The 72,089-nt window shown below is 44.6% G+C and overlaps 1 protein-coding gene across 1 annotated transcript; it reads left to right on the top strand.

Moving 5' to 3' along the window:
- The first annotated feature begins 42,550 nt into the window (after nt 1-42,550).
- On the top strand, nt 42,551-67,076 carry LOC121875613 (centrosomal and chromosomal factor-like). Its single transcript, XM_042380201.1, has 2 exons — nt 42,551-44,072; nt 63,382-67,076. The coding sequence occupies exons 1-2, from the start codon at nt 42,656-42,658 to the stop codon at nt 63,573-63,575; spliced, it is 1,611 nt and encodes a 536-aa protein (XP_042236135.1). The 5' UTR covers nt 42,551-42,655; the 3' UTR covers nt 63,576-67,076.
- Nucleotides 67,077-72,089: the final 5,013 nt, after the last annotated feature.

The following is a 72,089-nucleotide window of genomic DNA, read 5'->3' as shown; positions in this document are numbered from 1 at the left end:
AGGTTAGCATAGGATATGGTTAAGTTAAGTTAAGTTATGGTTGGGTTGGGTTGGTTTGGTTTAGGTTGGGTTGTGGTTAAGTTAGGTTATGTTAGATATCCAACAAGCCGCTAACGTTCCGAAATCATAACATTATGCCGATAAGAGTCTATCACAAACAACTAACGATGTGATTTTCTTTGTAGTTTCAAGTCATTAACATCAGTCTATCGTAACAATATTCTTTACCTTTTAATAAAGTTCATTCTACTTAATTAATGTCGACACTCAGGTTCTCAACTGGCTCAGCCATGTTAATATTGTTATTATTATCCACTCTGTATCTGTGTTTTTCTGGCTAATTAAACTGTTTCAATCCAATTTAATTTAATTCAATTCTTTAACATCTCTTGACATTTATTCAATTTCCTCCACCCCTCTTCCTCTTTCCTCCACTTAACCCTGTCACAAAATCACTTCCTAACCAATGCATCACCTTTCAATTTGTCTCATTCCTCCTTTATCACCTCTCCTCCTTCTACTCCTATTTCGCGTTCGTTTTCCCTTATCCAGTCTTTCTCTCCTCATCCCTTCGTGCTTTCTCTCTCTTGCTCTCTCTCTCTCCTGCCCTTAGCTCTTCCCTAGTTGACTCGCCCTTAATGAAGTCAATTTCCACTCTTCCTTGACCTATCTGTCTCTCGGGGCGTTTTTGCTTCAGTTTTCCCTCAGAGACTCACCTAATTTCCCCCTAGTCCATACCCATTATTTCCCCTCACTGTCTTCCTTTATTTCCGTCCTACCCGTTATTTCCCCTCAGAGCCTTACTATATCCCCCCTTCAAATTGTGTTCCCTCCTTTTCTCATCTTATCCCTAAACCCATTACTTTCCCCATATTTACCTAATTATATTCTTACCTATTATTTCCCCTCACTATTTTACCTTATTTCCCGTTTACCTATTATTTCCCCTCAGAGCCTTGCCTTAATTTCCCTACCCATTATCTCTCCTTACTTTTTCTCCTTTTTTTCCTTACTATCCATTTTTTTCCCCTCGCTGCCTGATTTCTTTCTTCATTCTTTCCCAGATTAGTTTACCTCTTATTCATTCCTTCTTCCCTCTTTCCTTCCCCCTCACTACCTCGTCTTATTCCTCCCCTTACTCTTTCCGTTTCTTTCTTCTCTCACATTTGCTACATCTCCTTTTATCTGTTTCTTACACCACTGACGCCTTCCTCCGATCTATCCCTATTCCTCTATTAACCGTACTTCCATAAACAGCACCTCCATTAACCGCACCTCCATTAACCGCACCTCCATTAACCGCACCTCCATTAACCGCACCTCCATTAACCGCACCTCCATTAAGCGCACCTCCATTAACCGCACCTCCAATAACAGCACCTCCATCAACCGCACCTCCAATAACCGCACCTCCAATAACCGCACGTCCATTATCCGCAACCCCATTATGCAAGTAGGCGCTTATCCGCACCCCATCAATCGTGAGGTCCCGCGGGGTCGTCAACATGAGGATTTCGTTAATCCCAACCATCTCGTTAGTCAGCGTTAGGCAAGACAGGGCTGAATAACGACCTACCGCTCGTTAAGGTCACCCGTCAACCTGCAAGATCACCCGTCAACCTGCAAGATCACCCGTCAACCTGTAAAATCACCCGTCAACCTGTAAAATCACCCGTCAACCTGTAAGATAGAACAACTAAAATAAACCTGTAAGACTACTAAAAAAAACACACTCGTATGATTACTAAAAATTCAAAAGAATGTGAAAAAAAACATTGTATAACTCCCTCCAAAACTGTATGATTATTTATAAAATTCGTAAGATTATTATAAACCGTAAGATTGCTCATAAAACCTAAGGGATGACCCAGACAGCTGAAAGATTAATAAAAAAACCCGTAGGATTACTTATAAGATTCAAGGATTACCCAGAGACCCGTAAGATTACCCAGAGACTTATAAGATTACCCAGAGACCCGTAAGATTACCCAGAGACCCGTAAGATTACCCAGAGACCCGTAAGATTACCCAGAGACCCGTAAGATTACCCGGAGACCCGTAAGATTACCCAGAGACCCGTAAGATTACCCAGAGACCCGTAAGATTACCCGGAGACCCGTAAGATTACCCAGAGACCCGTAAGATTACCCAGAGACCCGTAAGATTACCCGGAACCGTAAGATCAGCAATAAGGTCATCAGCACCGATAATTACGCCTCACCTGTCTGAGACGTTGACGACCTGTGCCATCAAGGAAACGAAGGCATTGTTATTCTAAGCCTTCGCCAGGAGTAACCATTAGGTAGGTGGAGAGGAAGGTCGGAGTGGTGGTGAGGGAGGTGAGGGTGGTGGTGAGGGAGGTGAGGGTAGTGGTGAAGAGGTGAGGTGGTGGTGAGGGAGGGAGGGGTGTGGTGAGAGGTGAGGTAGTGGTGAAGAGGTGAGGGTGGTGGGTGGAGGTAGGTGGGTGAAGAGGTGAGGGGGGTGAGGTGGTGGTGGTGAAGAAGGTGAGGGTGGTGGTGAGGTGGTGGTGAAGAGGTTGGGGGGTGAGGTGGTGGTGAGGAGGTGGGGTAGGTGAGGGGAGGTGTGGGTGGTGAGGGTAGTGGTGAGGGTGGGAGGTGAGTGAGGTGAGGGTGGGAAGAGTGAAGTGAGGGTGGTGGTGAAGTGAGGGTGGTGGTGAGGAGTGAGGGTGGTGGTGGTGAGGAAGGTGGGGGGTGGTGGTGAGGAAGTGGGGGGTGGTGGTGAGGGAGGTGAGGGTGGTGGTTAGGGAGGTGAGGGAGGTGAGGGCGGTGTGAGGGTGGTAAGGAGGTGAGGGGTGGTGGTGAGGAGGTAAGAAAGGTGGTGAGGGTGCCTGGTATGAGGTGGAGGTGCCAGCAATGAGGTGGACTGCTAAGAATGTCACGGAGGGGGTGGAAGGAATTGTTGTGGTAACATAATTAAGGGGCGAAAGGTCTTATCCAGAGGAGGAGAGAGAGAGAGAGAGGAGAGAGAGAGAGAGAGAGAGAGAGAGAGAGAGAGAGATGATTGCAGGTAAGTGTGTTAGGGAGAAGACACGGAGATACTCTCTCTTGTATTGGGTGTTACATCGGGCTCTCTACACCTCTCTCAAGCTGTCATATGAGACACGGTTGTCACCCCTATGCCCCTGTGAGTGTTACAACAAGTATTTACCACACCAAATATTATCCCATTATCATACATGTGTTGTGGAGTGGGGAACACACACACACACACACACACACACACACACACACACACACACACACACACACACACACACACACACACACACACACACACACACACACACACACACACACACACACACACACACACACACACACACATGGGAGAGAATAAATTAAAGCTAATAATAGAGGAGTTTCAGCTTCACTATGAGTCTGACCACCCAGGGACATAGTGGCAAATGGATTGTTTGAGTAAAGAGTTAAGTATACCCTTCAGCATAACTCTTCTCTAAATATCTCTCTCTCTCTATGTCTCTTTCTCCCACCAAAACGTCACACCTTCCAAGAACCTCAGCTGCCACAACGAGAGCTTCTGTATAATATAACTCACAACAGAACACAACCAAAAACAACACATTTCTTCACAACTTATCAACGTAAAATATCTTGTGGTCTTCTCTCACTGAATTTCCTATTTTTCTCTCTTTCCTAAATATAATGTCTCTCGGAAAAAGGTTTTTATAATGTAAAGTTGTCGGCGGAAAAGGTCAGAAGAGTTTCACTAATAGCAAAGTGACTCCCAGTTCAAGTTCTTTTGGCTATATTCCAGGGAGCCTTGTCATTTCCTCTGTGTGTGTGTGTGTGTGTGTGTGTGTGTGTGACCCTCTCCCAGTGTGTGTACGTGTTTTACAGAACAATAGAAGTACAAAACAAAGTAGTTAAGGGACAGAGAACATACGTGAATGTTCCTATGATTAAATAGCTTCAACAGTTCAACTAACGGACTGAGGTACACCACCATCAACAACAGCCACCATCAACAACCGTCACCATCAACACCACCACCATCAACACCACCACCATTACCACCGGCACCAACACTACCACCACCATTACCACTGGCACCAACACCACCACCACTGCCACCACTACTACTATTAATCACACTCACTCACCACACCACCAACAACACAATCACCACCACCACCACCATAACAATCATCACAATCACCACCACCACAATCCCCACCACCACCACCAACACAATCACCACCACCGTCACTGGAAGCCGGAAGAAGGGAGGAGATGTTGATTGCGTGAGAGGTACACCTGACACCTTGATGACACAATTACCTGCGTGTGTTTGTGTTTGGGGGATTGGCTGTGGTGTAAACAGGTGGTGGAGAACACTATGTGGCAGGGAGACCAGGAGTGTGTACGGTTGTGGTGGCAGACTGGAGGTTGAATGGTGGTAGAAGGTAGGTAGAATGGTGGTAGAGTAGGTAGAATGGTTGTAGAAAGTAGGTAGAATGGTGGTAGAAGGTAGGTAGTATGGTGGTAGAAGGTAGGTAGTATGGTGGTAGAAGGTAGGTAGTATGGTGGTGGAAGGTAGGTAGTATGGTGGTAGAAGGTAGATAGAATGGTGGTAGAGTAGGTAGAATGGTGGTAGAAGGTTGGTAGTATGGTGGTAGAAGGGTGGTGGTAGAGTGGTAGCAGTTTGGTAGCAGAGTGGTAGCAGGGTGGTGGTAGAGTGGTAGCAGTTTGGTAGCAGAGTGGTAGCAGGGTGGTGGTAGAGTGGTAGCAGTTTGGTAGCAGAGTAGTGATAATGGTGGTAGCCAACATAGAGGTAACACTGGTAATATACACAGGTGATAATGAACACCACATGGAACGCCTTTATATATAACAAATTAATGAAACAGCTAAGAGTAAGAGAGAGAGAGTCACAACCACATGGCCGGGAAGGGACAGGAAATGACATATCTAAGATTATCACTCAATGGACCACGTCACAACGGGGTCGACCGCAGCACCAGACCAGAGGGGGAGGCGGGAGAAGGGATGTGTGGTGCAACGACAGGACAATACATGATTCGTATTTGCAACAGGGAAGGAGTGACGGTGGGAGACGGTACATAAAAGGAGAGACAGTATACAGCAAGAGAGACGGTGAGACAGTACACAGCAACAGAGACGGTGAGACAGTACACAGCAACAGAGACAGTGAGATACAGTTCACAGCAAGAGACAATATTGGCACTGCTTCTTTCTGTTTCTCTTTTTGTCGGTCGGTCGGTCTTTCTGTCTGTCTGTGTAGCTGTCATTTTTTCTGTCCGTCTTTCTTCTTAGGTCTTTGTCTGTCAGTGTCTTTATGTTTCCTCTGTCTTCTTTATGTTTCAGTTTTGTTTTTAGTTGTGTTTCCCTGTCTTTAAGCCTGTCTTTTTGTCTTACTACCTTCCTGTCTATGTCTATCAGTGTCTGTCTGTTTTCTCTAGTTCACGTTTTCTATCTCACATTCCTCTCTTCTCTCAACATAGGGGAGGACGGGGACGGGTCCACCTCATAAGAGCCCCATACATGCAAAGGTCAAACAGTGAAAAAGTAGCAACTAGGTTAATGAACTAAACCTGCTGCCGGGATACTGCCCTGCACAGGTGAGTGAGTCTCTCTCTCTCTCTCTCTCTCTCTCTCTCTCTCTCTCTCTCTCTCTCTTTCTCTCTCTCTCTCTCTCTCTCTCTCTCTCTCTCTCTCTCGACTTTATCTTAAGCCTGTGTGTGATGCCAAGGTAAATATAAGAGCATTGGTTCATTATCCTCAACTGAACGACCTGTGTTTTAAAGGATGAATGAACATTATTTATTCACCTGCTCTAGTTAATGATCACTAACTGTACGCTTGTGTTGTAAAGAGTAAATAAACGCTACTTATTTACCTTCATGAACATAATCACTGTGCTGCAAGGACATTTGGATTTAATCTACTGCGGGCTGCTGCTGAAAGGTGGAGGATTATTTATACCGGATCTACGTGAAGTAACGGTGTACGGCTCCTCTGCCCCCATGGGTTTTTTACCTGCACTAATGCCCGGCGCACCTCAGGTATAGTTAAAAGTTCTCTCTCTCAACTAACGGCATATACGAGGTAAGAACTAAGGGTTAATATCCATATTTCAAAAGCCTACAACCATGGCCATCTTGACAGTATGTTATAGCACTTTCATCCCTTGGTTCTTCTCTATGATCGGGTGTCCGGAACAACATATCTGAGGACCAGATTCATCATAGGGTCGAGTCTTTGGACCAACCTGGGAGAAAAAACAGGTTTTTGGCTCGTCCACTCGGTATGGGTTCCTCTCTGTCTCTCTCTCTAGTTATCGACCTTTCATTCAGTCTCTCAATCTCTCTACCTCCTCCGCCCACTCCCCCCACTCCCTGGAGGCGTGGAGGTGAGATACGTAGAGTCTACCTGGGAACGTGGTAATGATGTGTGTCACTTCCACCCCCACCCCGACACACCTGCCTGACCTCTATTTGTGTGGTGGGTAGATATAGAATAAACTTTAACAATGGCAGCCATGTATGTATGTATGTATGTATGTATGTATGTATGTATGTATGTATGTTTGTATGTATGTATGTGCGTGCGCGCGTACGTACGCATATATGTATGTACAGTATATAAAGAAAACACAACACTATTTTGTTTACCAAATTTAACAGGTGTGCTGAACGTTGTCCCCCCCCCCCCCAACCAAAAAAAATTGATTAAATTAGAGCAAGAAGAAGGTCAAGGTTCAGTGTCATAGATCAACAATAACAGGATCTCATATGCAGACAATACCTGTACCTTCTTTTATCTCACTAATATACCGAGACACAATAGACAGGTTTGTGCCATTCTGTTCCCCTGTATAGAGTTGACAACACTTTACTACTACTACTACCAATAATAATAATAATAATAATAATAATAATAATAATAATAATAATAATAATAATAATAATAATAATAATAATAATAATAATAATAATAATAATAATAATAATAATAATAATAATAATAATAATAAATCATTCTTACTGTGCGAAACCATTATTATATTTTTCACCGTCTTAATTATTACACAACACTAGATTTCAGTCTGGGTTTTGATTTTTCTAGTAGTGATGCAGCCATTAGGTTATAGGAGACATACCCTTCTTCCCCAACTCCCCTAACCTCCCCAACTCCCATAAACTCCTCTAACCTCCCCATCCTCAACTCCCATAACCTCCCAACTCCTCTAACCTCCCCATCCTCAACTCCCATAACCTCCCCATCTCCTCTAACCTCCCCATCCTCAACTCCCATAGCCTCCCCATCTCCTCTAACCTCCCCATCCTCAACTCCCATAACCTCCCCATCTCCCCAACTCCCATAACCCAAACCTCCTCATCTCCCAGCACCCCTTATCTCCCCATCTCTCCTATCTTCGCTCGACATCGCCTCCCCGTTAATCCACCACCTCCTCTCCCCTCCCCTCCCTTCCCATAAATCACCCTTTGTACATACGTGTATATTGCACTACACTGTCTTCTCCTTACATACGTGACCCCAATACACCTGTCGTCACACACACCTACTCTCTACACACCTAAATTTACACACCTGCCTCTACACACTTCCCTTCGGACCTGCTCTCTACACACCTGAATCTGTACACCTGCCTCTACACACCTGCCTCTACACATTCGCCCTCTACACACCTGCCTCTACACACTCGCTCTCCTGCCTCCACTCGCTCCTCCCCACCTTGCCTCCTAAACACTCGCTCTACACCTACCCCTCCAACACACCCACTCTCTCTACACACCCCGCCCCTACACCCCACCCCGCTCTCTACACACCTGCCTCTACACACCATTCTCTACACACCTCTACACACGCACACACACCTGCCTCTACACACCCGCTTTTACACACCTGCCTCTACACACCCGCTCTCTACACACGTGCCTCTACACACCTCTCAGCAGGGTTGGTGACCGGCGGAGGTGGCTGGGAGGCAGCCAGAACAAGTCACGATCATAACGCCAAGTTTTTATCCTGGTGGGGGAGCCAGCCAGCCAGCCAGCCAGCCAGCCAGCCAGCCAGCAGGCCAGCCAGCCAGCCAGCCAGCAGGCCAGCCAGCCAGCCAGCCAGCAGGCCAGCCAGCCAGGCATCTAGCTAATTTATCAGTCATTCAGCCAGCCAGCCAGCCAGCAGGCCAGCCAGCCAGCCAGCCAGCAGGCCAGCCAGCCAGGCATCTAGCTAATTTATCAGTCATTCAACCAGCCAGCCAGCCAGTCAGCCCGCCATTCAGTTTATCAGTCATTCAGCCAGTCAGCCAGTTTTATCAGTCATTCAACTCAGTCAGCCATCTACCATTCCCATCATCTCATCTACCATTCCCGTCACCTCATCTACCATTCCCATCATCTCATCTACCATTCCCGTCACCTCATCTACCATTCCTGTCACCTCACTTGCAATTCCCGTCACCTCTACCATTCGTCTACCTCATCTACCATTTTCTGTCGCCTCTCCTACTATTTCCCGTCACCTCATCTACCATTCCGTCACCTCATCTACCATTCCCGTCACCTCATCTACCATTCCCGTCACCTCACCTACCATTCCCGTCACCTCATCTACCATTCCCGTCACCTCACCTACCATTCCCGTCACCTCATCTACCATTCCCGTCACCTCACCTACCATTCCCGTCACCTCATCTACCATTCCTGTCACCTCATCCTCGCCGTCTCTTGGAATTCATTATTTTTTCCTCCATCAACATCTCTCACTCTCTCGTTATATCTCAGCCACCCTTCTCACCTCTCCCAAAAACCACCTTTCTGGCTCTCATCTCTCCCATGCTCCTTGAAATCCTCTTTTTTCCTCCTTCCTTCCTTCTTTCCTTCCTTCCTTCCCCCAGGTGAAGCCATATTGATCCAGATACCTGGTGAAGGTGGCCACGATAACAGGCAATTAAGATGTGTGTGTGTGTGTGTGTAAAGGTCTACTGCATAACTGAAGCGACACCTACCTGCTGAGGTGAGAGAGAGAGAGAGAGAGAGAGAGAGAGAGAGAGAGAGGTAAGTCTGGTATTTACAATATATATTATACATGTGTCCTTACATCCGTGTGTCATTGCTAGAGTATCAATGAATGTATTTTTGTGTCTGAATGAGTCTTTTGTACGTGATTACCTTTATAAGAGCTCCCCTGAAAATAAATCAAGACACATCACCTGTACAGATCTTGTCAACAAACACCATAGTGGCGTGTCCAGATAGCAGCGAACGTCTTTATTAACGAAGCTGAGACACATAACGTTAAAAACGACGCCACACTTTACTACTGGTATGCTAAGGCAGATCTTCAGATTAACGCAGAATATGTTGTTATTTTTTTTTAATTCTAAGTAGGTCAGGTAATACAGGTAAGGGGATCAAATGGTGCCAGTCCTAATAGGTGCCAGTCCTAATAGACGAAGCTCCTAATAGGTGCCAGTCCTAATAGGTGTCAGTTCTAATAGACGAAGCTCCTAATAGGTGCCAGTCCTAATAGGTGCCAATTCTAATAGGTGCCAGTCCTAACAGGTGTCAGTCCTAATAGACGAAGCTCCTAATAGGTGCCAGTCCTAATAGGTGTCAGTTCTAATAGACGAAGCTCCTAATAGGTGCCAGTCCTAATAGGTGCCAATTCTAATAGGTGCCAGTCCTAATAGGTGCCAGTCCTAATAGACGAAGCTCCTAATAGGTGCCAGTCCTAATAGGTGTCAGTTCTAATAGACGAAGCTCCTAATAGGTGCCAGTCCTAATAGGTGCCAATTCTAATAGGTGCCAGTCCTAACAGGTGTCAGTCCTAATAGACGAAGCTCCTAATAGGTGCCAGTCCTAATAGGTGTCAGTTCTAATAGACGAAGCTCCTAATAGGTGCCAGTCCTAATAGGTGCCAATTCTAATAGGTGCCAGTCCTAATAGGTGCCAGTCCTAACAGATTCCAATCCTAATGGATGCCAGTTCTATTAGGTGCCAGTCCTTATAGGTGCCAGTCCTAATAGACGCCGCTCCTAATAGGTGCCAGTCCTAATAGGTGTAAGTCCTAATAGGTGCCAGTCCTAATAGATTCCAATCCTAATGGATGCCAGTTCTATTAGGTGCCAGTTCTAATAGGTGCCAGTCCTAATAGACGCCGCTTCTAATAGGTGCCAGTCCTAATAGACGCCGCTCCTAATAAGTGCCAGTCCTAATAGGTGTCATTCCTAATAGACGAAGTTCCTAAGAGGTGCCAGTCCAAATAGGTGCCAGTCCAAAGAGATACCAGTCCTAATAGGTGCCAGTCCTAATAGGTGTCAGTCCTAATAGACGAAGTTCCTAAGAGGTGCCAGTCCAAAGAGATGCCAGTCCAAAGAGATGCCAGTCCTAATAGGTGCCAGTCCTACTAGACCTCATTCATAGTAATCATTGGTTTAGGGCGTAATAATAATGGACATTAGTTCTAGTAGAACACAAAGTGACATGTTAGGTTAGATTAAGTTAGTTTAGGTTAGGTTTATGTGCATTACTGATAAATCAGGTTTAGACCGGTGTGGTTAAGAAAGGTTAGGTTAAGCTAGGTTAGGTTAAGCTAGGTTAGGTTAAGTTCCGGAATTAAGTATTCTTCCCCATTTTATACAAACCATTAAGTCGCACGCACGCACGCACGCAAAACACAGAATACAGCTAATAACACACCTTCAGCCCCCGACAGGTGTGGGAGTTAATTGTTTTTCTACCTGTTTAACTCTTGTTGAGCCCTTGCTATTTTCCTACTTTCTCTCTTTTCGACTCTCATCATCTCCACTTTCTTCTCTCGTTATTTTCATTATTTTTCTTATATTTTTGTTTGTTTCTTCTTGCTATTTGCATTCCTCGTCCTCTTTCCTTCCATTCATTCTCTAACTGTTCAGGCCTCTCTTTCGCTCTTACTATTTAATCACCTTTTCTCTTTTCCTTTCCCCTTGGTCTCATTTTCTCTCCCTATTTTCCTCTCTCTCACCCTCTCATTCCCTAGGTCTCTCCCTTTGCTGCTTCTCTTCTCTCTCCCTCCCTCTCCCTCATTTCCTTGCCCTGTCTGTTTCTCTCATTCTTTCTATACATATACTGTATATATTCCTCTCTCTCTCTCTCTCTCTCTCTCTCTCTCTCTCTCTCACAGGCTAATAAGTACAGGTCGTCAGTGTCACACCTGGACTGGACCTTAAGAGGAACTCATAAATCTGGGTTGATTTCTTCGACACCTCACTAAAATTTTTGAGCTGAGGACGTGTGTGTGTGTGTGTGTGTGTGTGTGTGTGTGTGTGTGTGTGTCTTCCCTCCCTGTATATGCGTGTGCAATAATAATAATAATAATAATAATAATAATAATAATAATAATAATAATAATAATAATAATAATAATAAACATTAATTAACAACAACCAATTTATCCACACATGGTACTTGTATCTAAATAACTAGGTAAAGTAACTAGGTAACATCTCTCTTTATCTAGGCACAGACAGCCATTGTGATGCGTCACCAGGTGGGTGTTACTGTACCAATACTTTTTATACCTCAAACTACCTGTAATTTATATACCTAACATATTACCTTTACTTTATACCTCAAACTAATAGTAATTTATATACCTAACATATTACCTTTACTTTATACCTCAAACTAACAGTCATTTATATACCTAACATATAACCTATATTTATAACTTAAACTACCTGTGCATTACACCTGAACTATATCCAAGTATAAGTATATGTTAGCGTAGATAGTCGACTGAGGTCACAAAGGATTGTTATCTACACAGTGCTGGGATTTGCCAATGTCTACCGGCTGGGGCCTAAGTACGATTCGTCTAGTCAGGGGTGTAAGGGGATTAGCCACTCATGTTTACAACGTGGCGGGACAAGTAGTGTCATCAGAGGTAAACACGATGGTCATGGGAAAGCTGCCAGATGATTGGTTGTTTAGAGAGCGCGCGCGCGTGTGTGTGTATGTGTGTGTGTGTGTGCATATAAAATATTAAATTCTTCTGTAGGTATATATTAGCGTAACAACTAGTATAAGTAGTTATATGTATACTTGATCTTGACGTTTAATGTACACACAACACCAATCAATCATCATGAAGCTATAAGAGAAAGGACGACCTCGAGCGGCAACTACAAACTCAAGTAATACACAAGGGCTCAACAACCCATGATGAAGAACCACCTCAAGCGGTAGTTAGAAGTACAGCCAACACTCAAGGGCTATTACCAGGGATGAGATATTGGGGAGCATAATGTTTACAACTCTCGGTCTTTGTGCTGACCAGATGTGGACGTCTCGACCTGGTCAAGTGAACCCCAATACTAACCCAGCCCAGCCCAACCCATTAACCTAACCTAACCCAACCTAATTTTTTTTTTAATTTGTCACTTACAGCGGCTAGTTTATTGTGCACATACTCATCCTGTGAGTGGTAGCGCAAAATGATTACAGAGCAGAGTTCACAAAGGGTCAGTATAACTAACCCCCGTGATCAGGATATTATGGTAATGAATGTTAAACAGAATTTCACATAAATTCTTTGTTTAATTCTGTACATAAAGGGTAACTTATTCACAACTGCGTGAGTACAGGAGTGTGAGGCAGTATGTCTGGCAGCACACTTTGTTATTCACATTTGCGTGAGAGTTATTCAAGCACATTGTGTGTTTGGTTTCATACATGGGAACTGATATAGCTACTAAGTGCAAAAAAGTGGATACAATCTTAATATGTTGGCTATCTTGCCATTAGAGATGAAGTGTTGTGCCATTTCACATGCAGTATGATCTCTCTCTCTCTCTCTCTCTATTCTCGTCTTAATTAATAAAACACAACACACACAAGAAGCAGCACATTCTCTCCTGTGGTCGTCGCATGTGTTGGTGAACGTTCTAAGCCGTTCTTTTGTGAATGAAACGTTTGCTGGTGTACGTTTTCCGCGGATGTTTAATGGATGGTATGTTAGCTGGCTGGCGTTCGTTTGCTCTCTGAACTGTTTCCTGACTTATACGTTATGGTTTCCCAGTCGTGGTATCGTGGTGAGTCAGAATATTTACACTTTTTGGCCTTTGGTATATTTCCATTGTTTTGAAATTCCCTATATTTCTTATTTTGTTTATGTTTTTTTTTTACATCCCGTATTTTTAATGTGTGTGTGTGTGTGTGTGTGTGTGTGTGTGTGTGTGTGTGTGTGTGTGTGTGTGTGTGTGTGTGTGTGTGTGTGTGTGTGTGTGTGTGTGCTGAGTGAGGGTGAGGTCCTGACGTGCTGTGTCTGGAGGAGAGGAGACATGAGGGAGATAATGGTGGAAAGGGAAGTAGAGGCTATTGGTTTGGGGAGATGATAGTGGCATTCGTGGCGTGAAGGAGCATTTTGTTACGGGGGAGGATAAGGAGAAGGATGCCGAGGTGAGGGTAAAAGAGGCTTTGGTGGGATGAGAGGAGAAGGGGAAGGAGGAGGATGTGTGAGGTGAGAGACTGTGACGAGGTCGGAGAAGCGTGGGAGGTTGTAGAGAAGTAAGGGAGGTGATGGAGAGGTGAGGGAGGTGATGGAGAGATAAGGGAGGCAGAGGGTAGGTTGAGAGAGACGATGGAGGGTGAGGGAGGTGATGGAAAGGTGAGGGAGGTTATGGAGAGGCGAGGGAGATGATGGAGAGGCGAGGGAGGTGATGGGAAGATCAGGGAGACGATGGATAAGTGAAGGAGGTAATAGTGTAGGAGGTAGACGAGGAGGGAGAGGGAGGTGTCGAGGTGGGCGATGTCACCTTGAGGTTTCTCAGGTAACATGTGGGTGGGACAAGTCTCAACCTAGTGGTGACGCTGGAGGGCAGGGGCGAGGCAGTAGGGGGAGGGGAGGCAGGAGGAGGGGAGATAGGAAATTGAGAAATGGGGGATAGGAGAAGAGGGTGGAGAAAGAGTGAGGTAGGAAATTAGGAAAGGTAGGGAGGGAAGGAGGGCAGGGAGTGGGATAGAAAAGGAGGCAGAGGATAATTTGGAAGGGGGGGGAGAGGGATGGTAGGTATGGGGAAGATTAGATTGGCAGGGGAGGAGGTAGAACATTAGGGTGGAGGGGGGAGGGGGTAGATGAATGGGGAAAGAAGTAGAAAAGGAGGATAAGGACCAATAGTAAGGCTGAACAGGGTAAGAGTAAGAGGCAGAAAGAAGAAAGGTAAGTAGACCCTACCTGTAATTTCGGGGGAGCGGGTCACTTTGGGTAAGAGGAAGAGGAGGTAGTAAGTAACTCATGAGGGAGGAGGAGGAGTGGAGGTTTTGCAAGAGGAGGGTAAGAGACGGGTTACCCAAGAGGAGGAGGAGGAGGGTAGATTGATATCAGAGGAGGAGGGGGAGGGAGTTGGTCACTTCCTGTGGTGAGAACAGGTAAGTTACATCAAAGGGGAAGGGATAAGACTGGTCACTTCAGGGGGAAGGGAGACAACAGGAAGGTCATGTCAAAGGGAGCAGTGTGAAGGGTCAGATCCAAGGGAGAGGCATGAAGGGTCAGATCCAAGGAAGAGGAATGAAGGGTCAGGTCCAAGGGAGAGGAATGAAGGTTCAGATCCAAGGGAGAGGAATGGAGGGTCAGATCCAAGGGAGAGGAATGAAGGGTCAGGTCCAAAGGGAGAGGGATTAACAGTCAAATCCTCAAGGTGGTCAGGTCACTTCATGAACCAACAGGTGGCTTCAAAAGAGAGGTCGGAAGGTCACTTTAAGATGGGAACACAAACAAGTCGCTTCAAGATGCATAAACAGGTCTCGTGTTAATGGAGGTTGAGGGAGGCTGGTGTCAGGCTACACTTCAAACATGTACTATCATGTGTGGTGAAGAACTAAAGATCAAGTCAGCTTTGTGTCTTATTTCTCTCAAGAACAATAATATAAAAGTACTATTGTATTCTTATGACTTTCTTGTTATAGATTTCTCCTCTTCATCACGAAGGGTTTAACCTCTTGAAATGTGTGTGTGTGTTTTGCTTATTCACACCCACAATGTTCCTAGAGATAACGTTAGTTTTCCTACGTCGTAGTTGAGATGAAAGTAGAATTAAGTCATTTACAGAAACGTGCTTTAAGTCGCTGCTTACACCCCCCTTCCACCAACCCCTCCTTTCCTCCAACACCACCTCTCCACCAATCCTCCCACCCTCCAACACATCGCCTCCAAATTTTCCTCACCACCAACCACTCCCTACCATCGCGATATGATTAATTAGATACCCGGGTGCGTTAATCTGAATAATGCCGGAACAGTCTTACCCCAACAATTATATGACCATAAAAACAAGGCGTAACAATAAACTGATCAGAGCTGCGTTAGGGCGGGAGGGATGATCATACGCCCGGCTGCGTATTGAGAGAGATATGAAAAATAATTCCCTCAAGCGGTATAAAACTAAACTATAAAAGTCAATTATACATAGGAGCATTTATATGATATTTAAAGGGCTATAAAGTAGTGAATGGTAAACAGATTAATTAAGAAACAGGTACACCATCTTCAGGTATACTCACAGTTCACTATATACAGTATATGCGTAGATAAACTATAAGTAGGCATCATTGTGTGTGTGCGTGTAGCGCTGGATCACGTGAAGAATAGTCACCCTAGCTTATTAAATATTCCGAACGCTACTTGGGGGTTAGATTAGGTTAAGATAGAGTTAGATTGTATTAGGTTAGTTAGGTTTAATTAGGTTAGGTAAGGTTAAGTTAGCGTTCGAATGATTACTTTTCAGGTGAAATAGACTGGGATGTTTAATGATCACGTGATCCAGAGTTTGGGTTAATCAAAATATATTCCCACAATTCATCCCTCGTCATTAAGTACTCTCCCAGGTATTATTTGAGGTTCTATTGACCTTTTCGTCCGTGCTGCAGCCCAGGTAAGATTGATGTGACTTTTATTGATAATTCATACCTGACCAACACACCTCACGATAACTGACGAGAGATTCGTCTTAATATAAAAATGTTTGGTGAACGTGGCAGACGAGAAGACGGCAGGCTGAGCTGATACATAAGCTTAAGTCAAGTTATACTTTGTGTGTGTGTGTGTGTGTGTGTGTGTTTAAAACTACTAAACTAAACACATACTTTATTGGCTGACGGTGAAGACGACAACGATGCTAAACATCAGAGTAATATTTAACTCTGTAAACTAGATAAAAAAGACGAGGAGACAACAGACGCAAGGGATAAAGACAGTCAAATCCCCTTTAGATGGAGAATCATAAGTACAACTTCTCCAACAGGAAGGATCAGCTCTCGTACCCTCGGGAGGGAGGGACAACAGACGGCGGTAAACCCTACTTTACACCCTCACTTGTAGGGTAACTTTCTACCTACTTATATGGTCTTATTGTTGCCTCACTTATTGTAGTCACCAGGCAAAGAAAAATATCTTAAAACTAGATGGATTTAAATAGGTTTGGTAATTAAGAACCGCGTGTGTGTTTGTCGTGAAAGATATATACACAGGTAAACATATATCACCTGTAAAGGGCTAAAATAAGGTAAACTTCAATGCATTGGTCCATTATTGCAGCTAGATGTTAATAGTATATCGTTAACGTGAGATAATAATGATCTAGAATATACCGGTAAAAATCACAATACAGTAATATTATTTATGGACGAAATAATCCTCTGAGTATTAAGTGGGATACCTGAGTTAAGTCCACCGACCCATTGATTCACTTAAGAGTATTTGGTTGTTTTTTACATATAAATAAATAAAGTGGTATGATTTACAGTGTTGAGGGGGCAATTGTATGTTCGATGGATGAGGGATTATTACTGCTCCTCTCCTGACTCACCCACCACCATTACCTCCCGCCTTCCCTCTCATCCTTACCCACCACCTGCCTTCCGCCACTTACCACCCACCCGCCACTACCTGACTGACCGTCACCCACCACTAACCACCTATTCATTTCCCGTCAACTGTTAGCTATTTACCAACCGTACACACAACCATATTCCTTCGCCCACCTATAGTTCAACCACCATCATCCACCTATTCATCCAACACCATATTCTATTTAACCCTTCACCCACCTCCATCACCCATCATCACCATTACCCACCAACATTACCTACTACCCCTTCACCCACCTCCATCGCCCATCACCACCACCATCATCATCCACCACCACCATCATCATCCATCATCACCCACCACCAACACTCACACACACAATACGTATGACCTACATCAATCTACAATAACATAATACAACATATACATAATAAATATACATATACACATATACACAGCAGTCATATATACTTTCAATAGGAAATATATAAGGCATAAATATTGCTCTCCTTAGCTTATATTATTTCATTCAGTTATAATAATTTAGTTTGATATAAAGTTCATATTACACCTGTGAATTAGATCAGTTGTGTCATAGAAATTATAGATATCTTTTAACACCAATTATACACGATATCTTATTCACACCTATAATTATTTACTAGAGTATATTGAGTACTTGGTTATAATCTCCTCAGGGATATTATTGGAATTATCGAAATTATTTATTGAATTTTTTATTACTTATTATTATAGGCAGAATCAAACGTCATGTAGCATTGATTAGTATAATATCTCCTGACCTTGATTTCTTATTTGATATGTATTTCTCATTTCTCTTTCCTCCACCCACTCTATCACTCCCACGTACTCTACCTCTCACTCCCAGGTAGAGCCTCTCTCCCTCACAATATACACCTGACCCAGCTTGGAGAAGGTCGTGGCCCCAAGTGCTCCCGTTAGTGACCAAGGAAAATGGCCGCCTTGGATCGTTGTGTCTTGGGGGAAGAGGGGCGTGGTGTGAGGAAAGACGACCTACTGGCCACTCTGTTAAGGCAGCTGGGGCAGTTGAGGAGTGAGCTTGACACTCTAAAGGGGGAAAATAAAGCCCTCAGAACCGAACTCCTTCAGGTAGGTGTCCTGCCTAGCAGGACACCTGCGAAGGAGGAGCAAGAGTGGAGAGTGGTTGTCTCCAAGGGGACTAGGGTCAGACTCAGGAAAGCTGACCAGGGTGTGGAGTGTAGTAACCCCTACCAGGTGCTGGAGGAAGCTGGCGAGAAAGAGAAGAGGCAGGACGGTATGGAGCAAGGAGAGGAAAGGGCAGTTGTACAAACCCTGCCCACAGTTAAGGTCGTGGTAGTTGGGGACAGCCAGGTGAGGTTCTTAGATAGGACTTTTTGTGTAAGATATAGGAAACGTAGGACTAGGGTGTGTTTTCCTGGGGCTGGGATAGGGCATGTAGCTGAGAGGATAGATAGGGTTTTGTCAAGGGAGGGTACCAATCCAGTAGTGTGTCTTAATGTGGGAGGAAACGACATAGGAAAGGTTAGGAGTGAGGAACTTTTCAAGAGGTATAGGGAGGCGCTGGGGAAGATTAGAGATAGGGGAAGGATCCCGATAGTATGTGGTGTCTTGCCTAGAAGAGGGGTTGGTCGTAAATGGCTGTCCAGGGCAATTGCTATAAATTGCCGACTGGAAAAACATTGTGCAAACAATGGTTGGGCATTCATTGATAACTGGCAACGACTACCTGTACAGTCGTGACGGAGTACACTTGTCTCGTGGGGGGGTAAAGACGTTGTCTGCATCCCTGAAGCATGAAATTGTTACTCCAAAGGGGGGGTTTCGCCAGTAGAGAGGGGTCGGGGTAAGTGGGAGTAAAAAAACAAGCAGGTCCTGGGAAGTAAAATTGGTTACTCAGGACAAGGGGTAAAACAGGACCAGGGAAGGGTAGGTTTAAATGTATACTATACAAGCAGTAGGAGCGTTCGAAATAAAATAGACTTGCTGAGAGCGGTTGTATGTACCGAGAATATAGACGCCATAGCAATCACCGAAACTTGGATGAATCTGGCGAGCAAAATTTTTTTATCAGAGTACCACATAGAAGGGTACAACCTTTTTCGCAAGGATAGGGAAGGTAGGAAGGGGGGAGGGGTCACACTCTTCGTCAAGGATACATTAAAATGTTGTATTCATAATTCAATAAAGGGTGAAATAGGAACCGAGTCTGTATGGGTAGAAATCACGAAAGGAAGAGAAAAACTAATTATGGGAGTGATTTACAGGCCTCCGAGTCTTGGGAAGGAAGCAGCTCAGCCCATATGGCAGGAAATGAGTAGGGCAGCAAAATATAACAACCTGTGCATTATGGGGGATTTCAACTTCAGAAATATTGACTGGGACAACATTGTAGGTGACTATGAATCTGAAGACTTCCTAGACGCAGTACAGGACAATTTTTTGAAACAACTAATTACAGAACCTACTTGAGGTGACAATATATTAGACCTATTATTAACAAATAAAGAAAATATTATCAGAGATATCACAGTAGGAGAAGAACTAGGTAACAGTGATCACAGAGAAATCAGGTTCACCCTAAATTGGGAAACGAAAAACAATGACAATATGGTCAGAGTCCCAAACTTTCGGTTGGCGGAATATCAGGGGTTAAGAAGGTACCTAGGTGAGGTCACCTGGGAACAGTCATGTCAGTCACCAGTAGGAAGGGGTGAGGTCATAGATGACACAACAATTGATCATGACTATAATATATTACTAGTATACTACATAAAGCACAAGAACAAAATATACCATACAGAAAAATTAGGTCAAATAAGAATGAGCCAAGGTGGATGACCAGAAAACTTAAACATGACATAGGAATAAAGAAAGGAATATATGAGAAATTAAAGGGAGGGGAGGAGCAGCTCAGAAACAAATATAATGAACTATCTACGAATGTTAAGAAAAATGTAAGGAAAGCAAAGAGAGACTATGAAATCAAAATAGCAAGAGAATCCAAGGCGAATCCCAAGGGATTTTTTCCAGGTATATAGAACAAAGGTCAAGGACAAAGTTGGGCCTTTAAGGTCAGGGAGGGGAGAAGTGATAAATGGCAATGAAGAAATAAGTAAAGCAGTGAACAGCTACTTCTTATCAGTTTTCACAGAGGAAATTCGCGATGAAATTCCAGAGGTGGAACTGATATTTAAAGGAAAAGAAGAAGAGAAATTAAAGAATATCACTATCAGAAAAGAGGATGTTCTTAAGAATATAAATAAACTAAGGAAGACAAAATCCCCAGGGCCAGATGAAATTTTCCCTCGAGTCTTGAAAGAGTGTAGGGAACAGATTAGCGGACCCCTCGTAAACTTATTTACAAAATCATTAGACACCGGAGTTGTGCCAGACTTGTGGAAACAGGCAAATGGAGTACCCATATTCAAAAAGGGAGACAGAGCATCAGCGTCAAATTACCGGCCGATCAGTTTGACGTCAGTTGTGGGGAAATTTCTTGAATCAATTATAGCAGATAACATCCGATCACATTTAGAGAAAAGCAAATTAATCTACGACTCTCAACATGGGTTTACAAAGGGAAAATCTTGTCTAACAAATCTGCTGACATTTTTTAAGAAAGTCTTCGAGATAGTAGATAATGACGAAAATTACGATGTTATTTACTTAGACTTTAGCAAAGCATTTGACAGAGTACCGCATCAGAGGCTTCTGAGAAAAATTAAGGCTCATGGTATAGAGGGGAAAGTTTTAAATTGGATAAAATCATGGCTCACTGATAGAACGCAGAGGGTCAGCGTAGATGGTGTTAAATCTGAGTGGGGTCGTGTAACCAGTGGGGTTCCCCAGGGGTCAGTACTAGGCCCACTCTTGTTCATAATCTACATAAACGATCTAGATACTGGGATCAGCAGTGACATAAGCAAGTTTGCGGATGACCCCAAAATAGGGCGGCAGATTAATTCAGGGCAGGATGCAAATGCATTACAGGAGGATCTAAATAAACTGCAGGGGTGGTCTGAAAAATGGCAAATGAAATTCAACACCAGCAAGTGCAGCGTACTTAATATTGGAAGAACAAATAATGTCAATGAATACAGCCTTAACAACATCAACCTAGGGAAGTCGACTTGTGAAAGAGACCTAGGGGTACTTGTAAGCTCGGACCTACGGCCTAGAAAACAGTGCGTTAATGTTCGAAATAAGGCAAACAGAGTATTGGGTTTTATATCTAGAAGTGTAAGTAATAAGAGTGCAGAGGTCTTATTGCAACTACATCTTGCGCTAGTCAGGCCGCACCTCCATTATGCGGTTCAGTTCTGGTGCCCTTATTATAGAATGGATATCAATTCACTTGAATCGGTGCAGCGAAGAATGACGAAAATGATTCCGGGACTTAGAAACCTTCCATATCAGGATAGGTTAAAGAAACTAAACTTGCATTCCCTAGAAAGACGAAGAGTGCGGGGAGATATGATAGAAGTATTCAAGTGGGTGAAAGGAATCAATAAAGGTGATATAGATAAAGTTCTTATAATATCCGAGCAGGATAGGACTCGGAACAAAGGATTCAAGTTGGATAAGTTTAGGTTTAGGAAGGAGATAGGAAGGAACTGGTTTACAAATAGGGTGGTGGACGAGTGGAACAAGCTTAGCAACCTTGTAGTAAGTGCTGGAACGCTGGAAAGTTTCAAAGGGAGGCTGGATAGATTCATGAATGATAGAGAGTGGTAGTAACTCTCGACAGGAGCTGCCATGCACAGGCCAACCGGCCTATTGCAGACTCCTTATTTTCTTATGTTCTTATGTTCTTATGTTCTCTCACTCCCACGTACCGCCTCTCCCTAGTATCACCAATATTTACCTAGAGGGACATAAAATACCAGGGTACGTCACGAGTACTGGTTGGGACCCGATAATGACCTGTAAAGGGTACCCAAACTCAATTCCCAGGTAAAGCGACCCACTGTACCTGGCCTGGCTACCTGTGGCCCTTCCCTCCCCCCGCCTCCCCCTCCACTCCCTCAGGTCGAGGCGGTAACACTACACCCGTCTTGGGTTTCTCGCCTGTGTACATCCTGGATAATACATGTGCACACGAGTTATATGTATACACCGGCTGTAAACATGATTAGGCACACATGGGCTAACGTACATGAGCTGTAAACATGACCTGGTGCACACGGTTGTGTGTGTGTGTGTGTGAATCGGCGTAGATTTAATTGGGTACACAAGAGCTTTATGTGTACGAGTATACAAATGATTAGATACACATGGTTTGCGTGTACTTCAGCTATGAGTATTTAAGTGGGTGAAAGGAATCAATAAAGGGGATATAGATAAAGTTCTTATAATATCCGAGCAGGATAGGACTCGGAGCAACGGATTCAAGTTGGATAAGTTTAGGTTTAGGAGGGAGATAGGAAGAAACTGGTTCACAAATAGGGTGGTGGACGAGTGGAACAAGCTTAGCAACTTTGTAGTAAGTGCGGGAACTCTGGAAAGTTTCAAAAGGAGGCTAGATAGATTCATGGATGACAGAGAGTGGTAGTAACTCTCGACAGGAGCTGCCATGCACAGGCCAACCGGCCTATTGCAGACTCCTTATTTTCTTATGTTCTTATGATCTTATGAGCATAACCTACTACGCAAAGATACACACCGGCTATGTGTGTACCAGTGACCAGGTGCACATGGGCTTTACGTGTGCACTTTTAAACATACTGAAAAGTACACAAAGGATAAACGTACACGTCGGTACAACACTACCAGGTTTATTTGTGTACCTGCTGTAAACATGATTAGATGCACATGCATTATATGTATACCGACTGTAAACACAACCACGTACACGAGAAATATGTACACTGGTTGTAAACATGTCTCTGCATACATGGATGTTTACATCATCTCTTGAAACGATTTAGTAAATGTGTATTATGTGTACACCAGTTGTAAGCACGAGTCAGTTGTGTGTGTGTGTGTGTGTGTGTGTTTCGTATGAAAGCGAGAGAGAGAGAGAGAGAGAGAGAGAGAGAGAGAGAGAGAGCACGTATATATGTGTACGAGTGTATATATGTACACTCAGTACTCGGGTACATAGGATTTTGTGTACAGAGGCCTGTGGGTGCACGATAATGTGTACAGGCAGGACTAAGAGTACACAGAGGTTGTTTATTTTACTGGGTGTAGCCGCCGAGGTGTAGAAGGTCCCCGGGCGCCTCTGACCTGTTGGGTGTTAAGTCGGTGGATATGCAGACTCTCTCTCTCTCTCTATCACTTTTCCACCTCTCCCTTCTCTCGTCTCTTCTAAACACCTCTGCTTCTCCTATTATATTCTCTCTCGCTCTCTACCTTCTCCCCCATGCCTCCTCTCACCCACCACCTCTCTCCTGACAATGCCCAGATAACTTCACTAGCGTATTATTAATCCTTAACAACCTTTTAATTTTCTTTACGCTTGGCCAGTAAGATTGACTCTTGATATGTCTATTGGGGTGTGTGTGTGTGTGTGTGTGTGTGTGTGTGTGTTTATTCTTTACCTGTTTTGTCTTTTTTTGTCTTTTATCTACCATTAATATTCTGTTGTTGTTGTTTTCCTTCACATGAATGTTTCTTCTCCTCCCCTTTGATTTATTTCCTGTTACTGTTACCACCAGTACCTCCACCACCACCACCACTACCTCCACCATCACCACTACCTCCCACCACCATCACCACTACCTTAACCATCACCACTACCTCCACCACCACCACCACTACTCCACCATCACCACTACCTCCACCACCACCACCTACCTCCACCACCAACACCTCCACCATCACCTACTCCACCATCACCACTACACTCCACCACCACCTACCTCCACCACCAACACCACCACCTCCACCACCACCACCACTACCTTACCATCACCACACTCCACCACCACCACTACTACATCACACTCCACCATACCACACTAGTACTCATCACCACCACCACTACCTCCACCATCACTACTACTACTACCTCCACCACCACCACTGCCCCCACCACACAACCTCCACCACCACTACTCCACCACTCCACCAACACCACCACCACCTCACACCACCACTATCTCCACCATACTACCCCTACCTCCAACCATCACCACAACTACCTCCACCACCACTACCTCCACCACCTACCTCCACCATTACCATCCATCACCACTAACCACCACCACCTCCACCACCACCTCCACCACCACCACCACCACCACCTCCACCACCAACACCACCACTACCTCCACCATCACCACTGCCTCCCACCACTCACCTCCACCACCACCACCACTACCTCCACCACTACACCACCACTACCTCCACCACTCACCACCTCACCATCACCACTACCTCCACCACCAACACCACCATTACACTCCACACCAACACTCACCACTACCTCCACCACCACCACCACTACCTCCACCACCAACACCACCACTACCTCCACCACCAGTAATGGGAGGGGAAATACATTCAGTATGGTCGAGGAAGGTCATGGATGAGAGGAGTTCCAATTATCATAGTCTTGCCTAAAGGGAGTCTTCCATCCCTCGTAAACAACCTGGCTGGATGAACAAACAAACAAACAAACCTAACAGCAGCAACAACAACAACAACAACAACAACAACAACAACATTTCAACAACAACAACGACAACAACAACAATAGTAATACAACAGAATCTATTCAACAATGACAGCACCAATATTAAAATTAAAAAAAAATTAATATTTTATCATCTCAAACCTCTACTAACAACCACCCGCATTACCATCACAACCACCCCCCCGCTACCACCATTAACACCACCACTACTACCATCCCCACCACTGTCCTCCCCACCACCACCACCACCCAGTAATATAAACAGCGTACTGGTAGATCACTCTGGGAAACATCTTGTCAAGAGCCCTTTACTGAACACCTTCCTCCCATCGACTCCTAACCCCCCCCCCCCCCTGTAACTCAAACTTCCACCCGTAAGGAGAGAGAGAGAGAGAGAGAGAGAGAGAGAGAGAGAGAGAGAGAGAGAGAGATCTTCAAAATTCATTGTGATTGAACGTGCATACATCGTTCACTGTTCACGTATAACTACCTCAAGACACAGTAGTTAACGAAGACATGTAGAGGGACATGTGAAGGACACGCGTAGGGCCGAATTTCCTTTTCCCTATTTTTCCTTTTTTTTCAGATAAATTGGTGCCTTGGAAGTGGAAGGGAACGCGGTCTCGGGAGGTCAATGGGTATCCAATTAGAGATCAATTTTGGTCAGCTGGAAGAGCCATCAGTGTCTTAGTTGCCGGAAGTGTGATGGTGGTGGTGATAGTGGTGGTAGTGACAGTGGTGGCGGTGGTGGTGGTGGTAATGACAATGGTGGCGGTGGCGGTGGTAGCGACATTGGTGTTGGTGGTAGTAACAGTGGTGGTGATGGTCGTGGTGGTGGTTGTGACAGTAGTGGTGGTGGTGGTGACAGTGATGGTGGTGGTGACAGTGGTGGTGATGGTAGTGATGGTGGTGGTGACAGTAGTGGTGGTAGTGGTGGTGATGGTGGTGGTGACAGTGGTGGTGATGGTGGTAGTGAGGCTGGTGGTGGTAGTGACCAGTGGTGAGGTGGTGGAGGTGGTAACGACTTGGTGTTGGTGGTAGTAACAGTGGTGGTGATGGCTGTGGTGGTGGTGGTGACAGCAGTGTGGTGGTGGTGACAGTGATGGGTAGACAGTGGTGGTGATGGTAGTGACAGTGGTGGTAGTGGTGATAGTAGTGGGTGGTGATAGTGGTGGTGTGTGGTGGTGACATGGTGGTGTTGGTGGTGTAGTGGTGTGTGGTGGGTAGTGTTGGTGGTAGTGGTGGTAGTGGTGGTGGTGGTGACGGTGGTGGTAGGTGACGGTGGTGTGGTGGTGGTGACAGTGGTGGTTGGTGGTTGGTGGTGTGGTGGTGAATAGTGTTGGTGATGGTGACAGTGGTGGTGACGGTGGTGGTGGTGACAGTGGTGAGTGGTGGTGGTGACAGTGGTGGTGACGGTGGTGGTGGTGACAGTGGTGGTGGTGGTGGTGGTGACAGTGGTGGTGGTAGTGGCGGCTATCACAGACATAAACATAAGTTATACCCGGCTCTGTGGTCCTCCCAGCACCTCTACCATAAGCCACAGGCAGATGTAATCATTATCGTAGGTAAGATTCTTGTAATATTAATAACTTCACAAACCTCAAATTAATTATAATCAAGAATTCATTTGAGTTTGTTGAAGATAAACACTGGTAAAGATGTGGTAGTTAAGGTAAGTCTCGACTAACTCTTCACAATGCTCGTCTTAAAGAAGTCGTTAAACTGATGCCCAACGAAGTATTCTAAAATGTCTAGACACGCGGCGAGTACATATAAAATTTTATATGGTAATAAAGTCAGTGACATCTGACTCGGTGTTTACGTTTCCTAGGACCCTTACACCCAGGTAGACGGTGGCCAGGAGTCCACATTTATGAACACTTCTTTGACGCCAGGGAGAGTTATGGTTAGAAAACTGTCCTGGTGACGTAAATGTTTTGCTTCCTTGCTGATATATATATATATATATATATATATATATATATATATATATATATATATATATATATATATATATATATATATATATATATATATATATATATATACAGGTATATATGTTCGTATATGTATGTGTGTGTGTGTGTGTGTGTGTGTGAACCATCAGTCACCACAACACGTGTTAAAGTGCAAGACAAAGTGAATACTGAACAATATAGACAAACTCGACTCAAGCACAGCCTCCCCTCCTCATAACACCCGCCAGACCCATGCATCTATAAAAACAATTTTGAGGGAGCCGCTCCAACACCCTCCCATAACACCACCATAAAATTATATACGTGAAATAAACCCTCAGAACCCGTGTATATGTGGGGGGAGGGTGACCTCTCCCCCCCCCCCGGTTGATCCACAAACAATCGTGCGACATTTTCCCTTCAGGGAGGAAAATAAGACAAGTTAAGCTCTACGATTCTCGGTGTAATTTGAATGTCATTTACTTCGTCAACTTATGGTCGTAGGTTAAGTAAGTCGGTTATATACCTTCTTACAACACCCAGTTAGATGAAGAAAAAAAATGTATTGTACGAAGCTTTAAGAATTCAGTCTCTTGGCCTCCCTGTGGTTCGGAAGGGCAGACTACAGTTATGGGTCCGCCCCTTACCTCCTACCTACCTACCTACCTACCTCTCCTACGGTGGGCTGAAGGTCTGACCCATGCCCTCCCTACCATCACACAGACCCACCCCACAGCCGCCCCTCAAAGGGTCTCCGTGACCACACACAGGAGAAAGGAGGGAGAGGGTCCTCTATCCTCGACCTTCCTACAAGTATTGTTAGTAAGGTGATGTTTGGACCAGGATTACTTATGTGTTGGCAATAAGTAAAAGAGAATAAGTGAATGTTAGTAATAATAACTTGTATATAATCTTAACCAGTTTGAAAATGCGTTAGGTAATGTTGTTTACTTGGAAAATTATTATTAATTTCAAGTCTCGCTGATAAAATACATATCCACATATACAAATGAAAGCATGAATACAAATATATGAGAGGGGACTGAAGAGGGAAGAGGTAGATTCTATATACACGAACAATGAATAAGTAGGTATACGTGTACACGCAACGAATACAAACACAATCAATCACATACTCGTATTTACACAATTACACATACACAAACATACACAACACACAAAAACAAACACATACAAAAATACATATTCACTAAACATCACCACAAACACGTGTCACACTAAATTCTTCTCCCCCCCCCATTAACACTCACCCACCCACCGCAGCCCCATTTAGGGACGCCCATTGAAACTCCAGAATAACCCATTTGCTAATTAACACTCGCCCAAACCACTTATGACCAGCTCACTCACCCACTAACTCATCCACCCATCCCTTCATCCATCCATCCCTCTATTTGAAGATAGGGGACCCGTCTGCATACATTCCTTAGTTAACCATTAACTCAGACCTTATCCAATCAAGGTCAACCTCCAATTCAATTTTACCATCTCGTTCAGGTCATCCATTTCTATCCATCAAAATAAACGTTGTTATCCACTTTATTCCATCATCCATCTAACTGGTCACGACTTCTTGTTAAGACCTACAACTACACACCCCCCCCCACCCCCAAGCACTCTACTCAGTCCCTGGCCACCTTAACATATCACGGTGTGAAGGTGTGGAACAACTTACCCCGACCCATCCCAGCAAAGACTACACTCCCTTCCTTTAAAATTTAAATCATCTCTTTAAGAAATCCATTGTTTTTCTACTTTTTACCTTTATTGTACCATTAAAAATCATTATATTATATGTTGTCACTTTTATATACAGTATTCGCCGTCACATAATCCTGATAATGTTTGTCTTTTTGCATCGCTTCCACCCACATATCAGATTACTGTATTAGAGTTACACTATATTGTAAATAACTCTATTTATAATACAAATGTAAAACAATGAATAAAAAAATGTGATAAACTTGGTAATATTCTAATATGTATTTACCAACACCCTGTAACATATAATAATCCAGATGATACTAAACGTTATATAATAATTCCTTGAGATAAATGTACAGTATATAACAGGAGCCACTGAGAGGGTTCAGGCTCACCCATGTCAGTGTTGTTGTTATTGTTCACTTTGTGTCTGTATTTTCTGGATAAATAAACTGTTTCACTATCGATAAGTAACTACTGGTGAGTTCAGTGGATTGATCAATTCATCCTGGTCTTCATCCACTTTCAACTCGTCTATTTCATCAGTCATCCATTCAGAATGATCCGGCCACCCGCCTACTTATTCACCCCAAACGATCCACCCACACATCCACCTTTGAACGATCCATCCATCCGCCCACCACCCACCTCTGAACCGCGGCTGGGTGAATCACAGCTTCCAGGCTGGGTAAACACGAGCCTGACTTGGCCTCTGATAAGACACAAGGGGCGGCTGTGTGTGCTTGTATATCGTGTGTATGAATGCTTGTATGTTCAGTCCCTCCACGTTTGTAGGCCTGTGAATACATGTCTGTGTGTATGTATGTATGAATATTTTCTAGGCCTCAAAATCCTGCCATGTTTTCTATTGCCATGATACATACAGTATGTATATAAATGAATAAGAAAACTATTAAACTTACCTTACAATTTGCCTCAGGTAAGATATCACGACTGTCTCAAGATATGGATCCCTTACGAAACATTGAGTGGCGTCTTCCAAGATATCTCAACGGCCCAGGTGTGTTGTAACGCAGCCGAGAGAAGGAACACTTTCGCCAGCTGTAAGAAAAAACATTCCCAATATAGTGAAGCGTCTCAAGATATTAAGAGCCCAGCAAGATACTGTCATTCATCCCCCGGAGCTCTATCTACAGTTAAGATATGTTGCAACGTTACCGTGAAAAAATAATCCTTTTACCAACTGGGGGGAAAGAGATATTGTTAAAATAGACAACGTCTTGAAGCATTTTTATAAGTCATAAAAGGTGATCTTACTCGTTTTGTAAGATATTTGTATTTTTTTGCAACTTTTCCAGTCAAGGAAATTTTCTACCAAATGATGGAAAGAAAGTTCTCACGACTGCAAATTTTTTGGAAATATTATTTGGCGTCTTGCAAGATATTGTTTGGCGTCTTGCAAGATATTGTTTGCCGTCTTGCAAGATATTGTTTGGCGTCTTGCAAAATATAGTTTGGCGTCTTGCAAGATTTTGTTTGGCGTCTTGCAAGATATTGTTTGGCGTCTTGCAAGATATTTTTCGTCGTCTTGTGAGATATTCCTCCACCTCGGGAAGGTCGCTACGTTTCCAAGGAGACGAAATTCTTTTACCAACTCTGGGAAATAAGTTAAAAGCCAGAGGAAACCAGAAAATAGGTTCAGGAAGTTGTTCTTGTCCACTCCGGGATGTGGTCAACTTTCTTCACGTAATCGAATATACGACATATGTACCTACCAAGGATATAGAAAAGTCCTTTTATAAAGCTTTTGTGGAGTGAGTGATAAGAGGAGCTTTTATTGTGGTAAGAAAAAGGGATTTTATTGAGGTAGGTAAGGGCCTTTTTGGGGGGTAAAAGATATTTTGTTAAGATAAAGATTGTGTTTTCTGAGGTTAGATAGAGTTAAGAAAGGCCTTTATAGCTGGTAAGATTGGCTTTTGTTGAAGTTAGGTTAAAAAGCTTTTATGTAGGTAAGGTTGAGTTATAAACGGCTTCTATTGGAATATGAGTTAAAGTGTCTCATTGACTTTAGGTAGAGTATAAAATGGCTTTTGTTAAGGTTAAAAAAAATTAAATAAGACTGAGTTAAGAAATGTTTTCTGTAGGTTAAGGAGCAAAAAAGAATGGAAAAAAATCTCAAGTAACGCAAAGTAGAAGGAGAATGTCGTTTTATTGAAGTACGATAACATAAAAGATTTTTGAAGTAAGACAAAATAGAGACTAGCTTGTGTGGACTTTTCATTAATTTACTGAGATACGACAAAGTAAAGAAGACATTTGATAGAATTTTCATAAATATATTAACACAGACTAGAGTAAAAGAGGAGGAGGAGGAAAAAGGAAGAGGGGGGAAGAAGAAGAAGGGGAAGAAGAAGAGGAGAAGAAGGGCATAAGGCTTTGGGGCTTCTATCCTCTCGTGTGTGTTCGTGTGCGTACAACGTTAGTGTACCCACATGAATCTGATCTATATATACTGTTAATGAATAAGATCTATTCCTTTGTGTATGAACCTCTGTCCTGCGTGGCAGTGAGAAATGATACCACCCTCAGTGTCAAGACCTGACTGAATTACTCAGAATAGACAAACTGTACTCCAAGCTTTGTCAATAAATTTGTTAAACTAAAAACAAAGAATACATTCTCTTTCGTCCTCATAGCTCATACAAACGTACTCCTACCTATAAACATTACAATATTTATATAAACATCTTCATAAACAACCTATTTACCTCCTCAACCACCATAAACAAATCAATTATCTAAACACGAACACAAATAACAAGATCACCAGCTTAATAACAAGGCATAAGAGGAAATAAACAAGGAGAGGAAGTTAGATATTCATAACAATGTGAATTTATTATGTTAGCGGCTTTCAATATGCAAATGAGTTCAGGTAAGGTTAAAGGGTTGCCCAGGTACGTAACATTACTCCAGGTAACTGAGGACGAAATGGGCAAGACCAAGCCCCCAGGTAACTAAGGGTAAGATGGGCAAGACTGAGAGTGAAGCACAGACAGACCCCAGGTAGAGGGTGTGGCTCTTCCAGGCTCCAGCTAGGAAAAGTGTGGCTGTAAGAGGCTCTCCCAGCACCTAGGTAAGGAGTGTGCGTGGCTGACCAACCATTTCCGTAATACCTCGCAATCACATCACAGAAACCAAAAAATAACACAACCTCTCTTCACCCCTCTCAAACAATCTACCCCTTCCCTCTCCAGCCCCCCTCTCTCAAACAATCTACCTCTTCCCTCTCCAGCCCCCCCTCTCTCAAACAATCTACCTCTTCCCTCTCCAGCCCCCCTCTCTCAAACAATCTACCTCTTCCCTCTTAGCCTCTCAAACAAACCTCTTCCTCCACTCTCTCCAAACAATCTACCTCTTCTATCCAGCCCCCACTCCAAAGCCTCTTCCCTCTCCAGCCTCTCTCTCAAACAATCTACTCTTCCCTATCCAGCCCCTCTCTCAAACAATCTACCTCTTCCTCTCCAGCCCACCCTCTCTCAAACAATCTACCCCTCAGCCTCTCTCAAAATCTACCTCTTCCCTATCCAGCCCCCTCTCTCCAAACAATCACCTCTTCCTATCCAGCCCCCTCTCAAACAATCACCTCTTCCTCTCCAGCCCCTCTCTCTCTCAAACAATCTACCCTTTTCCCTCTCCAGCAAACACAAAGAAGAGTAAAAAACAAAAGACCGCAATGAAATAATTCCAAAGGCCAAAGTACTACCGCGTTGCAAGTTACGGGAAGGGGTTTACACTGAACGCTTGGCCAGATACGATCGAACTGTAATTTAATGTCAGTGTGTCGGTGTATATTATATGAGTTTGGTGGAGTGTGTGTGCTTTTTTTTTATCTCTCTCTCTCTCTTTCGGTCTTCTGTTATGGTACAAACCTCGAAGATAGAAAGGTAGGAAGGGAGAAGAGATAAAAAAAAAAAGTGGGATGGGTGGGTATAAGGATTAGGAGAGGAGGGGTGGAACAATGGTGTGGGATGGAACAAGGTGTGGGATGGGAGGGTAGGGATTTGGAGAGGAGGGGTGGAACAAGGTGTGGGATGGGAAGGTGGAGTATGGAAATGGAAGAAGGAGGGAGGATAAAGGAGGGTAGAGGAAGATAAGCGAAGAAAAGAGGAAGAGGAGAGAATGTAGAATGGAGGGGGAAGAAGGTGGAGAAATAGAGATGGAGAGGTAAAGGGGGGATCAGAGAAAGGGAGAGAAGAAGTAGAGAGAGGAAAGAGGGAGAAGGAAGGGGGAAAGAGGGAGAAGGAAGGGGGAAAGAGGGAGAGGGAAGGGGGAAAGAGGGAGAGGGAGGAAAGAGGGAGATGAGAGGGAGGAAAGAGGAATGAGGGAGAAGGAAAGGGGAAAGAAGGAGAGGGAGAGGGAGGAAAGAGGGAGAAAAGAGGGAGAGGGAAGGAGGAAAGAGGGACAGGGGGTAGGTTGGACACTTTGCTATAAACAGATTAATTGGAGGGAAGATGAGAAGGTTGAGACGAGATGTCAAGGAGGAGTATCTTAATTACAAAGCAAAAGTCTGGCTGTGTGTGTGTGTGTGTGTGTATGCAATGCGAATGTGTGAATCATGTGCGTGCGTGTGCATATATGTAATTGTGTATATGTGTGGGTTTTTTTTTTAGTTTAACAAATTTATTGCCAAAGCTTGGAGTACAGTTTGTCTATTCTGAGTAATTCAGTCAGGTCATGACACTGAGGGTGGTACAGCTTCTCACTGCTTCCCCGGACAGAGGTTCATACACAAATAAATAGATCTTATTCATTAACAGTATATATAGGTCAGAGTTATGTGGGTGATGTCGCATTCTTGCTGTTTGTCCCAAATTGCTTGCCCGCACTGATTAGTCTTCAATTAGTACATAGTTGCGAATATGTGCACAAGCAAAGGACATGTGTGCCTCACCCTCACCTCAGGTCAAGGGGTTAATCCTGACCCACCCAGAGACGCACAGGTCAACTACTTTTAAACCTGGTAAAGCGTGACCTCGACTGCCCTCTGACCTCTCACCCTCTTGAACCTCCCTACCTCCCCTCTGAAAACTGAGAGACTGTACAGGGAAGGCTGTTAGGTCAAGGTGCTCTTATCAACAGATCTGTTTACATGATGTAGTAAAACCTTGGCTATCTCGATGATAAAATTAACCACTCACAGATAAGATTTTGACGTCACAGCGCAGATTTAGGCGGGAAATAGGTAAACACTGGTTTGGAAACAGAGTAGTAGATGAATGGAACAAGTTACCAAATATCATCATTAACTCGAATACGCTGAATAGCTTCAAACATAAGTTGGATGCTCATATGAGCAATAGGGGTTGGGTGTAAACGGGACTGCCCAGTATGGGCCAATAGGCCCGCTGCAGTTTCCTCCATTCTTATGTTCTTATCAGCTGTGGTTTATAACTCGGTCAATCATGCATTGCCAATATTATCATAAAGTAAATTGTGGACTGTCAACCAATCAACTACCACAAAAGGCGATGGCTAAACTAAATTCTTCCAATCAGCGTTAATCATGACGTCACAACTTTATTGAGAAAAAAGTGCTTTGTAGCCAATTAGCGAAAAAAATAATTCCCCCAATTAATTCAGACGAGAGCACAAAATACAGGTGTGCTGAAAACGTCATAGATGGTGCTACTGTACCTGTATTATTCACCATGTCACATTGTATTTATTATCGCGGATCACCTGAAGACTCTCCACCCCAGCCTGCTCCACCAGTAGACCGAGGAGTTCTTCTTCAGGCGATCCCATCAAAATTATAGAAAGTAGACACTGCAATTCCAAGTGAGAGTTAGTGAGAGTTATAGAGAGTTAGAAGCCTATAAGAGACTTGTTGTGACCAGGTGAGTGTGTTTTGTCACGTCCCCACCACTACACCTGGTGACGAAGGTAGTTGTGTCACCCTCAGTCAGTTCTCTCTCTCTCTCTCTCTCTCTCTCTCTCTCTCTCTCTCTCTCTCTCTGGAAAGTTTCAAAAGGAGGCTAGATAGATTCATGGATGATAGAGTGGTAGTAACTCTCGACAGGAGCTGCCATGCACAGGCGAACCGGCCTATTGCAGACTCCTTATTTTCTTATGTTCTTATGTAATCACAGTGCTGGGCTTAACCATATACATCAATCACAGTGCTGGGCTTAACCATATACATCAATCACAGTGCTGGGCTTAACCATATACATCAATCACAGTGCTGGGCTTAACTATATACATCAATCACAGTGCTGGGCTTAACCATATACACCAATCACAGTGCTGGGATTTACTATATACACCAATCACAGTGCTGGGCTTAACCATATACACCAATCACAGTGCTGGGCTTAACCATATACACCAATCACATCACAGGTATTACCAGGGCTGGACTGGAACCCTGTGCTTAGAATAGTGTAAGTAACTTAACCTAACCCAACCTAAAAAAAAATCAAGAAACTTACTACAAAATCCCGTATCCAAACCTAAAAAAACTCCTTAAGCTTAGTATAAGACCCCTCTCCATCCCCCAAATCCTTAAGCTGTGTATAAAATCCCTCTCCATCCCTAAAAAGTCATTCAGCTTAGTATAAAATCCCTCTCCATCCCCCAAAATCCTTAAGCTTTGTACAAAATCCCTCACCATCCTAAAAAATCTTTATGCTTTGTATAAAATCCCTCTCCATCCCCCAAAATCCTTAAGCTGTGTATAAAATCCCTCTCCATCCCCCAAAATCCCTGAACTTTAGTATAAAAAAACACATCCTATCCTACAACTAAATTCAAGGAGAGATAGAAGTCAGGCGCATGATACGAAAAAACCCAACTGCATTTGACCCCAGACACGACTGGGTCATGCGCTCCACCTCCTCTTCATCCTCCCACTCTTTCTCCTCCTCCTACTCATCTCCTTCCTCTTTCCCTGTCAGATTTACTATTCATTTATAACTTATCTTATTCCCTGCTCGTCTTTCCTCTCTCTCTCTCTCTCTCTCTCTCTCTCTCTCAGTTCTCCATCCACGTATCCACCATCAATCTTCTCGACTAGGCTCCTCTCCTCCATTTATTATTTATCTTACTCCTTTCCTTTCTGTCTCCGCCCCCCCTCCTCCACCACCCACCCTACCGCCTCTCTCTCTCAATTCTCTACTCTTCCTCTTCCCATGGCATTTAGACCATGCCCCTTCCCAGCCTTTCCTTCCCCAATGCCTCCTTCCGTCTCTCTTTTACTTCCCCCCCCCCGCCACATCCTTCCTCTTCATCATCCTCTCCCATCCCTCTTCCCGGCCAGCCTCAAGTTAGTTTACCTCCCACTCCCGCCCACCACGCCCCTTCCTCTCCCCTCACCCACGCACCCCTTGTTTATTTGTTTTTCTCACTGTGTGGGTGTGTGTGCGTGTGTGTGTTTGTGTGTGTATGGCAAATAGGTCTTACTTCTGTGTGTACAAACTGCGAACACATATTAAGAAGAGTTCAGTGTTCGCACGCACGCACGCACGCACACACACACACACACACACACACACTATTGATCATAACTTGTGAGTCCATGTTGTAATGTTGAGATCTTTATAGTAAGTCAGCCGTGAGAACGAACGCTTGCCATTCTCCCTTCTCATATTCTCGTAAAATTCATTTGTTACCTGCTAATGTATGACTCAAAAGTGTGCTCGTATACTTTCTCTCTCTCTCTCTTAAACAGACACATTTTTCACACATCTATAATTAATTTCAGAATAAATTAAGGAATAACTAATACACATTCATAAACAAATCATTTAGTTCCTTTAACATCTGCATTACCATTAGTGGCCTATAACCTCGCCAATATCTGATAATTAAACACCCTAACCTAACCTAACCTAACCTAATCCCCCACTCAGGTAGCATTGCGGTGTTTAATCATCAGGTGAAGTTATCGGTACGTGAACCCCAGCATCTAATCTCTGTCTGACAAAGGAGACAAACGCCCAGGTGGGGAGATACTACAAGGACACCTGCCTACCTGATCTTTCCTCCAGCAACATCGATTACAGGTGAGATCGGCTGCTTCCCCTTTGTCTTATGCGAGTTAATCAACACCTCACTTTTTTTTTTTTACTTTATTCCTCCTCCCACTTCTCTTCTCATTCCTCCTCCTCCTCCAATCCTGATCCATTTGCTTTATCTATATTCTCTTGTCTTCACTTTTATTTCGCCTTTCTTTATATTTCTTGACCCTTTCTTCACCTGTCTTCACTTTCCTTCACCTGTCTTCACTTTCCTTGACCCTTTCTTCACCTGTCTTCACTTTCCTTCACCTGTCTTCACTTTCCTTCGCCTGTCTTCACTCTCCTTCACCTCTCTTCACTCTCCTTCACCTGTCTTAACTCTCCTTCACCTATCTTCACTCTCCTTCACCTGTCTTAACTCTCCTTCACCTGTCTTCACTCTCCTTCACCTGTCTTCACTCTCCTTTACCTATCTTCAATCTTCTCCTTCACCTGCCTTCACTTTCCTTCACCTGTCTTCACTCTCCTTCACCTGTCTTCACTCTCCTTCACCTGTCTTAACTCTCCTTCACCTATCTTAACTCTCCTTCACCTATCTTCACTCTCCTTCACCCTCTCTCCTTACCTGTCTTCACTCCTTCTTAACTCTCCTTCACCCATCTTAACTCTCCTTCACCTATCTTCACTCTCCTTCACCTGTCTTCACTCTCCTTTACCTATCTCATCTCTCCTTCACCTGCCTTCACTCTCTCCTTCACTTGTCTCACTTTCCTTCACCTGTCTTCACTCTCCTTCACCTGTCTTCACTCTCACCTCCTCACTCTTCACTCCTTCACCTGTCTTCACTCTTCCTTCACTCTGTCTTCACTCTCCTTCACCTGTCTTCACTCTCCTTCACCTGTCTTAACTCTCCTTCACCTATCTTAACTCTCCTTCACCTATCTTCACTCTCCTTCACCTGTCTTCACTCTCCTTTACCTATCTTCAATCTTCTCCTTCACCTGCCTTCACTTTCCTTCACTTGTCTTCACTCTCCTTCACCTGTCTTCACTCTCCTTCACCTGTCTTCACTCTCCTTCGCCTGTCTTCACTCTCCTTCACCTCTCTTCACTCTCCTTCACCTGTCTTCACTCTTCTCCTTTACCTATCTTCAATCTTCTCCTTCACTTGTCTTCACTCTCCTTCACCTGTCTTCCTCCTCCTTCTCCCCCTCAGTTTCCTATCATCTTCGTCTCCCGTTGTCTCCAATTACGTCCCTACAGGGGTGAAGACTTCCTTCAATTGCCTAAATTCCTACGGTTAGGACCACCCCTGGCAGGAACCTTAATGATATCCTGCGGGAGGTGAAAATTACCCCGGGGACGAGACCCACCTACAGGAAGGGCGTCACCGAGGGAACCTATTAACTGTACGATAATCAAGATGTTGGTGTCGTGTGTGTTATAATCCCATGGTGTCATAATGGTGTTGAAATATTGGTGTCATAAACGAGTTAAAACAATGGTGACATAATTTCGGGTCTGTGTGAACTATGAAACAGCGGTGCCATACGTTAATGAAGGTAGTGGTGTCAGAAATTAGCTGTAAATTGTGTCATAATTAAGTGATAAGTGATGTCATTAGGAGCCAAATTCTTAGTGTCATAATATTGATCCCGGTTTGTGTCATAATTGACTCGAAGTAAAAGTGTCACAATCCAGGTGTGTCATATTTGAACTAAAACAGGGAGGGTGTACCGTAGTATGACAAGGAGGGTGTACCGTAGTATGACAGGGAGGGTGTACCGTAGTATGACAGCATGGGTGTACCGTAGTATGACAGGAAGGGTGTACCGTAGTATGACAAGGATGATGTACCGTAGTATGACAGGGATGATGTACCGTAGTATGACAGGGAGGGTGTACCATAGTACGACAAGGAGAGTGTACCGTAGTATGACAGAGAGGGTGTACCGTAGTATGACAGGGATGATGTAGTATGACAGGGAGGGTGTACCGTAGTATGTACCGTAGTATGACAGAGAGGTGTACCGTAGTATGACAGGGATGATGTACCGTAGTATGACAGGGATGATGTACCGGACAGGGAGGGTGTACCGTAATATGACAGGAGGGTGTACCGTATATGACAGGGATGATGTACCGTAGTATGACAGGGAGGGTGTACCGTAGTATGTGTACCGTAGTATGACAGGGATGATGTACCGTAGTATGACAGGGGAGTGGTAGTATGACAGGGATGTATACAGTATGACAGGGAGGGTGTACCGTAGTATGACAGGGAGAGTGTACCGTAGTATGTGATGTACCGTAGTATGACAGGGAGGGTGTACCAAGGAGGGTGTACCATATATTACATAACGAATCTTGGTAAAAGTCATACTGCGGGTTAGGAAAGAAGGGCAATATATGTGTGTAAGAGAGAGAGAGAGTCGAGACGGTGAAGGGAGGATGTGGGGCGGTGAAGGGCGAGACAATGACGGGTAATGAAGGGTAAGTGGAGGAGAAGGAGGTGGTGGTGAAGGGAATGGGGAGAGAAGAGAGATGGAGAGAACAAGAGAGGAGAGGTTGAAGAATTGAATAGAGCAATGAGAGAGGAAAATGGGGTATGGAATGAGGCGGCTTTTGATTTGGTGAGAGAGAGAGAGAGAGAGAGAGCCCTTTCACTAATATCCGGCCAATAGTCTCGTCTTAAATGGATCAAGCATGAATTAAACGCGTGTTGAGGAAACGACTGAAGGTTGTTGTTGGGAGGGAGGAGAGGGGGGAGGGAGGAGGAGGGAGGGAGGAGGGAGGAGGGAGGCAAGGGAGGAGGCAGCGGTGGCACTATAATCGCTCTTTACCGATAACACCCAATTGTCGACTTAATGGGCGGAGCGGCAGGCAGTTCCCGGGTGGACAGGCGGATGGCGGGATGGGTGGGTGGAGGGATGGGCGGGTGGTGGGGTGGTCGGGTGGGTGACGGGGTGGGTGGGTGGATGGGTCGCGTTGCCACTCACTGGGGCGTTATTTCCTGCCGTTGTTAATAACGCAGGAGGCTCGCACGCTCCGCCAGGGATTATATCTGCCTCCCTGTTTTATACACACGAGATGGAGACTTTCTGAGCCCGGCAGAAAGAGGATTACTGTTAATTGTGGGTTCTGGGGTGGGGGCGTTGGCTGTGGTGAGGGAGGATGTTGGGTGATGAGGGAGAGGGTGATGGTGATGACTGGGGTGGTGGTGGTGGCAACTGGGGGAGTGGGGGTGATGACTGGGGGAGGGTGGTGGGGGTGATGACTGGGGTGGTGGCAACTGGGGGGGTGGGGGTAATGACTGAGGGAGGGTGGTGGTGGGTAGGAGACAGGTATGTATCGTCAAAAGATGTCAATAACTTTCCTTCTCTTACTGTCAGTCACACCTAGTAGTCTCCTCCCCCCTACCCTCACTCATGGCCATCTCTGATCTTGTTTGGTTTTATCATCTTCATCTCCACCTCTACTCTCCTTCCCTCTTTTATCTTCCCTTAAATTCCTCTTCGTTCTTTACCTTCAACCCAATTCATTCTCAACACATGCCTACTTCATTCTCCTCCCCCACCCTCTCCATTCTCTAACATCCACCCACTTCAATATCTATTCCCACCCTCTTCTACTTCTCCCTTTCCTCATTCTATACGTTACCCCCCATCCCCCTCACCCCCTCCCCCTCTTCATCCACTGTCTACAAGCACACTCCACTCCACTCCTACCTCCACACCCATTCTTCTCCATCCACCATCTATGTAAATATACTGTCCCCTCGTCTCCCTCTGTTACTCCTACACTCTATCTCCCTCCCCTTCTCTACACACACACACACACACTCTTTTTAAATGTAATCTCAGTAAATATATCTCTACCTTAACCCCCTTCCCATCTTTATCATCTTGCGCCACACACACACGCACACACACACAAACACACACCACACACACACACGCAGACACACACACACCACATCACACACACACCACACACACACATACATACACCACACACACACACACTTACACTTCACCTCGTATGGTCAACAGCTCTGCGACAGCCCACCATCACTTTTATCACCATCGACCGAGCCAGACCAGCCCTCACCACCGTCACTTTGTCGCTGCCCTGCCACACACACACATATCGACCTGGACTTTGTGCCGTGAGGAATGGATACGTATTAATACAGGGATTAAAGCTCCACAACTGTCCACAAGCCGCTTCATTATGTAAAGTGCAGTTCTTGTTCTGTAAGTTTATTTTTACACTCGGGTATACAACACGAGTGTGATTACTAGAAATAAAACGTTATTTTGGGTCATTATGCAAAGTTCACTTCTCGTTCTAAAAGTTATACAAACATACGTGTAAAGTTTCATTTCCTTTATAGTCTGAAAAAAAATAATACTCACATCTTTTCAGCCTTATCATTTGCAATACATCAACCAGTTGTTAAATGACAACAAAACTGAGTCTGTACAGTACTTCAAGATTTACAAACTAGTGATGTTCAAAATATCCTCCACGAATGTACTAACTACGGGTATTTACATTTAATACTGACATTGTGTTTCTGTATTTATATGGAGAGTAACCAGTTATGATGTTTACTTCACAGTGCCATATATAATTCACCTGGGGTACGATGCTAGCATGAGAAACCTGACGTTAATTACCAGGTGCTTACGGGACCCAAAGCTTCACTTACATCACAAAGAACAAAGGCCATTGCTCCACCCGCCTGGAAATTAATTATTGAAGGTAATCGCAGTAAAGTTTCGTGTTTCGTTCGAGCCCGCTCACAAGGTGTCCCCTTCCCCTCCTTACAAACACCCCACCCCTCCGCACTCCCCCCCACAGTCCCTTCCCTTCCTTCGACCCTGTAACCTCCCCTCCGACTAACACTTCCCCACCAGGGTCCTGCCTCCCCTAACACAACCATCGACTGCCATTCCCCATCTGGAATCGATGTTAGATTAAAATTTCATAGAGGATATAAATCATATGAGATGGGGAATGTGTATAGCGAGTGGTCGGTAAACGCTCTCTCATTTTTACACAGTATGATATAGTAACTGCTCTACCGGCTCACCACCTTACATTATTGAGTACGATATATTTATGAATTATTTATGAAATTCGTTTTTTATCCAGTGTTCTTTTATACCGAACAAATGACACCCGTGACCACTTTTCACTTAATGCACAATGTAACGAAAGTTAAAATTCTGTGACTTATTCATTATCATTTAATTAAACAAATTAGGATCACTTGAAGAGTAAGCACCACAGTTAATTACACCTGATGATTAAACACCCTAGCGTTACCTGGAAGGTTATCGTTAGGGTCTTTAATCGCCAGGTGAAGCTTGGGTGTCTAATCTTCACGTGATCAAAAAATAATCTATGATCTACATAAAACTTTAACATTATTATTTGATCTTCGTAAGTGAAACAAGTAATGAAGCAACACACGATACATTACAGTTATCACAATTGCAATTCAAAACCAACAATCATTACAAAAAAGGCGAGAAAAACTGTCCACTACTTCCTCCAGTCGCCGCTCAGGTTGATCACCAGTCACCCACCATACGTGTTTATGTAGGAAAATTGACCGTATTAAGACGCGACCTGAGGCGCTCCGGAAGTTGAAGATCGAGTACCGGGCCGCGCTGGTGTGACAAGTCTTGGACTGGAAACTTAATCTCAGGTCTTCAACTTCTTAGTGTAAACTGCATAATCCCTTCTTAAGTTAAGTTTACTACGGGTTAAATCTGTATTTCTTGGGGGCTTCCAGTCTCTGCATCAGCTGCTGTCCATCTAGGACGACGGCTATTGAAATCTGACACCATGACCAAAAGAACAAGAAACGTCGTGTCCGCCCTAGTGTCCGCCGACCCACGACTGTTTGCTGCAGGACAACCTCTCGAAGAAATGTTTCTACCAGCGGAGGGCAAAACCACCACCACCGGTCTCAGCGGAATGCGCCGACGTGTCGGGTTCCAAACTAAGGATATTTTCTTTGTGGGAGGGTGGCTGGTGATTTCTTTGTGATCTTTATGCCCCAATGACCGCCCGCATGCCCAGCTAGACGCAGCTGCTACGCTTCCTTTGTCACACACCAGTTCCAACTCTCACAGATTTGGAACTCAAAATATTTGTTCGAAAAGCATATTGGAAAATTTAAGAGGATATATAATTTTTAATTCATTATTTATAGAATATATATGCATTACATAAAAAATAACTGACAGAAGGCAAAAATAACTTATTCGTCAAAGCCGTGAGAGTTAGTGCGCACGCACCCATCTTCTGTCGCGGCCCATCTGCTGGGATCAGTCAGGGTTTGCACGTCAGAGAGGGAGCACGTTTCTTGAGCCGCTGAGTGATCTCCCATGTGGTGTCTGTGGTGTTCCATGAAGTGTTGGTAGTGGTGGCGAGAGGAAAGATGGTGTCGAGTGTATGTCGCGGGTCATACCCTAGCATGACCCCACATGCGTCGCCCTCGCGGAAGCCGCACATCGACCCGCAGAAGGATTATTTTTCGCCGCTGCAGGTGGAGACGTCGGTGGAGTATGACCTTCCAGCACACATTTACCCTCCCAAGGGCTCTCAGCCCATCCTCATGATCCACCCAGGGTATGTGTCAGCCGTGCGAGCGAGGTCCAGAGCTGTGGTTACGCCCTCCCCTACAGCCATGGTAGCCACCTCAGGGGCGGCGCGACCTCTAGCTCAGCTCCAGCTGCCGCACCCTCAGCAGCACCAGCAGGTGGTGGGGGCGCGGCCCTCCCGCACCGCACAGTCCCGCCCCTGGTGTATGTGTGGTAACCCTAACTGTAATTCCTCTAGTGTCAAATCAGTCAATGTACAGAGTGTTAGAAACGTGCAAAATGTTCAGAACCAGAGTGTGGCGAGAAGCATTCAGAGCCAGAGTGCCGCCAGAAGTGTACAGAGCCAGAGTGCCGCCAGAAGTGTACAGAGCCAGAGTGCCACCAGAAGTGTACAGAGCCAGAGTGCCAGAAGTGTACAGAGCCAGAGTGCAACAAGAAGTGTTCAGAACCAAAGTGCCAGAAGTGTGCAAAGTGTTCGCGATGCGAGTATGTTGGGCATCAGCAGCAGCAGAAGTGGTGCTGTGTTATTACAGCAACAGCAACCACAGCAACAGCAGCAGCAACAGCAACCACAACAACAACAACAGCCACAGCAGCAGCAACAGCAGCAGCAGCAACAACCACAACAGCTGGTGTGGGGTAATGGTGGGCGGTGTGTTGGTCCTTGTTGTAACCCACGGGCGGCCGCCATGGCTCCTCCTCAGGCAGAATTTGTGGCTCCTGGTCTGCCGCCCTCTTTGCTCGCCCGCACGCCCACCAGAGGTACTGCAGGCGGCTCCCCCAAATTGCGGGCGGCCCGGACCAGACGTGGGCTGTCTGTGGCCAGCAGTGTCAACCTGCCGGATTACCTGGGCAGCTCTCGACCTGCCAGGGTGACAGGCGGTGCTGTCCATGTACACCCACGCCCACGGGCTTTATCTACCTCTATGGGTGCTCTTGCCGCCACGCCCGCGCCGCCCATGGCACATCAGCATATTGGCATGGGTGCCTCCCTCACCACCTCTCTGGACCTGGCGAGGGTTGACCCACTCACCCCACGGTCCTTACTGCCCGTCCAGCAGCAGCAACAGTCGGTGCAGCAGGCGCCCACGGGGTCCACCTCGTCGCTCCTCTACACTGTGGGTCTCTCCAGGGACTCCGGGTGTTCCATGGGCGCCGACACTGCGGGCGGGGATTGGGCGTCGGACCGTACTCGTGGCCTCGTCGATTCAGGGTTCTGCACGCCCGTCGACCTCACCGACGATTTTGTGACAGGTGAGAAACGAGAGTATCTGTGGTTGTCAAACTCCACGGCCTAGTCATACCAGCCGTCAACACGTGTGTGTGTGTTTGTGTCAGCTTGTAAACATTACCATTCTGGTTAAATAGCAGTCTGTTATTTTGTTCTGTCATTCGGTGTGTTACAGCCCTTCAGGTGTTACTTGTGTTGCCACAGTGTTGGTTAATTCGTTATTTTCGGGGAGTCGGTTAGCGAGGATGAGCCGAAGGTCAAGTTTAAGTTGCCGACTCAGTGTTGCCTTAAGCTTATGTTTGCTTGTTTCCTCCCGCGCTGAAGATGGTGGTGCCAGTGTTGTTATCCCGGTGCTCGCTCCGGTGTGTTGTGTTGTGTTCCACTACCTAACACTTCGTCTTAACTCAAGAGCTTCACTGTCTGTCTCTCCCCCGATCTCAATATTCATATAAATGTACAGCCCAGACAGTGTTTTGTTATGTTATTAAAATCAGGAAATTTTTCAAAGTTCAGATATGTATATGTATTTTTTGTTGTTAAATTTTTTACCTTATATTATGAAGTGAAATGTGAGTCGATTTTATCTCAAAACACGTAGTGACACACTTTCATTACTTATCATTTTGTCTTAAACCGAATTCACACTAATTCGTGTGTGTGTGTGTGGTAGAGTTCAAGGCTCCCTGCAGGACACATGGTCGACCAGCCATGCTTGGCCCTGGGAACTCTGCCTCCACGTCTTACCTCACCATATTATTTCTTCTCTCTCAACTTAACATAATTCTAAAGACGAGTTAGTGAGATGCAATCAAGAGGATTCGATGATGAACACCCACGGTCGACCCTGTAATGGGCTCATGTGCTTGTTTATATGACTCTTCAGCACAAGGTTTAGAGGGATGGCATTTCTTTGGCCGCATAAAATATTTTTCATGAGCTTATTTACAGAACCAGAAATAAAGTTGTGTAGGGTGTGAGGACCTTCCCCACCACCTGTCAGACGGGTGGTGCCAGTGGTGCGCGGGACACGACGAACGCATATTTCTTATTTAAAATTAATATGGTGAAGTATTCGAAATTGATTCTTGGTGGAAACTTCATTCATTTATTAATGCAGTATTTTTTCAACTCGGCTGTTGTCAAGTACCAGCCTCGGCTCCTCGTAAAAAATAAGTGGAATATTGACCACTTGGCAGCTCTCCCAGGAATCGTAGCATATATGTGATTTTTCGGGTTATATTATCGTCGAGGTCTCTTTATTGCTCCTCACGAGCTCGTCACGACATATAGTAAACACTATATAAATACATCAACACATAATTAATAAAACGGAAAGTAGAACGACGACGGGGAGTGGAAGTCACTGATAAAAGACTACTTGGCATCTGAGGCAGGAAGGAAGCTGTGGGCGCAGCGGGCCAACAATTCTTCAGTGTCGCCTTGGGTTGGGGCGGTCTGGTCTATCCCCCACGTCTGCCGGTCCACGCCCTTATATTCTAACAATGGGTCTGGCGTGGGCGGGGGTCCGGGGGAGCCAGTTTTTAGAAGTTTTTATTTCTGATGATTATTGATGGGCTGCTGATACTTCATGACATAACGAAGGGTTGGGCGTAGTTTATATTGGAGTTTTAAAGATTTTATGTGGCTGTTAATGTTTTATACATATTATAGTTTACTGGGGGTGGATCACAGTTACTACTGAGCTCAGGAGGCAGCTGTATAGCATGACAGCCTGTCATTAGTTGTTTGACGTGTCTCTGACTACAGTATGTGATCAGTGAGTCAGGTCGCCTCTCTCATGAGTCACTTCCACTCTCACACCTTGCTGTCAGTGAGTCAGGTCACTGTACTCACGAATGTTGGTTTTGTATCTCCTGTGAGCTCTTATCTTTTTTTACTGATCTTACCATTCGGTATATTTTTCCTTTTAGTTTCTATGTATAATGGTACGTGTCTGTCAACAGTCATTGGTTAGTACAGCGTTCGTAGGAGTCTGTGATTCGGTACGAATGTGTCCGTGTCTGTAGTATGTTTGTGTACCTAATTACCGTCACTGTCTCGGGGGACGTGACGGGTCCTGGTGCCTGCTGGAGTAATTGGGGAGGGGGGGGTCCTATTTGGGTAACGACCCCCCCTCCACAAGCTGTGTCTGTCAGGCCACTACAAAATTGGGAACCTTTATTATGTTAAGCGGTTAAGGATAATGGCTTTAGTGCGCCTGTCTTAATTCTCATTCTTGACACTGAATATTCATTATTTTATCAAGTAATACTAGAGTAATGTAGACTTGTTTTATAGGAGCTAGAATGGTAAGATTCATTAAGCTAAGTTTATGGGCTTTAATGGTTCGTAATCGGGAACATCAATATTGCATTCCGATGTTGTGAGATGAGGTAGATATTTGTAGAGGCAAAGATCTATCTATGTGCTAATGAACAATTTACAGGGTGTCAGACGAATGACTGGAGGCAGCGCTGCAGTACTACCAAACTCATAATTTTTATATCCTGGACTATCTTGGCCAGACCTCTTCCTCCCCTCCCCTAGTAATAACGGGAATGGGGTGGTTAGGGTGTGCTGCGTTGGCGGTCGATCCCCACATGTTTAATAGCTCGTCTGCTGGCTGGCTGGGCTAGGCAAGGTTTAATTTTTTTCTATTATTATTTGCTGGATGGTTGTAATGTTTGCTTGGGGGGGGGGGGAACCATCCAGGGAGACGACTGCACACGAGTATATCAGCGACTACACGACTTCGTATATGTCATTGTGTGAACAGATTTCATGGCTTAGAATATTGTTTACATGATGACCATATTAGAAAAATATGTCCATCTGCTCATTAATGTTAGGTATTTTACGTGTTATATGAAACTTATCAAAGGTATCATTAACTGCATTTATATTTTTACTATAAAAAAAAAATATATATATATATATAACATACCAACTTGAAATGTTTACTTTTGGATCAACGTGATAAGCCAGTAGTGCTCGTTAATATAAACACCTACATTATAAGTTTTTAATATTCAGTAATTAAATACAAAAACTTTTTCCGATTTAAGATGTAAGGAGATTAGTTACCCTTCCTCGTGTGTGCCTCTCTTTCCCTCCCTGGTTTCCATTCTTTCCCTTCCCCCTCCCCCACACACCGGGGACGGAGGGAGGGGACGGTCTGGCCCAGATAACTGCCATGTGGAGTACCGACTGACCCCGTGCGGGCCACCCTACACTGAGGGGACAGCCACCACCCCTGTTATTACACTGTATGGCACTCCACTTATCAGCTGCGCGGTGCCTCTCTCACTTTACACTAGTTGCTGATACACCGAGTGTTGGAGATAAGGAGTAAGTCTTGGTTATCTGAGTGTTGGAGATAAGGAGTAAGTCTTGGTTATCTGAGTGTTGGAGATAAGGAGTAAGTCTTGGTTATCTGAGTATTGGAGATAAGGAGTAAGTCTTGGTTATCTGAGTGTTGGAGATAAGGAGTAAGTCTTGGTTATCTGAGTGTTGGAGATAAGGAGTAAGTCTTGGTTATCTGAGTGTTGGAGATAAGGAGTAAGTCTTGGTTATCTGAGTGTTGGAGATAAGGAGTAAGTCTTGGTTATCTGAGTGTTGGAGATAAGGAGTAAGTCTTGGTTATGTGAGTGTTGGAGATAAGGAGTAAGTCTTGGTTATCTGAGTGTTGGAGATAAGGAGTAAGTCTTGGTTATCTGAGTGTTGGAGATAAGGAGTAAGTCTTGGTTATCTGAGTGTTGGAGATAGGGAGTAAGTCTTGGTTATCTGAGTGTTGGAGATAGGGAGTAAGTCTTGGTTATCTGAGTGTTGGAGATAAGGAGTAAGTCTTGGTTATCTGAGTGTTGGAGATCAAGGCCAGTTGTTTATTTATTGATTGTCATCTAGTAACTGTGGAACACCGTTTATGTAAAAGTTCCATTACTTCATTGTTCACCAGGGAGTGGGGGGGGGGGTTGTTGAGGGTCATTTACTTCAGTAGTAGTCTGGGGAGAGGAGGGAGGGGGGGGGGTAGTAGGGGCTCACCCACGGTCGTTTGTCTTCTCGCCGTCATGTCGGGGTTCATCTTTATGCTTGTATTTTATTTCACCATTTTCTATCCTTTATGAATCGTCAAACTCTGGCGGGCGACATTCGAGGCAAGACGGGCGGCTCATTGGGGTAATATCTCCCGAGTATTACTGCTGCTGGAACGACTAGTAATATCACCGTCCCCAGCTCCAGCCTCTGACAGTGCGTCCAGTATCGGTTACAAAAAATAAATAAAATGAAAAATATTTAACAAGAAGAACCAAACACCTATCTACCACGCTGAAGTTTCGTTATGTTTACACAAATGTTTTACTAATCATAAAAGAGTCACAATAAAAACGAGGTAACTTGGTATTAAAGTCTTGAACGTTTGCAGTTAAAAGTTGTAGATGGCCTGCAAGTTGGGTGGTGAGGGAAATATGTTGGTTCACAAAGGTGGGATCCTTGTTATGGTTGGGCCGTTCCCCCACCGCTTTATATTATATGATTAAACACATTCCCGTGGCCTAAAATACATCGTATATAATAATACCGTGGCTACTTTATCGTGGTGTGGCCAGCAGGAATAAATCGACATGGCGGCGCTGTAGCATAATCTGAACATATGGGAACCTAATCCCAACTAATCTCCCTGATATATACCTATTTATGAGTCGGCGACAAGCTCGATAGCGAGGCGCCGTTCCATTTAACAATCCCTCGCTCTCTCTCTTCCTCTCCCCCGTGTCTCTCCTGGTTACATCAACGGCTCTTAAAACTCCCCTCCTCCTCCCGCCTCTCTCCACGCTCTGTGTTCCCACGCCGAGTCCGTTTACTGGGGTTAGCTTTATGAATATATTATCATAGGTAATACACGGCCATGGTGCGGCCAGCAGTCGGGAGGAGAGGAAGTGTGGGGCCAAGGAAACGAAGATGAACAATGCTTCGATTTCGGGAGAGGAAGAGAAGGAACCAAAACAGAGTTAATCAATCCCTGGAAATGGTTCTTGTCGTATGTTAAGTCTTATAGGCTCCTCCCACCACATAACAGCTGGTTGACGCCCCCCGGAAGGAACAATAACAGAGAACAGAGTCCCGGTGGCGTGAGTGATCGAGGGCCATAACTAGCGTGGACACCTGTGTGTGTACAGGTGGCCTCCACCCCCCCCCTCCCCACACACAGTACTCTGTTTACACCCGCCACCTGCCTTATTCCAGTGTTTGGTTCTTTACCTAGCAACTGTATATAAACACTCCTCGCTGCTTACACTTACTGCACATTTACCTCACTACATTTATACTTACTGTACACTCGGCTTGCGAGTAGCTGTTGCATCGCATTACACCCTGTCGATAGTATCTGTCACACGTTACCCTCCTCCACCATGACTCCCCGACCCACACGGACCCTCATTATACACGCTACACACACTAGCCCTCACTACTAACCCCAAACACTAAGCCTTCACTCTCCACCCTACTCAGACGGCCCTCCCCTCCAGCCTCCACCCCACTTAGACTCACCCTCCACTCCACCCAGACAGCCACACCCTAGGTCATGGACGACGGAGGGGCTGTGGAAGTGGTCTTATGAATAACTCAACATCACGGGGGTCGGCACGTCCTCCCCCAGCATGAGATGAACCGCTAGGGCCTGTGTGGAAGCTGGGACGCTCGCTCATCTCAACCAGACTGTGACAACAAAGGTGTCGAGCCATTCGATCGTGCGTATTGTTGTCTCTGTAGTGAAATATGTTATGTTTTTTCTGTGTGCATTCATTCAGGGTGAACTAATGGCCTATTCGAAACAATTTAATGTTGAAAAGAGTTGTTCATGTGGGATAAATGAGTCATTTTTATTATTTACTGGCGGAAATTCAATGGTGAAATAATATAAGAATAAGCCCCGTGCCTTGTTCTTTTCACTCGCATTGAAATGCCTTATTGTCATTCATTAAATATTGACCGGATGCCGCTGTACAGTAATCATGATGGTGAAGTCTTAAAATATATATACATGTAGGAAACGCCCAATGGCTTGGTTGCAGAACATGTTTGTTACGCCCCTTTGAACATAATTCCGGGTTGAGGAACTTATATTACATTATTCAAGAGTTTTAACACTAGGACTAGAGATTTACTGTAGTTACACGAATTACCTCCTGTCACTGTTTGGCGAGGGGGGGGGGGGTAATGAATGAAACAACGTGACATGTTCTGGGAACCACAATGTGGTGGTGAAGGAGATACTGTGGTGCGACGTTCACTTCTTTCTTTGTCTCCTAAACCGTTTTATGTTGTATTGGGAATTGGTTGTCTCGCATGTGTAGCTCCATGTCTGTTAGGGAGGGGAGTGGGGGAGGAGGGTTTAGGATTAGACCTAAACCAGGCAGGCTGCTGGCATGGGTTGACCCCTTCCTCAGCGACCTCCACGGTCAGGGGCAGTGTGGGTCGTGGCCTCCTCGTGGTTACGACCCACGACTCCCCCAGGCCACGACACGACCACCTCTCCGCCATGCGTGAGTCTTTTCCGTGTCTTCCATCTCAGAGTTCATGAGGGTTCACCCAGCACCTCGTGGTGGGTCCTTCGCTCCGCTTTCACAACAGGTTTCACTGTATTGTTTAAATGGTGTTTTTCTTTTCGGGATTAATACAGATTCTACGTAGTTCATCCAGTGCTGACACCGCCATGCCGCTGAGCTCCACATGTGGAGGCAGACGCTCAGGGGAACACATTAGACCCCACTGTCGATAAAGACCCCGTCGACGGATCATGTTGCAGAAGAGGGCGGGAGAGGTTACTGCTCGCCCCCACACGTCTCCCCACCCGTCACGCCCACCAGCGGCACACACACCCTCCGCCCACACACCTATACTCATGCCTTATAAACCCAAAGGTTCAACCTACACACCTTTACCTCCACCATTTACCCTCTCCTACACACACCCTCGTAAACTTTCCACTCCCACCCAAACTTCCCACCCCCACACACCTACACTTAATACGTCCTCCTGCTCACACGTCTGTTATGGTAATCAGCCATCGGCGAGAAGTGGGCCCGGGCGGTGATGCCGTTAAGGTGGTCGTCTCTGTTCCGCTGGGTGGACCTTCGTCAGCAGCCTGGTAGATATGAGACGCTGGCAGTGGGGTATGAGGAGGCGCCTCTCCCCTCCATCGTGTCGTGTCCCGCTACGAGGGGGAGGAGTTGGCGAGGAAAGGGAGGGGAAATGGTGCCGTAGGGAGGTTAAAGGAGGGAGAAACGTTTTTTAGTCCACCGACGGCGAATTTCATCCAGATTTTCCAACAGGAAGATTTTTTGATGATTGTAGAGCTCAAGTTGGTGGCACATGACTGGTGATGCCGCGGCGGTGATTGTGTATAATAGCTGGCTGACGAGGTTGTATATAGTCTGGGTGAGGGTAGTGATGGTCCCTCACATGCTATACTGGGTCACCCGCTCGTGTCTGGCCGGGGGAAGCTAGGTAATTGGGGAGAGGGGAAGGGGTGGGTCACTGGAGTTCCCTGATAAACCGGCAGTTCTTGTGTTTATATGACAAATGTTGTGTGTTTGTGTAGGTTTTTAGTTGGTAGGGATTGGTATGTCAGCCGTAGAAGTTATATTTGAATAACGATGGACATCAGAGAACATATCTTAAGCTTTAACTTTTCACGATTTGAAGGCTACAGTATTGTCATATAAAAACTCTCGTTCTTCGTCACCACCACCGAGCACACATCAGCAGCAGCGCCACCTCTTCCTCTCTCCCTCTCTGACACTCTCTCTCCCCTCCAACATTCCATCAACTTCAGAATACTGTTACTTACTCCTAGACGTGCACCCTCTCTCCCTTGCCAAGTTCCGTGCTACACCCAGAGGCTCTGTTAAGTCAGGAGGTAACCGAGGGCCAGGATTGTTGCTGTGGTGGATGGCAGGATTTACCACAAGTGTAGGAGCAGTGATGGTAGTTGTTGGTTGTGATATAAAAAAAATCTGTGTGTGGTAGTCATGACTACAGCTCTGGGGTTGTGGTGGATGGTTGTGGGCGTCGCGTGAGAGTCGCAGCTGTAAAACACCGTGTCAGAATTTACTTTCTTGGTGGTGTTGTAATAGTGATGACACTGAGGATGACAAAGTTGGAATTTTACTTCTTCGTAATTGTATTTATTGTTCAATTTAATTATACGGTATGGCCCCTTTGAACAGTGTAGATATAAATACACGTTTATGAAACAAGATCACTATGAACAGTCTCGTCACTTATCAGTTCCACGAGTAAGAGTCATCACTAAAACCTGCTTTGATAAGATAAATAACTAACACAGCCATAAGTCAACGGCAACAAACGTAGCCTCCATTCACTGCTCAAATCCTGGTCGTGATTGACACAAGAGAGCGAGAATGAACTTTGCCAAGCTGCTATTATGGTCCTGACTTTGAAGGCTTTTGTATCAGCGCGAGGCCCACCTCCCCCGGAACACTCCACCACCCGTCTCACAGACTTTAGTCCCGTGCCAGTGGGTTTCGATTGCTTACCGTGATGGCAACTGGGGAGTCTCTTTTGTTCTGTGTACACTATTTACGTTTGGATATTCCGATACCAATATTTTACAGATACACCTGAAGCGTGTTTCATACTATTACTATTTTTTAGCAATATTTATTGGGGGAACTAAAATTTATTTATTAAACTTTTGTTAGTTGTTTAGTGAGTGTTTGCATAATTACTGCTCAGACTATGACTGGGTGCGAGGCCTTACAGACTGGTTGGTTTGCCTCGTATTTATGAGCCAGTACAGTATGTTCTCTACATGTTGCAGCCATTGCATGTGCCGTTGATAAAGCTATTACCCAGGTTATTTAAGCCCCTTGTTGTAGGAGCTCACCAGATGGGAGTAGTGACAGCCAGACCACCTCCCCTGGCGCTCAACATAGCCAAATATTTTTTAGCAATTTTCTTCTTTATTGCTGTCTTTTAAGTTCCATTTTATGCTACAACTTTCATTAAGGATATCATTTTATTTTACTACCTTCTGTATCTCTTTTATCATTATAAGGGAGGATTTATTTTTCATTATATTTATTTCTACTAATTAACTTTTTTAAAATTTGTATTCTTATCACCACCTGGCGACTCTCTCTCTCTCTCTCTCTCTCTCTCTCTCTCTCTCTCTCTCACAATTTCCATCTACTGTAAATATCTATTGATCGAGTATCCCATTTACTCAGCGGGAGGGGAGGATGGGGAGGCGTCGTATTTTTGTCCTCATTGTACCCACTGGAGGCAAGAACCAAGGACACACATACAGTTACCTCCCAAGTAGAGCGTCAACAGCCACCAGCCGTGAGAACTATACTTTTTTGGTCATTATCCGAGTATGACTTGATATACACTACAGTAGTTTAGATTCTTAACCAAAACAACAGTAATGGTAAACGGTAACAGAGTAAACATCCAACAGATCAAGGTACATTACAAACGGTAACAAAAACAACAAATAATAGCAGAGTAAACAACAAACAACAGTAAGAAGGTCAACAAAAGACAAACAGGGTAAACAACTAACAGTAACAAGACCTTCCTATACCTAGCCAACCGTACTCAAGGTAAACAGTAATCATACCTCTCTCACCTGGGCAACACCATGCAGTTCAACACTATTAACTAATTGACGACTTTACATACTGGGTTCATATTTGCTTCCTCGCACATACACATAAGAACCCTCGGGATCACCTGACGATTATACACCCTAGCTTATTTCACCGAATGATTAAGCATCACTAATCTAACTTAACCCCCTCCCCCTAGGTAACGTGAGGGTGGATAATAACGGGGTGAAATAAGCTGGGGTGCATAATCTTCAGGTGATTCGAAGCCTTGTTTCGTTTCCAGGGCACCAGAAACTAGTTCCCGACAACCACCTGGGATACTTCAGGACGCTGTTTTTTCTCCGTGTAATGTCACTTGTTGGCTTTCATGTTGTTTTTATAAATGTTTGGAGAGGTGTGTTGATCTGCTCGCTTCCCGGAGGTACTTGGTTGGCAGGACCTGGGTTTTTCTCCACTGTCGTCTCTTGATTGGAAGGATTTAGACGAAAATATCGTTTTCTGTGTAGGGTTTTTTTGTAGCCCATATGTGTTGCATTTGTTCCCTATTAGTCAAAAGATTTAGGTATTAAAAGGATCACCTGATGATTAGCTCCTCCCCGACTCCATTCACTTGATGATTAAACACCTTAACACTACCTGGGGAGGTAGGTTATGTTAGGGTTAGGTTAGATTAACGTTAGGTAGGTTAATTTTAATGTGAAATAAGCTGAGGGGGAGATTATTCAGGCGATTCTATTAAAAATTAGAATATAAGAAAGTAAATGTGGCTTTGAGAACTGTGGGAGGCTTGATGTAGGTCCTCGAGCAGTGAGTTACAAAGGAGGCGTGTTGGCCTAGCCTCGAGGTAATCTGTCCTGAGGGTGTTTACTGCTTCGCCTGAGTGCTCTCGCCTCTCAGGTTGCCGGTTATTTTTCTTCTTATTTATCTTAATATTCCACTCCTTCCTCCTCCAGTCTTACACCACACGCCATGGAGTGTTGAAATACTCGTGTCTATTGTGAGGTGTGGAGGCCGTACCAGATGATCGTTTAAAGGAAACTGATTGTAAAGCTTATATTCACAGATGGGCAACGAAAGGTTGGGAGGCGGCCTCCTATACCACCGAGACTCCTGTTGGGATTTATTAATGGTCCTAAAGAACTGACTTCTAATCCTCAGCCGCGCCTTATTGGTCGCTTGTCAACGTCGGGAGGGAGGCGGAGGGTTTCTGTTTGTGACGGTGGACATTGTTGATCCATCAGAGCAGGGGGGAGAGGGAGAGGGAGGCTGTTGGTGGGGGTCGAGCGAACCATCCCTATTGTTAATCTACCGTCAGATGAGGTCTGTGTTGTAGGAGGGGGTCGTGTGAACTTTCCTTCTTGTTGTTGATCCACTTGGGTGGGAGGGAGAGGGTGGTGGTGTAGGTCTGCACAATCCATCCTCGTGGCTGATCCACCGGGCGGGGGGGGGGGGGCGTCCCACGAACCCTCCTGAGCCGCCCCCCGTTGGTAGCCCCTCGTGGCGGCATCTCTGGTGTGCGTTTTTTCCCTCTTCGGCTCGATCTGATTTTACAGAGCGTCGCGATGTAAAGACCACGAAGCTCCTATTACCTGTCGCGGAGTGGCACGACCTGTGCGAGGGCTTTTTTTCTCCATGGTGGCCCTAAGAGAAGCGACCTGGCGAAGGAGAAGGTAGGAGGAAGGGGGTAAAGCGGGTGATATCCTGCTTGCAGTGCTGCCGTCTTTATATAAACTGCGAATTAATTTTTATCCTTTCTGATTTATAAGGCCGAAGGACCTACTGGGGCGAGAACGAGAGCCGCTGCTGGTGATAATGGCGAGGGGGAGAAAGGGGGATATTGTGGTAACGACGATAATGAGAGCAATAGAAAGAAAGTAATAATTATTCTCTTGTGTATTTTTTACTGGCCTTCACTTGCCGTGGTCCAGAGGGTTTCTTATGTCGAGTATTGTATTTCCCTCATATACTCACCTTCATTCTTTCCTTTCACCCACTCACCCACTCCCCAGACACTCCTCACTACCTCCCAGACACTCAACTCTCACTACCTCCCCCAGACACTCACCTCACTACCCTCCCCCAGACACTCACCTCACTCCCTCCCCCAGACTCACCTCTCACCATCCTCCCCCAGACACTCGCCTCTCACTACCCTCCCCAGACACTCACTCTCACCCTCACTCACCCTCCCCCAGACACTCACCTCTCACTACCCTCCCCCAGACACTCACCTCTCACTACCCTCCCCCAGCTTTTCCTGGCGGCTGAACATGGACAATGGTGACGTTAAGTACCGCCAGCACTCAGCCATTGTGACAACATGACTTGATTCACTCTAGCGTGTTTATTTATTTGTCTATTTATTTATTTATAGTGAATGATCCAAGTTCCCCCCCCCTTCATCAGTACCTTCCCAACCTCCTTCCTTACTTCCTTACCTCCTTCACTAGTACCCTCCCCCTCCTCATTTGCTTCCTTCTCTCCCGCTTCAGTACCTTCCTTCCTTCCATCACCCACACCTTCCCTTCCTCTCTCGCACCAGGGATCAGAAGGAGGCAGTAGAGGACGTACAGAATAATGCTGTTAACATACCGTATATTTAAACACTCGGTTTGTTCCCTTTTCAAGAGGGTGCAGCGCACTACAGGAACGATCATGTAGTATATATTTGTGATGCGGATTTGTTTTGGGGTAAATGATTGGTGCCGTTTTGTGTTTGTTGTTACGAAGACGTATTTTGTAAGGAACACATTTTTAGAGATACCACTATAATATATATATATATATATATATATATATATATATATATATATATATATATATATATATATATATATATATATATATATATATATATATATATATATATATATATATATATATATATATATATATATGTGTGTGTGTGAGAGGAATGGGGTCGTTATTGCTCGGAGTTAAGAGACTGTCCACCATCACTTTTGTCCTCAAGGGCTTTGCTTCAATTTAAACACACACACACACACAGGCTTCCCTCTCGCCCCTCAAGTCTTGACAAGGGCATGAAAGAAGCCAGTCAGGGAGCGTGTGGGGTGGAGGAAGAGTAGGTCCTTATCTACACATTATTGACTTTGTTCCCCGTTTCTCTCGTGTGACAGTATAGTAACTCCCTCTTGTTGACGGTCACAGTACGTGTCTACCAGACTCCTTGGCCTCACTGCTTTTTGTTGGTATTGTATTGTTGTTTACCTGAGTTTATATTACTTGTCTACCCAGAGTGTACACTACTTGTCTACACATGTACACCTCACACACGGTAGCCACGTCTCGCCCTGTTCCCTTATCTATCTCCCCTCATCACCGTCTCTCCTCTTCTCTGTCTCGTACAGCCACCCCTCACCCCCCCACTTCTTTTTACGTACTCTGTTCCCCCTCCCTACATAGCCCTACCCTAGCTTTCTCCTCCATCCAATAGTTCCCTTTCCTCTCCCCCAGCGTGTTGTCCCTCCATCTTCCCCTCGCACTCCCACAAACCCCCTGAGGTTTCCCGTGGCGTTGAGCCTCCGTGTCGTGCCACCGTCGTTTTCACGGGTGTGGTGGCGGTGAGGTCGACACTAGCACTGGGAGGCACTGTACCGCCGACCTTACTGACCTTTACGCTGCCTCCACGCGGCCGGGGAAAGTCATCTATTCTCAAGGATTGCCTCAGTAGTGTAATGAAATCCTTAAGAGACTTCTGTTTGGGGTAGCTTGACAAGTGAATTTGGAGGCTGGGCTCAGGTGGTGTGAGCAACGTTTGTTTAGTTGTTTATGAATAGTGTATTATGTATAGCCAGGATTAATAAATCTTTGTCAAGTTATAAAATATTTCCCCCAAACAAAGGTACGTGTATTCTTTGAAACGAGGAGCGTTTTGTTATTTTGAGGGAGGTAGGGAGGGGGGGGGGGTAGCTCGTGATTTGCATGAAAAAGTAGTTGGCAGTGAGAGGGAGGCTGCTGTTGCATGGGTGACGAAGCCGTTGTCCTTGTCATTGTGTTTGTCAGCCCAAGATCAACGTTGTTGTTGATCTCGACAGTAACCGGATAACCCAAGAGCCGTCCATCTGTTCCTTTACTTTCACCGCTGTTTGGCTGTGATCGTCGTCCTCCGTCGTCTACCACATTGATCTGCTGAACGACTTGAGGACTAATTCCTCCCGCCTCAACCTTAACACAACCCCGCGCGAAGTTTTCGCCGTATTTGTGTAGTTTATGAGGAGGGGAAGCTTAGAGTCTTGGGGCCATTAGTGGCGCTGTTGTTGCTCCATCTGAAGGAGAGGGAGGCGGGGTGACCCAAGTATTGCAAGGGACGGAGAGAAGTAGGGGAGGAATACTCGAGGAGGAAGGAGACAGGATACAGAAAATGAATGAGGGAACATTTTCAAGTGAAATGAAGCGTTTGTCTGACCTCAGTAAATTTGTGTTCTCTTGTGAGCTTGAGTTTAAACAATAAGATTATGGATTGTGTACAGCTGTGAGCAAGATGTGGCCAGAGCCGACAGACGTCTCTGTACACAACTTACCTTTTATGCGGCGTCTGAACACACATTACCCTCGCCTCTCTGTCGCTTAGAGTACCGAAGAGCATCAAACGCCAACTGAAGCTCAAGCTAATGCCTCGCAGCTGCCATTTCGACTTTGCCAAACTTCCGAAAGACTCAACAGAATTAATCCCCATCTGTTGACATAAGCCATGATAGGCTCAGGCGGCCGCGCCTCGTAAAGGGAGACAAGATGGCGGTGCACTTGGATGCGTTGTCTGTACAGGTTTATGGTGTATTTTTAAGCATGCTGTTGTGTTAGCAGTTGTCAGCTGTGTTCTGGAGGCTTGTGCGATCCTCTAAACATGGTGTCAGGCGACGTACGCCCCCTCCTGGAGCTGTTCGTCTGGTGATGCCTTTGTCAGTTTGTGGTCTATTAACATTATGTACAGTACAGTACTCCTGTGAAAACATTCATTAGCGCACCCAATTGTTTTTGCTATTCCCTGGTGGTGGGAGGACCAGACATCCGCGTGTTGTTGACGACCAGAACACGCCGGGGCAGCCTCCCCGCTGGTGTTTTTATGAACGTTCACTGTGAGAAGAGCGCAACCGGCACAAGTCTCTGACGTCATAAATGGTCTCTGACGTCACCGCTACTTCTCTGACGCTCTGGCTTCTTGGATTCGTTTTGATACGTTGAATTTACTTTGTTGGTGACTCACGTGTGATGAGCTTAATCTGACGCTATTGGTCGTGTAGTAAGCGGATGTGTTTGACGATGACGTCATGGGTGGACAGGCAGGACTGACGACGACATCACTCACAACGTCGCAATTCAGGAAACAGTTGGGCATTGAAGCCTTGAATGGTGAGGTCATTATATTTTAGTAGGTTCATCACTGGATTATAAGGAGGTGCTGCGAGGTGTGGCCCAAGGGATTGTTTACGTCACCTCTAGTTTAGACCACCGCCATCATTACAACACGTCATGTTTAATCCTCCATTCAACAAACGACATCGCCTTACTGACCCAATGACACGTCACCTACGCTTCATCATTACCTCGCACGTCGTTACTACGTCATCACTACGTCACACCGTACAGCCTCTCCTTATGAAGTAAAACCCCCCAACGGATGTAAAGTTTAACCCAGCCTCGAGTCAGCTCCTCAAGGTCCCCCGCCGAGCACCAGCCACCATCTGTTTTTTCCTGTTTGCGGGTATAAGATCAACGGTCACAAAATAAACGAAGGGTTAGGAGAAGGGCAGCCGAGCAGATGGTGGCGATTCATTGCGCACTTTGAGATGCAACAATGAAGGGCCTTGTAACCTAGCATGAGGCAAGCCCTTTGTTGAATGCGTCTTGCAAGAGGAGAGGCGCGAGATATGTCCGGCCGCCCTCTTGGGAAAGACCTGTGTGTGTGTGTGTGTGTGTGTGTGTGTGACATTGGGTGTGTTTCTGTGTGGAAAGGGAGGAGTGGGAGGGCAGTGCGCGTCAAAATTTATATATAACATTTGCAGCTTTGTGCTACCTGTTGACTAACCCGGTCACGTGGCCTGGGACAAAGCAAGGGGTGTGGGAGGCCGCCTTGTCACACACACACATAGACGCACGTACGCACACACACACACTCACTCTCATTTCTTGTTGATTATATTAGCCTTCCTCACTTTCCTTCTTCTCCTTTGTCACTTGTCCATATTTCCTTTCCCCTTTACTCTATCTCATTTTCTCCTGACCTCGTGCACTCGTACAGATAGGCTTTACGGGGTTGTTAACACGACTATAGCAGTTTGCATCACGCCCGGTGTAGAGGCGGGAGTAACGAGTAGTGCAAAATATAAGTTAGTGGTTAAAAATGTATACGACAGGAGCAGCGATAATCAACGCCTAACTCAAGATAAAAGTACAGCATCAAAACGACTTTCCTGAACAGATATCCTTTGTAGATGTTCCCTCGCTATATAGACAAGAGAGATGGGCTGTGTGCGGCCACACTATAATCATCAAAGTGTTAAGTAATCTCCCAGAACCATTATAAATTGGTGAACGCCATACCAAGTGACGTAGTGGTGTTGGTGTGAACTGTTGGTGTTGTTGATTTATTAGTGGTGTTGGTGTGACCTCGCTAGGCAGAAGGAAGATGACCTTCCTACAGGAATCTGACAGGACTCCTCCAGTAGGAATCCCGACCCGTCTGCCTTGCCTCGGTGTGGTAGACGTGACGGTTAGGACCTCCATAGGCACGCCGGGGAAGGCCCAGGACGCCTAAAGGGCTCTGAAGAGGTTGTGGATATGACAGGTCTTACGTGATGCTAGTGAAAGCTGCTCGGGGAAGACCGTAAACCTATTTTAGGAAACATTTCGTGATGATGCTGATGAGGAGGAGGTTTTAATAATAAATTGGTATATATACAGTATTCGGGATCTTTGAGTTATTAATGAGAAATATAAACATGTGGGCAACGGCGATCTTGCCACTGAGAGAGAGTAGTAGTCACCTTCAGTAGAGACTCACGACCATTGTACAGATGCTGGCTATTGTAACTAGGGATCCATTGTGGCAACTTTACCATTATCTTCGGTTTATTGTTTACTTGGGATGTCTCGAATTGTTCCCCGCATCTTATTCTGCTCTTGTCTCTCTCAAACATTTTGTCCATCTTACAGAACATCCGTACACCTCCCCTGCCCGAGATCACGTTGCCTAACAAGCAAACACACACACAATCATCATAGTATGTGGGTTAATCACCATAATAAATTGGATAAAACTACAGTGGGGAGTGCCAGGCAGGCAAGCCATGGAGGGTGCCAACACAGCGGCCTGTTCTGATGGCGCACAAAACAAACAAACACCTATATTCCCTGGTGACGTCAGGCGGCAGACATTGCGTAGCTGTGGTGGAGGGAGGTGGGGCAGCTTCCACGTAGCCGCCAACATCAACACAAAAAAAGACAAGCGGTTGTTGAATGTCTCCTGATGGTGTTCAGGGAAAGGCCAGGCTGTATGTAACTGCGGTTATAGAATGGTCTCCTAATGACTGGTCCATCCCAGGGCGTTCCAGGTAACCCAAACTTAACATACGTAAATTTGTTAGATGAAAGTGGAGCTAAATTCAGTGAACAGCTAACTATACCGTAACTTTACAAGAAAATTGATGTTCGCGGTGTTTTTAAATATAGGCAATGGTAAAAAAGGAATCGCGTGAAGATGAAACATCCCCAGCTTATTTCGCTTGATAGACACTTCAAAGCTAACGAAACCCTCAGGTAGCGTTAGGTTCAATCGTCAAGTGAAATAAAGAGGGGTGTCTAATCTTTATGCGGTCAAACAAGGTTTATTTACTGAATTAATTAAACGAAAAAAAAAATCAGTTAAGGAACGTGATAGTTTAGGTTAGGGAGTAGTGTAGTTGGTCCTCAGTTGACGGTGGCCAGAATCAACTACCTCTTGAGAATTGAACATGGCACCCAGGAGGTTAGCCAGTAACCTGATGATGAAGTCTTGCAGTTGTGGTCGTGAAGTTAAGGGGTGATGTAGTGGTAAAGTAAGTGTTGTGGTGTTGAAGTGAAGGAGTGTTGTGGTGGTCATCCAAGTGTGTGTGGCAGTCAGCTGGGGGCGTCGCGCGTGGGTGATGTAGCACGTGTTGTCACGAGGGTCCGGCCCTGGTCAAAGTTCTCTTCTCTGTGACCTTTAAGGGAAGCTGGTTGATGGTTGGGCTGGAGACTGTGGTTTGTGCTGCGGGTCAAGATAATTACTGCTGTTGTGTTCTAGGTCTGGAGAGAAGTCACTGCGGTTTAGAGTGTTGTTTGGCAGAACTAAATCGAAGTTTCGTCGTTTTAATGAAGAATGTAACTAAATAAGATGAGTGTTTTGTAGACGGTTAGGAGACGGAGGGTTGGTAGTAATAATGTTTATAATATTTAATGGCATTACCACCAGAGAAGTTTTACCCATCCACATCAACTTTCTCTCAACTAATGCACAGTGATGAAACAAATCATGTATACGTTATGTTTCTTCCACATCTTTTTTTTATTAAAGAATAATGGTGGAGTTAAAAGGGCAGTAACCCGGTTAGAACAAGACCATCATGTAAATCTGTCTCAAGGAATTCGGGAACTAGCGCCCCTGAGGTCATGCCGCCATTGTGGGCCGCCAGATGTCAGTGGCACAAGACCTTTGGTTACGTGAGATGAGTGGCCAACCCGACCCGCTGCCCCACACACTATTTATGTTTTGTAGAACCTAGCTGTGTGTTTAGACCTTAATGTTGTTTTGAGTATGCAAGTACTTCATTTACATAGTGCATTTCTTGTTCGAGGTTGATTAGTTATGGTAGAATTATTCAAGCGTACTGTTTTTATTACCTGGGCGGGACAGCAGCAGCGGCCTTGTTTGGTTAGGTTAGGGAGGTCTCGAGAAAACTGCTTTGTTGGATTAAGGTCGCTGGAGATGGGGAGGAGCTGTGTCTGGCCCAATAAACTGACGATCTGTTACATTGAACCCCAGGGGAGGGGGAGAGGAGGGGACACGCTGATACACGGGGCAATACAAGGGGAGGCCCCCTCTGGTGGGCTTAGCTTTGTTTGGTCGGGCTGTTGTTCCTGGCCTCTCAGCCCCCTAGTGTGGGATGGTGGTTTGAGGGGGTGTTCTTCACTTGTTCGACATAGCAGTTAAACTTTTGATGCAGTTCATGGACATTCAGTCATTATGGTAGCCTTAATGGGTAGGTAAAGATGGAGGACACCGAGATGACTAGTGTTGTGGTGGGTAGACACTCCTGAGTCGTTTACCTTGGATGTGTGACTTTTCCCACATGGGTGTCGGTGGTGCGGCAGCCGTGTACGTTCTGTCAGGGAAAGTTCCCACCGCTAACTGCCTGGGCCTCGGTCTCCCTCCCACTTAGCCGGGTTCCCCACGCCCAGGCGAGGACCACCAGGAGCGCCGCCCTTGTTAATGCTCGACATTAAGCAGATTCACACCCTGCACCAATGCCTTTAACAGTCTTTTTTATTATTGTTTAACATTAACTCCTGTGTAAGTAAAATGATTTATTACGCTTTAGTGGTGTTGTCAAAGCCTAAGTTGTACAGACGAGTGGCTGTAAATACATTTGTATTTTAATATGTATTGGTAACAGATTCTGTTCAATGTAAATTAACCGAGTTTTTTCTTGCTCCACAGATACGCTTAATCTGAGTGGTGGCAGCTGGAAGGAGTCCTCCACGCCACTGCCCTCCTCCATGACTTCCTCCTCCAGCAGTAGCGGCGTCCACAGCTCCTCCCTTCTGCCGGGGGCGGCCCACACCTCCCTCCTGCCAGGGGCGGCCCACGCCCACCACTACCTCCCGCAGCCCTTGTGGAACTTGGCCTATTAAGGGCGCTACGCTTACCGAGCACCGGGGCCGCAACCAAAGGGGCCTGGGTATTCCATCTGACGAGATCGCTGACGGGGACACCTTGACAAGTCCTGTTAATAGGAAAAAACTCAGGCGATGGATGATTTCTGCAGCGGAAGACAAGTGACGGACACAAGGGACAAGACAGAGTAGGAAGTGGGGTGTGTGGTTATGAGACGGCTTGCTGCAGTGACTACTTATCATCCTCCTCGTGACCTTTCCCCTCTCTCTCTCTTTCTCCAACTTTCTACCTTTCACACACGACTCTCGAAGATTACTTTGCGACTATTTCTCAGCTTTTATATTGTCTTCTCATCTTTTCTTACAAACCCCAAGATCTTTTAAGAATCTTTCCCCAAACTTGTATACCTGTTTCCTTTATTAGGTTCCTCTACCAACACTCTGGACACTTCCACCGAGAACCTCTAGGTGACTGTTCCTTAAGCCTCCCTCGTATGCTTCTCCCCTCCACCCCCCACGTGCCCCCTACTCGCGGCCCCGACGTGCACTCTCAGAACCAACACTGTGCTGTGATATGCCGTGCTGGCCTACGGAGCCTCGTCGCCATCGTCAGTCCTCCTCGTCGTCGCCATCGTCAGTACTCCTCGTCGTGGTCATCGTCATCATCAGTGTCGTCACGAATCATTAGCATAGCAGAGCGAAACGACGACGACGTGTGAGACAGCGGCCACAGCGGCGGTGTTCATCATCGTCACCGTCGTCTTCTTGGTCGTTAAAACCCGTCTTCGTCACTTGTGATTTTTGAGGTCGTCTTCGTCGCGTCGTGTTGTGTTTTGTGTTGTTTTTATCCACAGCGACGCAACACACACGGCCGCGCGAACGACCCCCCACCACCCCTTCTCCCTTTTCTTCCTTCTTGAAGAATCAATTGTTGTCGTCGTGTCGAGTCGTCATTGTAGTTCGTAGTCTTGGTAGTGTCAGCCAGAGTCATCATGGAGCGTCGAGTTATCGCTGTGAGTCATCATCCTTTCTCCTGGTCGCTGGATGATGCTCGACCTCCAGCGACCATTCTTCTTAGCGATCATACTTCCTAGCCAACATCTCTCTCTTTAATCATCCTACGCTAAAAATATCTCATGGTGTACTTTTAAGTGTGGAAACTTATGGGTGTGCTTACGTACGGGAAAATTTCTAATGTTAATAATTAATAATACATAATAATAATAATTAATAACACAGGGGTTAGTTAAGTCAGTGAGTGTTGTCAAATCCACTTTGTTAGTTGCTAGTGAACTACTATTCCAGTCACTCCATCCTAAGGCAATATTACACTGTTATCTACACCCGCCCCTTTGGAACGTATTCAGAGACGGCACTTAAGGGGAGAATGTGACCGCTCCCAGTGGCTAATATATTCCTTGGTCCTGTACTGGATCGTCTACACTATACTCAGATGGATCCTCTTATAACTTTTGTACTCCCTCTTGAGTGCTGTACCGGGAGACGCTCCACAAGTCTTGCACAAACGATGCTTCAGACATCAGTGTACTAAGCTTGTCGGCATTAATTAGTGTTTTTGTAAAACTGAGTAGGACTTTTTTTTATTTAATAATAAGGTAGACAAGTGACAGTAAGACACGTGTTAGGAGTAGACTAAGTGTTAATGTAGCTCTTCTTGGAAAAATAATAAAAATACGCTTATTAGAATCCATGAACCATTGTTTGGTCATTAACTCATGTCATTCATTTTAGACTACTGTTAGGTTGTATGTTTAGTCTTAACCATTAAGTTATACTAATTTTGTTATTTTATTTATAGAACATCTTGTTTAAGTCTGTCAATGTTTGCTCCTTTGAGTCATTTCATTATATTTTACACCATCATGTCAAGATATGTAAAAAAATTCAGTACAATCGAGTTGTGTCATTCATACTTAATTTCAAAGTACATCACTATGATTCGTGCATTTAAAGAAAATGCGTCATCTGCTTCATTTTATGTAATGATACATTGTATCAATGTCTTAACAATTTATGGCTAACTGAGTCATTATCAGTGAAAGATAACTTAGTCGTGGCATTGTAGCTGTACGTAAGGATTGAGTCATTGTAGTGAGGACTGAGTCTTATAATGCATTCACGGAGAACAATGTAATCAGGGTGAAGAGTGTTGTGATGGTCCACCTCTTGTGCTGTTTCATATTGATACATCCTACGGGCCGGTGGGGCCACAAGTCCTCCAAGAACTCTTTATAATATGAGAATTCTGAGGTCGTCGCCATGCAGGAAACTAAAAATTCCCAAGCAGGTGGCTTCCGAGTCCTCCATTATATAATACATAGGACTTAACAGATCATCATGTGGTAGGCTTTAAAGACTCCTGATCGTGTAGGACGCCTCTGGGTTCATGAGCCTCCAAGTATGTTGCAGTGAAGGAGTCTTAAAAGTTCTTCAGCATGTATGAGGCTGCAAAGTTCTTCATGTGTAGAGCTTCAGAAGTGAAGCCCTCGAAGAGTCTTGTTGATAACCGGTAGTGATGGCGCCAGAAGCTTTGACGAGAACTTGAGTGTCTTCTTTGACTCATGGAATGTATGTTTTAATATTTAAGATTTGGAACAATCCAGGCTCGTGTTTTGTCTCATAATGACAGACACTGGGCGTGGATTCCTTCGGCAGGATCAGTAACGTGTAGTAGTGCCCAACAAGAGCCAGTGCCCTCGGGCCACGGCCGCCTTTGGTCTTCGATAGCTTCTGGGCGCCATCGGAACCGTTCCATTTTATCATTTTTTGAACAGATGCCAAGATGCTACGGGCACGTTGAAAATGTTACCTCCACTTTATATCTGTTGTGTAAACTTTCTTGAGATTATAGACACATAAGCAACTAGAGACTCTTGTATGTGTGATATTAAAAAGTAGAATTTGGATTTAGAGTTTAATCTTATCAAAACTTACGTTCTATGCATCAGGAATGACAAGATCACGTTGTCAACTGCTTTTGATTTGCAACAAGTTTGATGGTATGTAGCTTATAACAAAAATGCACTTTATGAACATTTTGCCAATTTTCTGAATCTTAACGTAGTGTTTCGTTAGTGTCCATCTCAAGTTGCTTGTGATGTCTTGTTTGGTGGATTCTTGTGACGCACTTGGTGTTCGAAGGTGTCAACTCTGCGTGCAATAAGTCTTTCAAAATGTTATGATTGCAGCAAAATGTACTGGTTGCAAGGCAGCTTATGTTGATTAGGCTTCTTTCAGACTCAGACCTATTTTTGTGATGCTAACTTTAGCTTTGGTGTACATATGTACAAAATGTACAAATGTACATAAAGGAGCCTAGTTTGTTTGGAAACAAATTGTATCTGTGATTCATTTTGGTGCGTTGGAGACGGTGCATCTTAGCTTGTAAATATTCATATTTGTATATTTAATGTGTACAGGAAAGTAATTTTGCACTTGTGCTTGGATTTTACCGTGTAAAACTTGTGATATGTGAAAATAAAAATAAAAACCATTTAACAACATGTTTCTCTCTCACCATCCTTGTACTAGTCACGCAGGGGTTCTCAACCAGGGGGGAATTTCCCCCCTCAGGTTTTCAGGGAGGGGGGGGAAACTGATACTAATATGGAAAAAATAAAGGATTTTCAGTATTATATGCATATTATTTGGAATGCACTTTTTGAGGCAGACAATCTTGGAAAGGAGGGGGGAATGACAATCTGACATGGTGAAAGGTGTGCATGGGGCAAACAAGGTTGAGAACCACTGTACTAGTGTGTGAAGGGAACGAACGTGAGGGACACTGAACCTCAGGTACTAGAAGACATACGAAACTCATATACAAGGCATTACTGTTTGCCACATTTTACTGTTGTACTTGACAAATTCGCATTATCTTTTAACATGATATATAGATGTTCGTAAAATACATAGTATATAAAATGATAGCCATTTAATTTTGATGGAAACAAGATGCACAACTGGGTTAATCCTACACAGAGATTCATCAATATACAGTGAAATCATATATAAAGAAACAAAGGCTTGTGAAAACTGCTTAATAACGTGGCTACTGAGGCCAATCCAAGCTGAGGAAGAAGGGAAAGCTTATCCAGACACAACAGCTGGAGTAAACAAGATGAAGAAATAAGTTAGGACACGAGTGATGAAGTTCTATTATGGATAATATAAGGAAAGACTTATAACTAACACGTGAAAGACAGACTTATAACTAACACGTGAAAGACAGACTTATAACTAACACGTGAAAGACAGACTTATAACTAACACGTGAAAGACAGACTTATAACTAACACGTGAAAGACAGACTTATAACTAACACGTGAAAGACAGACTTATAACAAACACGTGATGGAAAGACTTATAACTTAACACGTGAAAGACAGATTCATAACTAACAAGTGAAGGGAAGACATAACAAACACGTCAAGGAAAGACTTATAACTAGGCTTAGGATAATTATGCATTTAAAAATGGCTAAATATGCAGTAAAAACTGAGAAAATATACACTTTAAAATAAGTTAATAAATAATAACTACTAAGTTAATAACTCCTTTTCTGTACATTTTCTCAGTGAATTTACTTTCCCAGACAGGATGTCGCCGAAGTAGGATTTTTCAAAGAAGGATTAAATACAAAAAACAATATACTGACATTAAGTAATTTAATAAACAATTCTGAAAAAAATTTTCCTTTTAAGAAAATAGAAGAGTGTCAGGAGGGAACTGGTGGAGCCCGTGCATCTATACCCTGCCTGGCTGAACACGAACCCATCACGTACAGTTCATGTCCACTGACCAGCCAATCACGGCCTAGCTAACCACAGCCTAATGTTGAGCTATATAAACGTCACTTAAGTATGTTCCTTTTGGATATTATGACGCTAAAACAAAATCGCGTATTTTCGATTTTGTATTAGTGCAATAAAATGGACTGTTATATTTCAAATATCAGTAATTTCTGCCCCAGCGTTGCTTGTATGCTCGCGAATTTTTTGACCCTTGAGGTTGAAGAATGTTTTATAATATTTTGGAAATTTCCAAATACATGCCTTATAAAACAAAACATTATGAATATGCACTTTAGCTCAAAAATGGCTTAAATATGCATTTGCATATGCACATATGCAAATGCATAATTATCCTAAGCCTACTTATAACTAACACGTGAAGGCAAGACTTAAAACAAACACGTGATGGAAAGACTTATAACAAACACGTGAAGGAAAGACATAACAAACACGTGAAGAGTTTTAATTGTAATACACAACCTACAGACCTATACATAAAACAAACACACAACTCGTACATAAAACAGAAACCATAAGAGCACTGCCTCAAACTTAAAAGAAATACAAATTTAACCAAATAGCATTATCTGAAGCTTTTGCCAAACAGAATTATCTTAAGCTTAAAATCAATCAAATAGAAGTATCTCAAGCTTTAACCAAACAGCAATATGTCAAACTGTATCAGAAACCAACTGCGACAATAACACGAAAGAAAATGATGACAGGGAAGACATCACTCCTTGACAACCTGTACTATGTTAAATTACTAGTCATTGCCCCTAGACACGGAGAAGGTGAGAGGGAGGGACTCAGAGTTCAGTTAATATACTCCTTCAGTACAAAAAAAAAACTATCTTTACAAAATTGTGTTAGATAATATCACACAACGAACGAAATATTTTGACAACCTTTCTGAGACAACACAAGTCAGTGTTCATTCTCAGATACGTGGATAGTGTTTTGGGGTGACTTATATGAGGGATGGAGAAGGGGAAAAAAACTCCCCCTATAACATACCAAGTACGTAAAAATAAATATTTATATTAACCTAAAACTCTTATCCAGACGAGTAAAATTTATGTTCGGGCAGACACACCAGACAAGAACATTAGAAGGAAGGGAAAACTGGTGATTAAAGCATCATCATAAACGAAGGAAAGACACAAATTGTAATAAAGACAAAACAAGAAGACAATAACGACTATTCTTTGCGTATGATGGCAGGACAGAATCAGCAAAACACTGTATGATCGAAAAATTCCTGTGCACCAGTATTAATTAATAATAGATTTATTTACCTAGCACTTACCAAACCACTGTAGCTATAACAAGGAACGACTAATAATTATTCCAAGTGTACAGGAACTTTTTGATAAGAACATAAGATTGGAGGACACTGCAGCGGGCCATAGGCAGTCCCGTTTCCACCCAACCTCTATCGCTCATATATACGTCCAACCTATACTTGAAGCTACCCAGCGTGTTCGAGTTAATGATGATGTTTGGTATCTTATTCCACTCATCCACTACTCTATTTCCAAATCAATGTTTACCTATCTCACGCCTAAATCTATATTTGTCTAATTTAAAACCATTGCTGCGAGTTCGTTCCTGGTTGGATAATTTAAGTACCTTTGTTATATCACCTTTGTTTAGCCCTGACTTCCATTTATACACCTCGATCATATCGCCCCTCACTCCACGTCTCTCGAGAGAGTGCAAATTCAGATGCTTTAACCTGTCTCTGTACTCAAGGTTCCTAATACCCGGGATTAGTCTTGTCACCCTCCTCTGTATTCTTTCTAGGGATTCGATATCCATTCTGTAGTACGGCGACCAGAACTTAACTGCATAATCCAAGTGAGGTGTCACATGCGCAAGATATAGTTTTAGGATAACCTCGCTAGTCTTGTAACTAACACTCCTTTATATGAACCCAAGTACTTTGTTAGCCTTGTTACAAGCAAATACGCATTGTTGACTTCCGTTTAAGATTCCTACTTATCATTAGCCCTAAATCTTTCTCACAGACGGATTTCTCTCTATCAGCGTTGTTCATGTGATGTCTGGTGTCTCTGTTTACATCTCCTAGGCTTAGTACTTTACATTTGTCCACAATAAATTTCATCTGCCATTTTTCAGACCACGCCAAATTGTTTTTTTTTTAGATCTTCTTATAATTTTGCAGAGGCCCATTCAAAAGCAAATACACTCAAGGAAGAATATACTGTAATAAAAACACAAAGAAAAGAGTGTTCTGCAACAAAAACAATCACCAGTACAATACTCCTGCAACAAACACACGAAGATTAGACTATTTTACAACAGAAACACGCACACAAGAGTATTCTGCAACAAATAAAAAAACAAGACTATTTGCAACAGAACAAAGAGACAAAGATCATTCTGCAACATAAACACCCTCAACTCAGGCGAGGAAGACCCGCATTGAAAACAGATGCACAACACAAGAGCATGGAAACACCTTAGACGGTTCGCTGCTAATCTACTAACGACCGTAACGACCTACACTGTAACATTGCGATACCAGCCAATACTATACTATGCAAGCAAGTAGTGTCCGCAGTAAATGCTTTGTTATGCTGCGATGCAAGCCAGTTTTATCTGCAGGAATACTTAACAATTCTGTGATGCAACCCCCAGTGCCAGCCATGATATCATTGCCACACTGCGATACAAATCATTGCCGTCTATAGTGAATGCAAGTTTACACTACAACGTGCAATCAGTGACGTCAGCAGTTTGTACATTTGCTGCCTTGTGCTGTGAAATCTCAATGGCTTCAACAGTGAATACACGATTACAACCTTTACTGTGAATACATTGTAATCTTGTACGAAGCAAACCAATGGTAATATCCCCAGTGAACACACCTTAGTAACACAATCTGCCACTCAGACCAGACCTGTGTTTAGGGTTGATAAATATCTCCGTCATTATCCGTACGTTAAACGCTGACAGGTCTCCCAGAGCAAAATGTGCCGTGATGGTGAAGTGTTGGTGATGGTGACGTGTTGGTGAAGTGTTGGTGATGGTGACGTGTTGGTGAAGTGGTGATGGTGGCAGTGAATTGTTGGTGGGTGAAGTGTTGGTGATGGTAGAGAAGTGTTGGTGATGATGGTGGTGGTCGTTGTAAAGGGTTGATGGGTGATGGTGGTATTGATGTAAGTGGTGGTGGTGATGGTAGTGAAGTGTTGGTGGTGATGGTAGTGAAGTGTTGGTGGTGGTGAAGTGTTGTGGGTGTTGGTGGTGGTGGTGGTGAAATGTTGGTGGTGTTGATGATGGTGGTGATGGTGTTTGTGAAGTGGTGATGATGGCAGTGAATGTAAAATATTAATAGTGGTGGTGATAGTGAAGTATTGATGGTGATGATAGTGAAGCATTGATTGTGGTGATGTACAGTTCGGCAGAGGTGAACGAAACACTAGCTGAACAACCAACCAGTAGAGAGAAGCTGTAGGGAGGACGATACTACCTGGCCACAACACAGGAAACATCAGGGAGTCTAAAGGTAAAAATCTCTCGTAATGTTTATTTTGTTGTTTACTGGAGACACTTATGACTTGGTGAATGATGCTGGAAGACCCTGGTTGTTGAAGCACTTTTAATGCGTGAAAATGGATCACCTGAAGATTAGCTCCCCCCCACCCAGCTTATTTCACCTGATGATTCAACACCCTTATGTTACCTGGGGGTT

The sequence above is a fragment of the Homarus americanus genome, unplaced genomic scaffold (assembly GCF_018991925.1).
Source record: "Homarus americanus isolate GMGI-L3 unplaced genomic scaffold, GMGI_Hamer_2.0 scaffold22250, whole genome shotgun sequence".
Classification (NCBI taxonomy): Eukaryota; Metazoa; Arthropoda; class Malacostraca; order Decapoda; family Nephropidae; genus Homarus; species Homarus americanus.
This window is presented reverse-complemented; position numbering and strand designations above follow the sequence as displayed.

Bases quoted from the DNA above. Each gene is read 5' to 3' on its own strand.
- LOC121875613 (XM_042380201.1), top strand. From the start codon at position 42,656: ATGGTGTCGAGTGTATGTCGCGGGTCATACCCTAGCATGACCCCACAT. The intron at 44,073-63,381 runs GTGAGAAACGAG...CTTGCTCCACAG, and splicing joins CACCGACGATTTTGTGACAG to ATACGCTTAATCTGAGTGGT.